Consider the following 60,948-nt stretch of genomic DNA (forward strand, 5'->3'; position numbering starts at 1 on the left):
TATCTCACAGGCATTTTTATGCTGACGTACCTACTTTCACATGTGTTTTCAGGAGCTATCGCTTAGGATGATGGTTGTGATACTAGGGCGGACCTGTGCCTTAGAGACATAAAAGCAAAGATAGACTTAGTTAATTATGTTATAAACTCTTTATTTCCTGTTTAAAGACAATGTAACCCGTTTGTTGATAAATAAAATGTAACTTTAATTTCCATGGTTATGAAACAATTAATTCTGTCCCAACACTCCCCGGCGTTTCCGCCGCGGTTGCATGTTATACGCGGCCGGGGTGTGACAGAAGAGTTGGTATCAGAGCCAATGGTTATAGGGAATTAGGTTATTAGTAATGCTTTGACCTAGATTATAACTTTCTAGGACCCTAACACAAGTTATCTTGTGTTTAGATTTTAAAACATGCACTTCACCTATCCTTAGGTGATAACCACAACGAGAACTTCGATTCCGAATCCGCTTTGAAAATTAATCATCTGTTCTAGGATGATTAATTACTAGGTTTTGAACCCTCTGTTATAAGGTTTTGAACCCCTTTGGATTTTCAAAAATCTCGTCAAGGTTTTTGGGTTTTTAATAGTGTGAACACGTGCGAACTGGAAGGGTGAATGCCTGTACCCTGAGTTTTCTGTCTAAGGCTAGAGTGTTCGTACAAATCCACATAATCGGACCAGTCACTCTTACCTGGGAACTCTTGGGATGAGTGTTCACTTATAGGCGAACATGTCTTCGCGATACATTATTTTTGACTCATTTACTTTGATTAGACATTACGTGTCGCTTGTTTGCTTTGCGATGCGTAACCACCATCTTTGCTTTTGTTGATTTTGTTTCATCTCATTCTCTTCATCCAATCATCTCACTCGTTTCCTTTCATGTTTTCCTCTTCTAGAATGCCTCCTCGACGCGACAACCAGGTAGCAAATGCCGAACTGGCAGAAATTATTGCACAGCAGATGGCTGCTGCACTCCCAAATCTCTTTGCTCAATGGAACCAAGCCAACAACAACAACAATGCTCCATGCAATTTCAAGAATTTTAACTCGGCTAAACCACTCAAGTTTAGTGGTTCCGAAGGAGCAACTGGGCTTCTTCAATGGTTCGAGAGCATTGAGAATACTTTTTGCCACGTTCAGTGTCCGGATAATCGCAAGGTCGAGTTTTCTTCGAGCGTGTTTCAGAAGAGGGCTCTTACATGGTGGAATGGGGTAATGAGAGACCGTGGTGCAGAAGTTGCTCTAGCACAGACATGGGCTGAACTAAGAGCTCTTATGATGAGGGAGTTTTGTCCTCGTCATGAACAACGAGCGTTGGAGAAGGAGTTTGATGATTTGAAACAAGATAGTATCGTATACTTAGACTTATGAGCTTCTTCTAGAATTCTGTGGCGTAGGTTTCCTTGTTTAGGTATCCACATCCTTTTCTTATGGAACTTCCAAATTCCATCTGTTCCTTGTTCTAATTTCTTAATCATTCCTTTTAAAATCTCAGCATCATCTTTGATTGCTGTTTCCTGTACCTCTCTAATTTGATCATTTAAATCTACTTGTAGATTTAATCTGAGAGAACGTATTCGTTTCGGCTTTTCATGATACTTTCTACTTAAAGCATCAGCTACTACATTAGCTTTTCCAGCATGGTACTGGATGTCACAATCATAATCACTAAGAATTTCCATCCAGCGTCTCTGTGTCATATTTAATTCTTTTTTGCCCAAAAATATACCTTAAATTCTTATGATCGGTGAAGACAACAAATTTATTTCCATATAAATAGTGTCTCAAATCTTAAGGGCAAAAATTATAGCTCCTAACTCTAGATCATGGGTTGTATAATTCTCTTCATGTTTCTTAAGTTGTCTAGAGGCATAAGCTATAATCTTGTGACGTTGCATCAACACACATCCATATCCTAACTTAGAAGCATCACAATAGACTATAAAGTCTTCAGTTCCTTCTGGTAATGCGAGTATGGGTGCGTTGATTAACCTTTGCTTAAGAATCCTAAAAGCTTCTTCCTGTTTCGGTCCCTATTCAAACTTAACTGATTTACAGGTCAGTTTGGTTAATGGAATGGCTATTCTAGAGAAATCTTGGATAAGCCGTCTATAATATCCTGCCAGTCCAAGAAAACTTCGTACTTCCGTAGGCGACTCAGGGACTTTCCACTTAGTAATCGCGTCGATCTTTGTGTTATTTTAATCTATATAAAAAATGAAAATGTTACATTCTCCCCACCTTGTTTTAAATCTCGTCCTCGAGATTTAGGCTATGATGTTATTTTAGAATTGTGTCATGCGGTGATCAATACTAATAGTTGTTAGGATCTGAGTTTGTTATGATTGTGTTGTTTAACAAAATGAATAATGAAAGAAGGTAAATCAGAGAACAATTGCAGCGGAAATTGAAAGTAAACTTTATAACACAATCAAAGAAGAATAGTTTTCAACACACATGATTTCATTAGTCGAAAGATTGAATCAATTACAAAAGTTCAACTATGCATGCATGTATACTAAACTCCCCCTCAGCCTGAGCTCACAGTTGTTTGTACAAGATGAGTGTGTGCGAAGAGCTAATAGAATAGTACAGGTACTATTCTATTTATAGTACAAATCTAACCACTGAGCATCTTGGATGACGTCACCTAGATAGTGACATCTAATAGACTAAACAACCTCTAAACACTGATTGCTAAACAGACACTATTACATTTAAATATTGATAACTAAACACTGATGCTCCTATCCGCTGTTGATGCTTAAACACTGATGTCACTGAGCAGTGCTTTCCTCTTAGGTTGACCATGCCTTAGATTCAGCAGTACTTCGGCTTCAACAGGGCTTTGATATCAACAGTTGATAAGTTTTCATCAGTCTTTGTAACCAGCAGTCTTTAGGGAACAGATGTTGAGTAAATCAGACTTTAGGATGATCAGCTGATAGAAACACTGCCATTGGAGGGAACTTAGAACATGCACTGCTTATTGTGGATCAAGTGTTAAGAACCAGTTTTGGCTTTCAGTATCATCTGTTCTTCAAGGTTTGATCACATGGGCCAACTATCTCCCCCTAGAACAGATGATGCCAAAACACTTCCTTATTATTGATCTGTATTCTCTCATCAGTTTTTCCCAAACTTGCCCATTGAATTGGAGCTCAAAGTTCAAGGAATCTTCATCATCTTCATCCCTATGAAGTTGAAGGTCTAAAAGATCTTGGAGGTCAGCTGCACCTAGACCTAGTGCATCCTCCCTTGATATATGTTCAACTCTATCATTGGACTTAAGCAGAGTCAATACGTGGGTCTTTTTGTCAAACTCCATTGCCAAAGGCAACAGCCTTCCGGTGAAATGGTTGACCACCGGTAGGGTTTAGGGTTTTGGATTACCCCCAAATATATCCTAATGTTGTATCCTGAACCGATATCCTTATGCCATTCTTGCAGCAAATTTCAAAGAACTAGCTCCTTGATACGTGGTCGAAAACCGGTGATCGTTTGTGCTTAAGTTGATGTTTTTATGTAGCTTTTAATCTTGAATAGCCTACTTTTAATGGGATTTGTGTTTTACAGGTCTAAAAGAGTTTAAGGAGCTAATCGGGAGCTAAACGGGGCACCGGGACGCGAATCGGATCAACCGGGGATGTGAAATGAACAAAACCGGGTTAATCACGAAGATTGGATGTGTTTTGTGGAATTTTAATGGATTTAAAATGAATATATTGTAAGATGGCATGATAGAGGGCTGAATTACGAGTACGTGGGCGAAAACGGTGAGTAAAACGGAGTTATAACGAAGAAGTTATGAAGAAAACAGTTTCGGACGAAACTGGTAAAACTAGCCAACGTCGGCAACGCCCAAAAGGGCCGTCGGCGACGCCCTCTGGATTGTTCCGTTGGCCAGAAACCTCCGTAAACAGCTAATTAAGCCGTCGGGCGAAACTGAGACTTCCAGGGGCCGTCGGGGACGGCCCTTACTTTCTTGCATCGCGAAAATTATGTTTCTTTTGAATGGGGACGAGTTATAACACCATGATTGACCAAGAAATGGGAGTTACACCATCTTTTGAGTTTGAATTGAGTTCTTGGAGCCTAATATCATTACCACTTCACATTGAATCCATTCCATCATCTTTTATCATTCGATTTCACCATCCAATTCATATCCTAAATAACACATTTTATACAAATTCATTTTTACTTGGTTATTTACATAACCATATATATTCTTTTATATCATCGGTTTCCTTATCGATTTTTCCCTCATTAGTCCATCAATCATTCGATTCATTCATCGTCACCATCTCACCCAAACCACATACTCTTCGTGGTTCGACCCCTTGCTACCACTAGCTATTTCTTAAGGGTAAATAGGGCTTATAAATATTATCTTTGACCGGAGCGCGACACTCCAATCAAATTTTGGCGTCGTTGCCGGGGAGTGCGTGCGCTTTGTGTTTGGATATTGTTTGACTTTACGTGATTAACTGTTTAAATTGCATAGTTTCTCTTCTTGTACTTTGTCTTTTTCCTTGTTACGCGGGGTGTGTTACTTGTGCAGGTTACAGGTAGTGTATGCATACGCGGAACTCCGGGAGGACTTCACCATTGGTTTATGAACCGGAAATCGAAAGGGTAGCAAGAAGAAACTTAGCAAGCCGGTTAGAAGCAAATCTTGCTTCTAATCAAGTCACCCAAACACCACAACTCACACCATCCATTGAAACCGATTCAATGGCAAACCAAAATTCTAACCAAAACCTCATCGAAAACCAAAATCCGAACCAATTCCAATACCAATACCGAGGCAACTTCAATCCCGCTCAAAATATCCAACCTATACCTCAAGAGCAACCGGGTGGTAATAACAATTCTAGACCACCCACACCACCTTTCCGAAACCAAAATCCCAACAACACCCAAAGAACACCCCAACAACAAAACATTCACCGACAAAATTCCTTACCCATTCACCTTGATGACCGGAATGTCAATTCCGACTGTAGAGGCAATCGAGATCGTGGCAATCCCACGAATGAAGACCCGTTCTTTAATATAGATGATTTGAGAAACGCCATCCCCGATGATGAGCCGTTTAGTGTTCCCTGTTACCAATCGCCGGAACATGTGAGTGTTCATATGGAATATTCGGATGATGGGGGTAATTACGATGATCGGGTTGATGATGAAGATTAGGGGTATGTGAATAGGGGTATGTAACACCTCGAAATTTTGTGTCCAATAATGTATTGACACGTGTCTTGAGTTTACACGTGGCGTATTATATTTAATAAAGGACTAATGTTGACAAACCTTGAAAGTATATAAATTCGAGGGTTATAAATGTCAAACAAGGGTAAGTATACTGTATAGTAACCCTAAATGGTGCTCGTACCTTCAAACGAATGAATCATGGATCGTACGGAAGCGAAACGCGGAAGAAAGTGAGAGATTACAAGCTGTGGGGGTTAACTGTGTCAACATGTTTAATTATACCTCTGAGTGACCCTTTGCCATACCCGAGGCTTTGTAACAGTAAAATACGCTCACTAGAATATAATATATAAATTCCGCGAAGTTCCGTTTTAAAACGAGAAAGTTATGATCAAATTCGTATGAGAAGGGTTAAAAGTGTCAACAATGAAAGTTAAGACATTCTGAATAATTAACAAAGTTAACCGGGGACTTAACAATGCGGGTAAATAACATGAGGTCCTTAGTTGTAAATAATCGAGGGCCAAACCGCAAAGTTACCCCTTCAAACCCGAAAGGTCAGGTTAATAATTACGAAAGATTTCGTTATTAATTACCAGATTCTGATCATGATTACAAAAGATTTAAAAATCTGAAAATCTTGACCTCTCGCGGGCCGCATAAGCTTTTAGAGTAAGTTGAGGCGGGCCGCGAGCCACCTCTTTAACCATGTCTGATTTTAAACTTCAGGCGGCCCGCGTTAATGTGTGCCTAAACTCCCATGCGGGCCGCGTGGGACGCCCAGATGCAGAAAGTTTGGACTTGCATGCCTTTTTAGCTTGTGAAGGATCAAACATGCAATAAGTGAGGCATGGGCACCCTCTACTCGACCCATAGCACCTAGTGACACCTGCCCATCATCCATGATCAGTTGTAGGGTGTGTTGTGATGATCTAAAGACAATTTGAGCACTATAAATAGGCATATTGTGTTCATAAGTTCACCACACTTCAAACACACTTCTCTGATCATCTCTGGAGCTTCCAAGCTTTCTCTTATCATCCTACTTCGTGTTCAAACTTCTGTAAGTTGTTTAGAACATTTATGGTCTTGTTTGCTTAGTAAAATAGCTAAAAATCAAACCGTCGTAACTACGGTTTGACTTCAAGATAAATCCTTGATAGCTCAGTCTTATGTCGAATCAAAAGTAGTTATGTGTTGGTATTTAGGTGGGTAATAAACCTCTAAAAGGGTTCCCCCTGATCACCACTCTAACTATGTCAAATGTCGAGTCAAACGTACACCTAAAAAGTCAACAGAAAGTCATTTTGCAATTTTGTGCATAATCTGTAATATATATGCTATGAAACCTGTTTTGATGATCATAAAACATGATATTAAGTATATAAACTTGTCTACGCTCGTTTGATTCGGCCATTTGCTATATTGACCCGGTTCGGAGCCGAATGTCGCAAAAGTTTGACTTTTGCTTTGACTTCAGTTCTGGCCCGTTTTAGTACAATGTAGATATGCCTTAGGACTCTCTTAGGACCAGGTCACGTGATGGTATCACCCTCTGTGACCGGTTCGTTGTTTATCCGAGTCTTTTACGCATTTCCGTTAATTACTTAAAAGTTGACCGTAACGCCCTTTTTAAAATAAAACGAGTATTTCGGACACGTGAAGGGACCATAACCTTGCTTACTAAATTCTAAGCATGTCCCGAAAGTTTCACGCCAATCCAAGGTCTAGAATGGGAGTTATGCTAATTAGCGCATTTATAAGAAACTTTTGTAATAAACGGCGCAATTAGCATAACGCCTACCTAAACCAAGATTTCCGTCACCAAAACTTTTACCCACTGTATTAAAATAATATTTTGGGATTTTTAAAGATTTTTAATTATTTTTATATTGCTCATAATCTGCGGTTATGGCTACGGTTCGGTAAATACCGAATATGCCCTTTTCGGCCAAAACTTGAGTTCTACAAGGTCTTTTGACCCGATTCCAATTGCTACTGATTTTAAATAATAAATAAGATATTTTAGACTTATCAAACTGATCGGGAAACTCAGGTTTCCTGTAGAACTCAGAAATCCCTTTAAAAGTCTTTAAAATGACCGGAAAACCCCTACGGGGCGTATAATGAACTAAAACTCGTTACGGGCATTATGGAAGGTATCCTACTGATACCACAACCTCTTTAAAGTATATTGACTTAGGAAAACAGTGTAGGACTCCTACGGTTACCCGTTGCACCTATTGCGCGCACGGTTCGGCTTATGTAACTAGTTTACATAAATTAGCCGATACGGGTCAAACCATATAATTTTGACCCCAAAATCCAGAGTGTGAATATTAAACCCATATAAAACAAGTCTCCGAACTTGTTGGGTCAGAATCACACTCCATTCTCGGTTTTCGCCTTTCACGCGATTAAACCGTATCTATCCCTCGAAACTAACCGGTCTAGGCCACGGCTAATATAAAGACCCGTTAGGATTCTAATAGGTTATTTTAAAACCTTCGTTCCAGAATAAGGAGCCCCAGTAAAAGATATCAGTGACTTAATTGATTAAGGAATATACATTGCAAAGGTAAATACTTTTAACTTATTTTCCCTTATACGGGCTTGGGTTACGGTATATAAAATACCGCTTGATTGAGCATCAAATAATTCCATCGTTGAGGTGGTTAATTGAATAGTTTGATCGGCTCATTTAAACAGTCTTGTTACTTAAAAGCCTTTGGGGGGTTAATGACCATGTCTCGGATATCCTTGGCATCATTCGAAGAAATGGCCACGACCTCGACACCCGGGTGTAGGCGTACACCCGGTTGATGTCTATACTATTAAAAGACGTAGCCGATGGTTTACCCGCCTCGGTTTTACGCAAATGTGGTGTGTCTATTGATCTTTAACCCGACACGATCCGGGCTACTGAACGCAAAGAAGGAACATGTAATTCGTTCACAAGATTATAATTTTAAATAATTCTCCCAAGTTATAAAAGAATTTGTGCCTCGTGCATTCAAATCAATTTTATTAAACATTTACAAAAGAGTCGGTTGAATGTATTTACCAGTGTAAACTGACGTATTTTCCCAAAAAGATTAAGTGCAGGTACTACACGTAATTGGCTGGCATTAGCTCCATAGCATCATTTAGAAGTCTCGCAAGCTTGATGTCTTATCTGTTGAACTACATTTTTATTTATTTTGATCCATCCTGTGGATACTATTCAACTACTTGTGATACACTGATATTATAGTAAATGGTTGAAATATATTTATCTTTATGCTTCCGCTGTGCATTTAAATATTGTGGTTTGACTATATTGTTGCCAACTACGTCACGGTAATCCCCCACCGGGCCCACCGGTGATACACGTGGAAATCGGGGTGTGACAGGTTGGTATCAGAGCCAGGTTGAGTGAATTAAACACTATCCTAATGTGTTTAATCTCAGTGACACAATTGCACATACTTGAGTCTAGACAAGAACATAGGACAAATTCGAATTTGTTATTCCAATTTTGTCTTTTCTTTTATTATTGGTATTTAAAGTTTTATAAAGCAGGAAATATGCCGCCAGTGATTTTCCGAGGAAGAGGAAGGGGAAGAAGAGGCAGAGGAGAGATCGTTACTCATCACGATCACGAAGCCGGGCCTTCAGGTACGCGAGCTCCTTCGACCACAAGGAGTGAAGAACCGCAAAGGAGAAGAGACCTCTATGAACCTGCGAGGCATTCCACCTCGCATAACTCGACGCCGTCATATCGGCACTCATTCGGGCCAAATTCAGAAAATGACCCCAACAACCCGCAACCCTCCTTCATACCTCTACAACGTTCGGTATCGCACCGAAATTTTGACGACCCTACTCCATACTTCAGAGGTCAGTTTAATCCAACTGACTACATCCAGGAACCTTCAGGTTTTGTTCCACTAGGGCCACAAGATCATTTCTCCGAAGATCATATGGACGAAGATACTGACCCGACAGAACCTGCTCGTGGTACGCCCACGCATCCAATAGAAGTCTCTGATGGGTCATCCTTCCATGGCACACCCTATCAGGGACCTGATAGCTTTCAAGCGTTGTTCGACCGACATGAGTGGTACTACACGCCACCTCAGCAAACATCACAACAACCGCGACATCCACAGGATCCCTCTGAGGATTCACGCTTCGTGGCAGTTACGCCACCACCTCCGCCACCGGTACAGCCAGTAATGCCTGATCCGCCAAGGCGTAGGAGGAAAAATGCTCGTATGTCCACACGAGGAGGAGGGGATTTCCACTTCAGCACCCCTCGACACTCTAGTAGTAGCCACTACCCGCCACTACAAGAAGAAGGACCTTCAAGTCCTATACAGGAGGCGAACTCCGCACCAGCTGCACCAAATTCGCCACCATTTGGGTATGACCAACCCATACCTGCTTACACGGGTCCAACGGCTTACAACCCGTTCGAACCGTCATCACAAGCGCATTACAACTACAATTATGAGCGCGACCCATATATGGTGTCGGCAAGATATAATGCACGCTATCCTGACGGAGCTCATGGGAACATGGGAGCACCGGACTACTCAGCTCATGGGTATCCAGCACCTCCCAGACCTCCAGTTCCGCAACAGGCGCCACAACCACGTTTCTCTCCTCCTGAACAAGAAGAAATACTCCACCATTTGAGCCGTGTGGAAAGAGACTTCGAGGAAGAACGCAAGAGCCACCGAGGATTCCTCAAGGGCTTAGCGAACCTACGAAAGGGCAAGAAGAAGAAACGTGACCATTAGCCCTTATGTATGTCCTAATGTAATGTTTATTTTAAAAGAAGTCCCTGCGTGGACATTTATCGTACTTCAGTCCCTACGTGGACTTATCTTTTATTCCTTACATGGACATTTATCTTGTATTAGTCCCTGCGAGGACTTGTCACTCGTTTTAAAACCTCTATGTAGGTATGTACTATTTAAGTCCCGTTTAGGGCGGTGTGTAATCATATTAAAATTATGGAATGTTATATTATGAATTTCATTTTGTTATCACTATATATGAAATAAATCAAAACCATTCCTTTTAATTGATCAGCCGAAATAAAGAATCTTAGAGTGAAACCTAGCCAGGTGTCTTTTAAGATCCGGCCAAGATGGTAAGACCTAATTAAAAGATTCTGGTTCCCTGTTAACCTCTGTAAGCATGTTAACAATCATGACTGATGTGATTCGTTAAAGTCACACACGTCATTCTCATACAAGAGTCCTTTAAAGGATTCCAAAACCCAAATTAATGATATAATAAATCATGGGTTAAATCATCAATAAAGATGATCACTTATTAAACATCCATAAGTGATGTAGTGCCTAAGGGCCAAATTATCAAACATCCGTTAGTGATGTAGTGCCTAAAGGCCAAATTATCAAACATCCGTTAGTGATGTAGTGCCTACGGGCCATAATTGTTGTCATAATGAGACAAAAGACAGTGGTGGTCTATGACTCCCTGTCAGAAGGAGTAAAAGGACTACGGTTCAAACCTTCATACCATGATTCTCTGAAATCTCGGCTAACATTATAATAACGTCCTTGTGACTAGGCTTTTATGCCACTAACAATATTAATTGTAATTAGGATAAGTATGTTCAAATCCTAAATATAAAGTGAGTAACAAATTAACCAGATATGGTCTTCAATACCATGGTTAATGAATTGCCATAAAAGACAATTCAATGATAAACTCCTAAATAGAATTTTCATTATCTTCTGCAGCAGATACAAGCTACTATGACAAATCCTAATGAAGGAAGTAATCATACCAATGAAGAAGATTATGATAATGCCCAGATAAATCTAACGGGCGCTCAACTCAAGGCACTTGTCGACAATGCTGTGCAAGCAGCTCTGGATCGACAATATACAGAGTCCCGAAGCAGAACAGTTTCCAAACCACCATCAAAGCCAAAGACACAATCCAAGTCCCACAGCAAACCACTATCCAAACCAAAGAAGGACGACGATAAACACTCGTCCAAGCCCAAGAAAGACGACGACAATCACTCGTCAAACGAGAATAGCGTTCGTCGCGAGAGGGAGTATACCGATGCTTCCAAGGCCAGGGGCTGCACATACAAGTACTTCGTATCTTGTAAACCCCGGGACTTTACGGGGGAGAAGGGTGCAGTTGAATGTATGACTTGGTTAGACGAGATGGACACAGTGGTGGACATCAGTTGCTGCGCTGAGAGGGATGTAGTGAAGTTTGTGTCACAGTCATTTAAGGGCGAGGCCCTAGCTTGGTGGAGGGCGCTGGTTCAGGCCTCAGGAAAAGTTGTGCTTTACAGCATAACGTGGGAGGAATTCGTTTCTCTCATCAGGGAAAATTACTGCCCTCAGCATGAGGTAGAGAAGATAGAGTCTGATTTCGTGTCATTGGTGATGACCAATCTGGACTGCCAGGCCTATTTGACGAGCTTCAATACGATGTCTCGCTTGGTTCCTTATCTAGTCACCCCGGAACCAAGGAGGATTGCTCGTTTTATCGGGGGGTTAGAACCCGCGATAAAGGCCAGTGTGAAGGCCTCTCGGCCAACGACCTTCAGGTCAGTGACTGACCTCTCTTTGTCCCTCACGATGGACGCGGTCCGACTGAGATCGCAGAGGAACAAGGAGGCTGAAAAGAGGAAGCGTGAGGATGATACCTCGCGAAGGTCAGGAAAGAAACACCGTGGAAACGGTGATGGCAAGAGAGGGGGCGAGTCGAGAAGGGATGAGCAACGATCGGGGGAGAAGCCCAAATTTAAGAACTGCCAGAAATTCCACTTTGGGAAGTGCAGGTTTGGGCCAAACTCACAATCCCAGTCAAAGACGCACACTTGTGGACTGTGCAAGTCTAAAGACCACAAGACTGTGGATTGTAAGAAGATCAAGGACGCGACCTGCTACAACTGTAGCGAGAAGGGGCACATCAGGAGCAACTGCCCCAAGCTTGCCAAGAAGACTGAGGAAACCAAAAAGAATAACGCTAGAGTCTTCAAAATGGATGTGAAGGAAGCCCTGCAAGACGACAACGTAATAACAGGTACTTTTCTCGTGAATAATATTTTTGCAAGAGTACTGTTCGATTCAGGAGCTGATAAATCCTTCGTAGACCAAAAATTTTGCAAGTTGCTGAACATACCTATTAAAACCCTAAATGTAAAGTACGAAGTAAAGCTAGCAGACGGCACTGTAGAAACCGTCTCCACTATATTAGAGGGATGTATGATATCCATTAAGAACCATTCTTTTCCTCTATCTCTACTTCCCTTTAATCTAGCTGGTTTTGATATTGTTCTGGGCATGGACTGGTTAGCGCACAACCAGGCCCAGATAGTCTGCAATAGAAAACAAATTGTGCTAAACACCCCGACTGGTGAATCGCTCACTATTCGAGGGGATATGCAGTATGGACTGCCTGAGAACGTATCTATGCTTAAAGCTTCAAGGTGCTTAAAAAGGGGTTGTGTCATCTACATGGCACAAGTAATTATTGAAGAACCCAAAGCAAGGATAGAAGACATTCCTGTCATTTCGGAGTATCCAGAAGTATTCCCTGAAGACCTACCTGGGTTGCCACCAGATAGGCAGGTGGAATTCAGGATAGATATCATTCCTGGAGCAGCTCCCATTGCTAGAGCACCATACAGGCTGGCACCGACTGAAATGAGGGAATTAAGAACCCAACTGGATGAACTGTTAGCAAAAGGATTCATCAAGCCTAGTTCGTCTCCCTGGGGAGCACCTGTCCTGTTTGTAAAGAAAAAGGATGGATCGATGCGTCTGTGCATCGATTATCGTGAACTTAATAAAGTCACGATCAAGAATAGATACCCATTTCCAAGAATCGACGATTTATTTGATCAATTGCAAGGGGCTAGCTATTTCTCGAAGATCGACTTGAGGTCGGGCTACCACCAGTTGAAAGTCCGAGACGAAGACGTACACAAACCAGCATTTAGGACTCGCTACGGTCACTACGAGTTCCTAGTGATGCCTTTTGGGCTCACAAATGCACCGGCTGCATTCATGGACCTCATGAATCGCGTCTGTAAGCCGTATTTGGACAAATTCGTCATCGTATTCATCGACGACATTCTCATCTATTCCAAGAATAAAGCCGACCATGAGAAACACCTACGATGTATTCTCGAATTGTTGCAACGCGAGAGACTCTATGCCAAATTCTCCAAGTGTGAATTCTGGCTAAGAGAAGTCCAATTTCTTGGACACGTCGTAAGTGAGCGTGGAATCCAAGTGGATCCCGCTAAGGTAGAGGCGGTCATGAACTGGCAAGAGCCAAAGACGCCCACAGAGATCCGTAGTTTCCTAGGATTGGCAGGATACTACCGAAGATTCATTGAGAATTTCTCAAGGATTGCTGCGCCCTTAACTTCTCTAACCAAGAAGAAGGAAAAGTTCATTTAGGGCCCTACGCAGCAAGAATCCTTTGATATTTTGAAACAAAGGCTGAGCAACGCTCCTGTGTTGACGCTACCGGAAGGTACTGAAGAGTTCGTAGTTTACTGCGACGCGTCACACACTGGCATGGGGTGTGTGCTTATGCAGAAAGGCAAGGTGATTGCCTATGCTTCAAGGCAGTTGAAGGTGCACGAAAAGAATTACACCACCCATGACTTGGAGCTGGGTGCCGTTGTATTCGCACTGAAACTGTGGAGGCATTATTTATATGGAATCAAGTTTGTGATCTATTCAGATCACAAAAGCCTTCAACATTTATTCAATCAGAAGGAGCTAAATATGAGGCAACGCCGTTGGATGGAGACCCTGAATGATTATGATTGTGAGATCAGGTACCATCCCGGCAAAGCGAATGTAGTCGCTGATGCCTTTAGCCGGAAAGAAAGGATGAAACCCATCCGAATCAATGCGAGGAGGATGGAAGTAAAGAACAACTTGATTGAAAGGATATTAGCTGCACAGCGAGAGGATGTGTTGGAAGCTAATTATCCTAAGGAAAAATTAGGAGTAACTTAGGAGCAGTTAACTCTTCACAAGGATGGACTTCTGAGATTGAATTGACGGATATGGGTTCCTATCTATGGAGGACTACGAGATGTTATCCTCCAGGAAGCCCATAGTTCCAAATACTCTGTCCATCCTGGAGCAGATAAAATGTATCAGGATTTAAAGGCAAACTATTGGTGGATAGGCTTGAAAAAGTCTGTAGCCGCTTATGTAGCCAAATGCTTGACTTGTGCGCAAGTCAAGGCTGAGCATCAAAAGCCATCTGGTTTGCTACAACAGCCTGAACTTCCTGAATGGAAATGAGAGTGTGTAACTATGGACTTTATCACCAAGTTACCGAAAACGAGCAAAGGAAACGACACAATATGGGTTATAGTCGATCGACTGACTAAGTCAGCTCATTTCTTACCCATCAAGGAGACTTATAGCTCCGATACATTGGCCCAGTTATATGTTGATAAGATTGTCGCCTTACATGGCATACCTGTGTCTATTATCTCTGATCGAGATACTAGATACACGTCTCATTTCTGGAAGAGTTTCCAACAATCTTTGGCCACACGTTTGAACTTCAGTACGGCTTACCATCCTCAGACAGACGGTCAGAGTGAGCGTACTATTCAAACGTTAGAAGACATGCTGCGAGCATGTGCTATCGATTTAGGTGGTAGTTGGGATAAGAACTTACCCCTAATCGAATTCTCCTACAACAATAGCTACCATACCAGCATAAAGGCTGCGCCTTTCGAGGCATTATACGGTAGGAAGTGTAGATCGCCTGTTTGTTGGGCGGAAGTGGGAGAGGTCCAATTATCTGGACCAGAGATAGTTTTCGAGACAACGGACAAGATTGTCCAGATTCGGGAACGTCTCAAAGCTGCCCGTGATAGGCAGAAAAGTTACGCTGACCCAAAGCGAAAGGACTTTCACTTCGAGGTGGGTGAAAAGGTATTATTAAAAGTGTCACCCTGGAAGGGGGTGATGCGTTTCGGTAAGAAGGGTAAACTGAGCCCGCGATACATAGGACCTTTTGAGGTTATTGAACGGGTCGGGTCAGTTGCCTATAAATTAAACTTACCGGAAGAGCTCAATGGAATTCATAATGTGTTCCACATCTGCAATCTAAAGAAGTGCTTCGCTGATGAATCATTAGTGATCCCACACACGGATGTGCATATAGATGAGAGCTTGAAGTTTTTGGAGAAGACTTTTTCGATTGAAGACCGACAGGTGAAAAAGCTCCGAAGAAAACATGTGCCGATAGTAAAGGTTAAATGGGATGCCCGTAGAGGTCCCGAATTCACGTGGGAAGTTGAATCCACGATGAAAGAGAAATATCCCTATTTATTTGAGTAAATCTCGGGTCGAGATTTATTTTAAGGGGGTGAGGATGTAACACCTCGAAATTTTGTGTCCAATAATGTATTGACACGTGTCTTGAGTTTACACGTGGCGTATTATATTTAATAAAGGACTAATGCTGACAAACCTTGAAAGTATATAAATTCTAGGGTTATAAATGTCAAACAAGGGTAAGTATACTGTATAGTAACCCTAAATGGTGCTCGTACCTTCAAACGAATGAATCATGGATCGTACGGAAGCGAAACGCGGAAGAAAGTGAGATATTACAAGCTGCGGGGGTTAACTGTGTCAACATGTTTAATTATACCTCTGAGTGACCCTTTGCCATACCCGAGGCTTTGTAACAGTAAAATACGCTCACTAGAATATAATATATAAATTCCGCGAAGTTCCGTTTTAAAACGAGAAAGTTATGATCAAATTCGTACGAGAAGGGTTAAAAGTGTCAACAATGAAAGTTAAGACATTCTGAATAATTAACAAAGTTAACCGGGGACTTAACAATGCGGGTAAATAACATGAGGTCCTTAGTTGTAAATAATCGAGGGCCAAACCGCAAAGTTACCCCTTCAAACCCGAAAGGTCAGGTTAATAATTACGAAAGATTTCGTTATTAATTACCAGATTCTGATCATGATTACAAAGATTTAAAAATCTGAAAATCTTGACCTCTCGCGGGCCGCATAAGCTTTTAGAGTAAGTTGAGGCGGGCCGTGAGCCACCTCTTTAATCACGTCTGATTTTAAACTTCAGGCGGCCCGCGTTAATGTGTGCCTAAACTCCCATGTGGGCCGCGTGGGACGCCCAGATGCAGAAAGTTTGGACTTGCATGCCTTTTGAGCTTGTGAAGGATCAAACATGCAATAAGTGAGGCATGGGCACCCTCTACTCGACCCATAGCACCTAGTGACACCTGCCCATCATCCATGATCAGTTGTAGGGTGTGTTGTGATGATCTAAAGACAATTTGAGCACTATAAATAGGCATATTGTGTTCATAAGTTCACCACACTTCAAACACACTTCTCTGATCATCTCTGGAGCTTCCAAGCTTTCTCTTATCATCCTACTTCGTGTTCAAGCTTCTGTAAGTTGTTTAGAACATTTATGGTCTTGTTTGCTTAGTAAAATAGCTAAAAATCAAACCGTCGTAACTACGGTTTGACTTCAAGATAAATCCTTGATAGCTCAGTCTTATGTCGAATCAAAAGTAGTTATGTGTTGGTATTTAGGTGGGTAATAAGCCTCTAAAAGGGTTCCCCCTGATCACCACTCTAACTATATCAAATGTCGAGTCAAACGTACACCTAAAAAGTCAACAGAAAGTCATTTTGCAATTTTGTGCATAATCTTTAATATATATGCTATGAAACCTGTTTTGATGATCATATAACATGATATTAAGTATATAAACTTGTCTACGCTCGTTTGATTCGACCATTTGCTATATTGACCCGGTTCGGAGCCGAATGTCGCAAAAGTTTGACTTTTGCTTTGACTTCAGTTCTGACACGTTTTAGTACAATGTAGATATGCCTTAGGACTCTCTTAGGACCAGGTCACGTGATGGTATCACCCTCTGTGACCGGTTCGTTGTTTATCCGAGTCTTTTACGCATTTCCGTTAATTACTTAAAAGTTGACCGTAACGCCCTTTTTAAAATAAGACGAGTATTTCGGACACGTGAAGGGACCATAACCTTGCTTACTAAATTCTAAGCATGTCCCGAAAGTTTCACGCCAATGCAAGGTCTAGAATGGGAGTTATGCTAATTAGCGCATTTATAAGAAACTTTTGTAATAAACGGCGCAATTAGCATAACGCCTACCTAAACCAAGATTTCCGTCACCAAAACTTTTACCCACTGTATTAAAATAATATTTTGGGATTTTTAAAGATTTTTAATTATTTTTATATTGCTCATAATCTGCGGTTATGGCTACGGTTCGGTAAATACCGAATATGCCCTTTTCGGCCAAAACTTGAGTTCTACAAGGTCTTTTGACCCGATTCCAATTGCTACTGATTTTAAATAATAAATAAGATATTTTAGACTTATCAAACTGATCGGGAAACTCAGGTTTCCTGTAGAACTCAGAAATCCCTTTAAAAGTCTTTAAAATGACCGGAAAACCCCTACGGGGCGTATAATGAACTAAAACTCGTTACGGGCATTATGGAAGGTATCCTACTGATACCACAACCTCTTTAAAGTATATTGACTTAGGAAAACAGTGTAGGACTCCTACGGTTACCCGTTGCACCTATTGCGCGCACGGTTCGGCTTATGTAACTAGTTTACATAAATTAGCCGATACGTGTCAAACCATATCATTTTGACCCCAAAATCCAGAGTGTGAATATTAAACCCATATAAAACAAGTCTCCGAACTTGTTGGGTCAGAATCACACTCCATTCTCGGTTTTCGCCTTTCACGCGATTAAACCGTATCTATCCCTCGAAACTAACCGGTCTAGGCCACGGCTAATATAAAGACCCGTTAGGATTCTAATAGGTTATTTTAAAACCTTCGTTCCAGAATAAGGAGCCCCAGTAAAAGATATCAGTGACTTAATTGATTAAGGAATATACATTGCAAAGGTAAATACTTTTAACTTATTTTCCCTTATACGGGCTTGGGTTACGGTATATAAAATACCGCTTGATTGAGCATCAAATAATTCCATCGTTGAGGTGGTTAATTGAATAGTTTGATCGGCTCATTTAAACAGTCTTGTTACTTAAAAGCCTTTGGGGGGTTAATGACCATGTCTCGGATATCCTTGGCATCATTCGAAGAAATGGCCACGACCTCGACACCCGGGTGTAGGCGTACACCCGGTTGATGTCTATACTATTAAAAGACGTAGCCGATGGTTTACCCGCCTCAGTTTTACGCAAATGTGGTGTGTCTATTGATCTTTAACCCGGCACGATCCAGGCTACTGAACGCAAAGAAGGAACATGTAATTCGTTCACAAGATTATAATTTTAAATAATTCTCCCAAGTTATAAAAGAATTTGTGCCTCGTGCATTCAATCAATTTTATTAAACATTTACAAAAGAGTCGGTTGAATGTATTTACCAGTGTAAACTGACATATTTTCCCAAAAAGATTAAGTGCAGGTACTACACGTAATTGGCTGGCATTAGCTCCATAGCATCATTTAGAAGTCTCGCAAGCTTGATGTCTTATCTGTTGAACTACATTTTTATTTATTTTGATCCATCCTGTGGATACTATTCAACTACTTGTGATACACTGATATTATAGTAAATGGTTGAAATATATTTATCTTTATGCTTCCGCTGTGCATTTAAATATTGTGGTTTGACTATATTGTTGCCAACTACGTCACGGTAATCCCCCACCGGGCCCACCGGTGATGGAAATCGGGGTGTGACAGGGTAACATCTACAATGATAGAGGTTTTGAAGATGATGAGTTTGGCTACCAAAATGCCAACTTTGTGGGGAACGATGACTACGGGTACGAGAATATGAGAAATGACGGTTACGAAAACAACCGCCAACCACGGAACAACAACCAAAGGAACCGAAATGATGGATTTTCCAACAACAATGCTAACCCTAACCGGATTCCTTGTTTCGTGGGAGGGGGTAATCAAAGGGGTAACCAAGGTGGAAATCGAAGAGGTGATAGGGGAGGTGATAGAAGGGATAATCGAAGGCCGGTGGATCAAGAAGTTAACGGTTCACATCGGCGTCAACAACCTCCATGGGGAGTAAATGATCGTTTAAGACCAGTGGTTACTGATAATGACTCTCCAATAGTTTGTGAAAGGAGAATGTTCGATTGCAAGCCTCACTACATCAATATACTTCCCCACTTCAATGGGAGGTCTAATGATGACCCGTACACTTATTTGGTGGAGTTTTTAGTCTATATGTAGCACTATCGGGGGGGCACAATTTTGCATTGGAGGAGGTCAAGCTTCGATTATTCCAGTTTTCGCTAAAAGACAAGGCGAAGCAATGGTTTCTTACACTTCCGGTGAATAGTATTCGGACATGGGGTGAGATGCAACAAGTTTTTCTTGATGAATACTATTTGATGGCGAAGACCGATGACGCTAGAGACGAAATTAGATCTTTCCGCCAATTATCAAGTGAACCGCTGCATGAAGCGTTCACTCGATACAAAGAATTAATTCGGAATGCCCACATCACCAAATAGAGAAGTGGGAATTGGTTAAGTGTTTTGTACGAGGATTGGATGATGAGACGTGGAATCGCCTTGAGTCATCGAGCAACGGAACTCTATTGAGGAATCACGAGGACAATGATTGGGAGTTCCTCGAGAGGATGAGCAAGAGGTCAAAGGCGAAAGAATCGGCCGAACGAGCCAAAAAGCACTCTACCTCAAGGTCTTGGCCCGATCGCGATGCGAGTTCTAAGGATCGGATTGAAACATTGGAGCGGGAGTTGGCCCGCGTGAAGAAAAAAGAAGTGGGTGCGGTGCAATACACCGTATGTGAAGAATGCAGCGACATCGGTCACCGGACCGAGAATTGTCAAGCCACTGTGGATGTGAATCAAGTGTGAGGAGACCGGAGGCAATACGATATGAACTCCAACACTTACCACCCCGGATTGAGGAATCATTCTAACTTTAGGTATGGTAATGCCTCCAATAAAATGAACCCGAATTTCCAATCGGGAAATCAAGGTGGATATTCGCACCAAACTCGCCAAGGAGGTAACCAAGGGGGTTACCAACGGAATAACAATCAAGGCGGTGATGACTTGATAAATTCTAAATTTGATGCCCTCATGAATGCTATGAGTACCCTTACTAATTCACATCAAGCCCTTACTAATTCACATCAAGAGATCAAAACCGAAATAAAGAAAGAGTTTGAAGTAAGAGATAAATCTCATAAGGCGTTGGAGAAGCAAGTGGGGCAACTTGCTCAAGAGATGGCTCAGATTCATGGAAGCGGAGGAGGACTTCCAAGTGACACTACAGTGAACCCGAAGCATCAAGGTTCTAGCACAAGCAACGTGAGGAATGCACGCGTTAGCGCGGTAAGTCTCCTTTCAAATAATGAGGTTTGTAGTAGTGTTGAAAGCATTCCACCACCACAATGCGTTGATGGTGTAGTGGAAAATACAAGTAATGAGTCGGAAAGTAAAAATGAACAAGAAACGATTTCACAAATTAAAATTAAAAACATGAATAAAAATTCGTTTTGTGAAAATTGTTTAAATCAACTTAACTCGAGTAATGCATCAAAGCTTGAAGAACGGTGCCCATCAAAGGACGAGAGGTGGGAAATTTTTAAACAAGCAAAAATTAATTTACCAATACTTGATGACATTAAAAAAATTCCAGCTCATGTGGAATGCTTGAAAGAATTGAGCATTGAAAAACGGCACAATAAATTACCTGAACCGACTGATTTGGTATCACATGTTAGTGTCGTTTTATCAAGTGCGCTTCCCCAAAAAGCTCAAGATCCAGGAGATCCTCTTATTCCAATTCAAATTGGAACATTTAAAATTGAGAGGGCGCTCCTAGATCTTGGAGCTTGTGTGAGCATCTTGCCCAGGAGTTTGTATGACCAATATGATTTTGGTCCATTGAAAAAGTTTGATACTCCCGTAGTATTAGCCGATCAGACTCCCACGCATCCACGGGGGATGGTGGAGGATGTGATTGTTCAGGTGGATGATTGTTACTACCCAATTGACTTTTTGGTAGTAGACTATGTTGGGTGTGTTGAGGACACCCAACCAATAGTTATACTGGGTAGACCGTTCCTGGCAACTGCTAATGCCATAATAAATTGTGCAACGGGAACGGTAAGCATGAAATTTGGGGACCGGGAATTAAATTTAAATGTTTTTCCAAATTTCACTAACCCGCTCGGTGAGGATAAGTGTCCTAAAAAGGACATGAATCCAAACAAAAAGGTATGTGCTATGGTTGGTAGGTTTGGAGAAACAAAGAAGAAGACGGTCAAGAAAAAGAAGGCGAAGAAGTCACCTCTAGAAAAGAAGAAGGAAGAGGAGGTGAGGAAGTTTGGACCGTTTGGCAACAAATGGTATGAATGACCGGTGGGTGATTTCGAGGAGTTCGTAGGCGGCAAGCACGCCATTCGACCACCATGAGGTGGTAAATCAATTGTTGTTGTATATTTTCTTTCACAGTTAGTTTTAGTTTTTCTTCGTAGTTTTGTTGTTGTTGTTGTTGTATGATGTTGTTATTTCGTTTTAGTAGTTAAATGAACGTTGTGGGTGTGTTCCCTATATAACCCTCACGAGACCTACTCGTCCTCCCAAACTATTAGGGGGTTTAAAAGGGCTTGTTGCATACGCTAAATGCAACCATGATTCCTACGAAAGTGAGTTAGGATTTGTTATTGTTGTACATTATTTTTTCACAAAAATCAAGGTAAATTAACGCATGATTTGGTAAAACTTTCATAAAAATGGTAGAACTAAGAACCTAACAAATTTCAATGGTTGTGAGAAGAATGCTTCTACACAAGGGTTAAAATTTGTAGGTACATCATGTTCGAGGGACGACCTTTTTGTGAAGATAAGAAGAAGAAGACAGGAGCATCTAGCGACAAAAATCAGGTGCATGTGTTTCCTTTTTACCTTGATTCTTAGATTAGTAATAAGTGGATTGTAATTGTATATTATTTTTCGGGGTGGAATTTTTGGGAAGTTAGCCGTGTCACATCCCTTGGGCGTTTTAAAACTCTAGTTCTTATACATTGAGGACAATGTTTACCTCAAGTGTGGGGATGGGGGAGTAGTAAAAGTTTTCGATTTTGACACGTTCATTTAAACACTACACATTGAGGACAATGTTTACCGCAAGTGTGGAGATGGGGGAAATTTCAAAATTTTTTCAAAAATATCTTGTTTCGAAAGCGATCTTAAAGCACAAGTAACTAAGTCAACGAGGGATGTCACAACCCATTTGGTCTTTTGTCATGGTCAAGTTCGAATTAATACCATGACAGGTATTTAGCGGGTGGTTATTTGGGAATAATCCGTCTAAGAAACTAGTATTTTATGCATATCACATACCATACCCTTTAGATATGTGAGGTTTTGAGCCACTTTTACGTCATAGATTATATACTTATGTTTCTTTATTTGAGTGGACCATTAGTCATGTATTGTAGAACTTGCAACTTTTGATACGTTTGAGACCATAGACCGAATACAAGCACGAGAATGATTAAGGCATTAGGTAAACCTTTTCCGTTTTACACTATTTATATATCCTTACCCAAAAATTTATCCCCTAGTAACCCATTTTGAGCCTAATCCTTTCGTTTGACCACCCTTTAGCCCATAACCGTTAAACCTTTTCTTTTAAAGCCATGTGATGAAAATTCGATTATAGGAGTCAAGTTTGTATAGTTGTGAATTGTTTGTTTGAATAAAAAAAAGAGAGATAAAAATCAGAAAATGTTGCAAAAAAGAATAGAAAATCATTGAGAAAAGAACAAAAATATGTGTTCCTAGTTGTTGAATAAAAGGCGAAAATCATTGCCTCGAAGTTGATGTTCATAGTTCAGTTTTGTTTAGAGTAGTCGTTTCTAATAAAAATCGAATTTTCATCACCTTAGCCACTTTAAAATATCCTATTTCCTACCCTTAACCTAGCCCAACCCTTACAAAGACCTTATGACTTGTGCTTGGTATTCGTGTTCGGTGGTGGAGAATGATTGATTTGCAAGCCTATGCGGGTATGTGTTCTAATCGGTTTTGAGCGATTATTCTTTGAAGTGCTATTACATTATAAAAATTAGCCAATTTATAAACCGAGTGGAGAGAACATTGTGAGGGATGTGCATGAATTGTTGGTTTCACGGGCGGGTTAATCTTGGATAACCATTTTATATGTGAATACAATTTACCGATAAATATGTTGAAAATTGTAAAAAGTTTGAACTTTAGTATGACAATTGATCTTAACCTTCGTCTCGGGAATAGGGAGTGTATTTCTCGTTCGACCCACGTGAAAGTGAAAAACAGATTTGCTTGAGGGCAAGCAAACGAAAAGTGTGGGAATGTGATACGTGGTTGAAAACCGGTGATCGTTTGTGCTTAAGTTGATGTTTTTACGTAGCTTTTAATCATGAATAGCCTACTTTTAATGGGATTTGTGTTTTACAGGTCTAAAAGAGTTTAAGGAGCTAATTGGGAGCTAAACGGAGCACCGGGACGCGAATCGGATCAACCGGGGATGTGAAATGAACAAAACCGGGTTAATCACGAAGATTGGATGTGTTTTGTGGAATTTTAATGGATTTAAAATGAATATACTGTAAGATGGCATGATAGAGGGCTGAATTACGAGTACGTGGGCGAAAACGGTGAGTAAAACGGAGTTATAACGAAGAAGTTATGAAGAAAACAATTTCGGACGAAACTGGCAAAACTAGCCAGCGTCAGCAACGCCCAAAAGGGCCGTCGGCGATGCCCTCTGGATTGTTCTGTCGGCCAGAAACCTCCGTAAACAGCTAATTAAGTCGTCAGGTGAAACTGAGACTTCCAGGGGCCGTCGGGGACGGCCCTTACTTTCTTGCATCGCGAAAATTATGTTTCTTTTGAATGGGGAAGAGTTATAACACCATGATTGACCAAGAAATGGGAGTTACACCATCTTTTGAGTTTGAATTGAGTGCTTGAAGCCTAATATCATTACCACTTCACATTGAATCCATTCCATCATCTTTTATCATTCGATTTCACCATCCAATTCATATCCTAACCCTCATTAATCCATCAATCATTCGATTCATTCATCATCACCATCTCACCCAAACCACATACTCTTCGTGGTTTGACCCATTGCTACCACTAGCTATTTGTTAAGGGAAAATAGGGCTTATAAATATTATCTTTGACCGAGCGCGACACTCCGATCACTCCTCCTACCGCAGAATCTGAAGAAAGAATCAAGATAATATACCAGTTACCTGACAGTGATAGAAGCTTCTCGTCTTATCAGCTAAGTTCAAGCCAGTACTCTTCTTCGAACACATCTGGTAAGGATCGCACATTTTCTATATATATTTAATTACTAACTTAAATCAAGAGTTAGAATTCTCCCTTTTGTGCAGAACCGACCAAGATGCCTCAAGTTTTTTATCTCGGAGAACTCGACAGCTATTCCGCCCTGTGCAGGTGAAGAAGGAACCCAGCAAGCCATCCACTGCTTCTAAACCGGTGACCAGCTCCAACGCGACAGCCGTGCCCAAGCCCTCTCCTGCCACAAAGCCACATGCTTCCAGCTCTCATAAGAGAAAAGAGACGGACTCCCCTGCTTCTTCTGAGACCTTTACTTATGAGAACCACAGGTTCCTTGAATCCAGTGGGTTCATGACCAATTTCCTCATTATAGATTTTTAAATTTGGCTTGATTGTTTAAAAAACTTAAGAAACCCAATTGTGTGGGTGAGAAGGCTCCATGTCGCAAGTTAATCAACGGAAATAAGGGTAGGTTCGGTATTTCATATTGGACAAGCAGAAGAGTTATAACAGGGGATATTCTATCCTGGTTCTCAGTTTTTCTTCCTTTTTCTAACATACTCTATTCATTAGGGGTGTGCATGGGTCGGTTTGGGTCGGTTTTGGCGTAAAACCATAACCATAACCGCTATGTCGGTTAATGGATAACCATAACCATAACCGATCGGTTATGGCGGTTATGGTTAATGGGTTTTGATGGTTATAACGGGTCGATTTTGATGGTTATAGCGGGTCGGTTGTGGGTGGTTAACCGTGTATTTAGCCTAGCTTAAAATATGTTGATTTTTTAACATAAAAAAATTGTTATTGCATATTTGTATATGTTAGTATATTACATAGTATTAAAAATACATATAATCTATAATATTAACCCTGGATATTCAAATAAAGTGATGTGATATATTTCATAAATTCAAATAAACATTCAACCAAAACCATAAAACGATATAAAATAACCCGTAAATACTAAATATCTTTAATCAAAAACATCAAATATTAAAAAACTAGTGAAAAGTCCTAAATCCTACAAAGATTTATTACATGTCGGTTCGGTTCGGTTATGGTGGGTATGGAAATATTGATAACCATAACCGACCCGCTACATTCGGTTTTCAAAAAAAACTATTAACCGACCCACCGGTTTTTTATTTGGTTCGGTTTTTTCGATTCGAAGTTATCGATTAATTCGATTATGGTTCAGTTAATTCGATTTTTTCACACCCCTACTATTCATCACCTTTGACACATATCCACCCCTAATTTAATGCATGTCATTTTCTCCCACACATTACCTTTTTCACCTCTAGTCTTTTTTATCTCGTAGGAAATAAGTAATGATATATTGGTATTTATTTTTTTATAGTCATTTCCACAAAGGTAAGACACTGATCGATTTTACAAATATTTTTTGCTACACTAAATCACACACACCGGCCTTTTTTTGCAAAATTTTGAATAACTAGCTTTTGTGCTTTTTTTGTATTAGTTATTTTTGTAGGCGTTAAAAATGAGTATTAAAAATGAGTGTTAAAAATGAGTGAGAAGTATAAATTTAGGTTACGTATTTAACCTTTTATTTATCGTAATTGTTACATTTTTAATAAATTTTTTTACTGTTTTGTAGGATGGTTCATGTTTTTAATGCTGCAAGTAGCAAATTATATAACGAGTAAATTACAAGTTTTGTCCTTTATCTTTACATCAAATTTCAGGCGTTGTCCTTTAGGCAAAAAGTTAACAAGCGGTGTCCTTTACGTTTCAAAATCTTACAAGTTTTGTCCTTTATGCTAAACCAGGTTAGATTTTACAGTTATGTTAAGTCATATGCAATGCATATGAGGGTAATTTAGTCATTTGTCCTATATATATAAATTTAAAAAACAATCCCTCCCTAAATACACACACCCATCTTATCTTCGTTCTCTCTCCAAGGTAAACATAATTTCCGGCCGCCACCAACACCGCCCACCTGCCGCCGATCTCCGCCACCACCAGCTCTCACCTGCCATCAACGTTAACTACCAACACCGGAAAATAACCTTCACCTCTCACCACCACCACCACCACGACGTCATTCCTACCTTGATACAATGGATGTGGTGGTGATGGTGGGTTTTAAGTGGGTAATCGACTCAGATCTGAGACGGTGTTTGGGGTTTCAACGGATTTCCAGAACCGGCGACGAAGTAGAAACAGATCTGTGTTCATTTGAAATGATTTTGTCTATTCCGTTTCACAATCGGTGTTCAAATCCGGCTCCGTCTCTATCGAATCTGTCGTGGGTGGTCCGATCCGCCGTCTGTCGTTGGTTCTGTTTGGAATCTGCAAGGATTAGGCTTCTCCATGATACCTATATCACACACACTTTGTTCCTAGTAAGAATCATAAAGTCTCTGAACATGGGTGTCAAAATTGGTCTGTATATCTGAATAATTTTGACTTTTTTTAGTAGAGAAATGTGGTGATCAATCTGATTAGATGAACACAACAAGTTAGAAAGGGCTGCTAGAGAAGTCAAAGAAAGGTTGGATAGTAGATTGAGAAGTAATTTAAAACAAGAAATTAAACAGTATATATTTTTATGGATATAGATGTTCATGATTCTAAGAAGTTACAGCACAACAGTTGAATTTGAGATTGAAGTTGAAATCCAAATAAAAAATTGAAAATGGTGTGGGTTGGTGGTCGTGACGACAGCAGGTGGTGAAGCAATATGAAATTAAGAGGGAATTGAAAGGGGCGAGGGGGAATGACCATTTTACCCTCATGTGCCTTGCACATGAGGTATTTTAACTGAGAATTCTAATCTGGTTTAGCCTAAAGGACAAAACTTGTAAGATTTTGAAACGTAAAGGACACCGCCTGTCAACTTTTTGCCTAAAGGACAGCGCCTGAAATTTGATGTAAAGATAAAGGACAAAACTTGTAATTTACTCTTATATAACTTTTACACTTTTAGTGACATTTTTTGTAGACTGTTGTTACATTTTCAGAAATATTTAGGTATTATGTACATGACATGTTATTAAAAAAAATAACACATTTTACGAATATACATGACATGTTATTAAAAAAATATCACATCCTTTTGCAACAAGTAAACAACAATAAGTAACATTCCATAGTTTGACACATTTTTTTCTAGTGTATAGTGCTTAGTGCATATACACTGTATAGACCTTAGTGTATATACAAATTTAGTTTTTTTTTTTAATCAGAACTAGTGTATGTTACATACCATAGTTAGGACGCATAGCCCCCACATACCCTATACACATGTACACCACATACCAAGGGCGGACCTATATACATACAAAGGGGCAACGCCCGCTACCGCTTGGCGCTCCGGCGGTAGTGTAAAATTAGTGTAAATATTTGAAAATTTTGACGTTTTTTCGATTTCGTTTCCGCTTATTTATAAAACGTTACCGCTATGAACGAATCCTAGATCCGCCACTGCCACATACGAAAAAATAAAATATAAGGGTGTTTTGGTGGGGTTATCATGATGATACGAGTTCACACTTTGTCGGATTCTTTTTGGGTCGTATTATTGGCACACCTTGCCTTATTAAATCGACACACTCAATACGTATCGTATAGGTCTATACGATGCGTATTGAGTTGGTAATTAATTCTGTGTCAGTCAAAGGCTGACAATGTCTCACGGGGGTTAAAGTAATACGCATCGTATAGGCCTATACGATGCGTATTACTTTTTTTAGAAAGTACGATCAGCTTTCTGTCACTGTTGAGTGACGTAAAGTGATTGACGTATGCCTTATACGCATCGTATAGGGCTATACGACTCGTATTCGATTCCGAATTTGAATTCTGCTTCCCCTATTTAAACGACGAAGAAGACGATATATATATCGTCTTCGTTATATATTCACTGTAAGAATAAGATTCAACTTGATAATTTCATTAATTGACAAAGGATATATATAATACAAGAGAATCCAACTCAATCTCCTACAATTATGGAGATAATGATTTACATATAATTTACATATATATCGTATATGCTATTACACCCCCGTAGTTGAGACGTCGGGAGGGCCGATGTTGAGACTGGTACGAAAATCATCAAACAAAACTCGTGGAAGACCCTTCGTGAAGATATCGACAATCTGATGGCGCGACGGAACATGTAAGACTCGAATGCTGCCACGTTGCACTTGCTCGCGAACGAAGTGGATGTCAAGCTCAATATGTTTAGTCCGTTGATGCTGAACAGGATTGCCAGAGAGATAAACAGCACTGACATTGTCACAGTAGACTAAAGTGGCAGTAGAAAGAGGATGATGAAGCTCGAGAAAAAGATTACGCAACCAACAAATATCAGCAACCACATTTGCAACAGCTCGATATTCGGCCTCAGCACAGCACTGGAACAAGAAATTGTCGGTTGACGCTTAGAAGACCATGAAATGAGATTTTCGCCCAAGTAAACACAATAACCTGAAGTCGAACGACGCGTGTCCGGGCATCCAGCCCAATCAGCGTCAGTATTAGCCACCAGACGTAAATCAGGAACGGGTCCTAGATGAAGACCATAAGCCGATGTGCCTTGAAGATAGCGTATGATGCGCTTCAGTGCATTCCAGTGATCAATCGTAGGAGCATGCATATGCATGCAGATCTGCTGAACCGCATAAGATATGTCTGGTCTAGTAAAAGTGAGATACTGAAGGGCACCGGCAAGACTACGGTAGGTAGTCGGGTCTTCGTATAACGGGCCAGAGGCAGCAAATAACTTTGACTGTGTGTCAACTGGAGTAGCCACCGATTTGCACGAGTCCATAGACGCCCGATGAATTATATCATTAACGTACGCCTGTTGAGATAAAAACATATGATCACCCGTCCTTGTCACCTGAATACCCAAGAAATACGAAAGTGATCCCAAATCCTTCATCGCAAATTCACCTGATAAGATGTGTAACAGTCGTGTACGAAGTGCCTCAGACGACGTGGTAAGAATGATATCGTCCACATATATAAGAAGATAAGCAATGTCAGCACCATGGCTTATAAATAAATAGCGAATTGTCTGACTTGCTTTGACGAAATCCCTGTAAAGTAACAAAATCGGTGAACCATTGGTACCATGCACGAGGAGCCTGTTTGAGACCATACAATGACTTCCTGAGTAGACAAACATGATCAGGGAAGTCTCTGTGCCGAAAACCCATGGGCTGATGCATATAAACCGTTTCTTCTAAGTTCCCATGTAAGAACGCATTAGTGACATCCAACTGGTGAATGGGCCAGGACTTGAACAATGCAAGAGAAAGAACCAACCGAATGGTGGACGGTTTTACGACCGGACTAAACGTCTCACCACAATCTATACCTGTCTGCTGCTTACGACCATCACAAACCAATCTAGCCTTGTAACGCTCCAAACTACCATCAGACCTGTATTTATGCTTAAACAACCACAAGCTGCGTATAATATTCATGTCAGGTGTCCTAGGTACAAGCTCCCAGGTCTTATTTTTAATAAGAGCACTAAACTCATTGGACATGGCATTGAACCATTCTGGAGAGGCCAAGGCAGCCTGTGGGGTTTTTGGAAGGGGAACAACCGCGGATACGGTGAGGTTGAAGATTTGTTTGGGCTTGACTATGCCACTCATGGATCGAGTGTGTATAGTATGGTCGGATGGAACGTGAATGGTCGGTGGAGGTGAGGGTGGTGGGGCAAGGGAATCGGGTTGGTTTGGAAGAACGGGACCAGGATAGTGGGCTGAATCGGGCTGGGCTGAAGGGCTAGGGGCAGCAGGTTGAGCTGAGAGATGGGAGGCTGTAGGTTGGGCCGGGAGAGAGGAAGAAGGGGCAGTGTGGGCTGGTGAAGTGTTTGGGCCAGTAGAGGGTACGGGCTGGGAAGAGAGAGTGGAAGAGGGGACGGTATGGGCTGGGAAGGGAGTGTGAGATTGATCGGCGGGTAGTGGGCTGGGGTGTTGGGGGTTTTGTGGGCCGAGAGGAGTGGCGACAGGGGAGTTAGGAGGGATAGGAAGTTGGGTATGGGGCTGCGATCGTTGGGCCTTTTGTAAGTAGTCCCAGACGAGTGGATTTATGGTTGGGTTTAGAAAGTTATAAGAAGGGGGTTTAGTGGCTGATTGTATGGTGTAAGGGAAAATTGACTCTTCAAAATGGACATGTCTTGAGACGATTAGTTGGTCGGAGGTAAGGTCAAGACACTTATAGCCAAGATGGTTTGACGGGTAGCCAAGGAAAACGCACGGGTGGGAACGGTAGTCAAGCTTATGAATGGTGGCGGATGGTGTAACAGGGTAACAAAGGCACCCAAAAACACGAAGGTGGTCGTATTCGGGAATGCAATTATAAAGTAAGGTGGTAGGTGATTTGAAGTGGTGAAGTTTGCTCGGTAAAATGTTAAGGAGATAAGTGGCAGTTTCAAGAGCATGATGCCACATATTAGCGGGTAAAGAGGCTTGAGCAAGGAGAGTTCGGATCATGTTGTTGATAGTGCTGATTTTGCGTTCCGCCTTGCCATTTTGAGAGGACGTGTATGGGCAAGAAAAACGAAATTGCATTCCGTTTTGGTTACAAAAGTTGTAAAAATTTTGGTTAGCATATTCTTTGCCATTATCGCATTGAAATTGCTTGATTTTACGTTCAAATTGGGTGTGAATCAGATTATGGAAGGTACTAAAGGTATGGAAAACTTGCGATTTGGTTGATATGGGGTAAGTCAATAAAAAATTGGTGAAATCATCCAAAAAGAGGATGTAATATTTATGACCACCCATACTAAGTACGGGTGATGTCCAGAGGTCACTGTGAATAATGTCAAAAGCAGAATGAGTATTATTAATAGAATCGTAAAATGGCAATTTAACACTTTTACCAAAAACACAAGATTGACAAAGAGTGTTATTAAATTTCCCAAAATCAACAAAAGATGAAAGTTTCAAAGACTGTAACAAATGTTTGCCAGGATGACCCAAACGTTGATGCCAGCGATCTTGAGGAACAGCAACAAAAGCAGATGGTTGGGTAGAAGGAAGGGGGAGTGGCTCAGTCAGTGGATAAAGATCGCCCGTGCTATTACATCGTAGGATAGGAGCCCGTGTTTTGAGATCCTTCACAAGAAAACCAAATGGGTCAAATTCAACAGAAACAAGGTTATCAGTGGTAAGGCGACGGACAGAGATAAGATTTTTTATTAGGCTGGGGGCAAATAAGACATTATTAAGTTTAAGTGGAGGGTAGGGGGTGGTAGGACTTGGTTGCCTTGAGCCAAAACAGGGATAGTCATGCCATTACCAACAATTATGTTTTTATTAGTGCACGTATTAAAAGTAGACGGGGAGTATATACCTTGCTCATTGGCAGAGTGAGACGTAGCTCCTGTATCCATTACCCCCGGGTCGGATTGATTGAGTGCCAGTGAGTAAAGCGCCTGCTCGATGTCAGTGGGCGAGTAAGTTGTCTGATGAGCTTGATCAGGTCGCGGGCCTAGTATGCCTTGAGATGAGGATGGAGCCGGCTTTGAAGGGTATGGGCAGGGTGGTTGGGCCGAGGTGTTATGATTGAGGAGACCAGCCCATTGCGCAGCCGTCCAGTTGCTGGGAAAGACAATGTACGGATGAGACGTATTTGGCTGATTTTGGTATCGATTGTTCGAGTAGTTGCCTCGGCCTGAGTAGTTGCGGCCACGGCCGCGTCCGCGACCACCACGTGAGCGACCACCACGGTCGCGATCCGAAGACGGGAAGAACGTAGATGGGGGCTGTTGCGGGTTGGCGGAGGACGACACGGGGCTGGTGGCGGCGAGTGCAGTGGCAGCGGCTTGAGCACCGCGGCTAGTCTGGCGCTTTTTCTTCTGTTCTTCCATGTTGAGACGAGACCGAACGTCATTAAAATCGGGAAGAGGATCACGGTTTTGCAGGACAGTAGAGATGTTGTCGTATTGTTCAGTTAGTCCGGTCAGGATTTTAATGACTAGCGTCCTGTCGTCCACCGGAGAGCTGACACTTTGCAATTGATCGGCAAGATGTTTGGCGTGTTGATAGTAATCAGCCATGGATAAAAAATTCTCGAGGCATAAGTTAGCGAACTCTTGACCAAGAAAAATAGCCCGCGTGTTTTTATTATCATTAAACTCACGTTCAACGGCAAGCCATGCATCGTGAGCAGTCTGACCCGGTTGGAGAATAGTATGCAGAAGTGGCGTGGAGATGGTGGCATAGATCCACTGGAGCACGACGACGTCCAGTTGTTTCCATAAGGAGTCGGCAGCAGTAGCAGCCTTATCTTTATCAGAGTCCGAGGAGGTTGAAGCGGAAACGGCGGCCGGCTTGGCTACGAGGTGATCGAGCACCTCGTAAATTTGACAATGAACCTTGAAGAGGGTCTTCCAAGTGGTGTAGTGGGTCAAATCTTTTTCCAAGATGACCGGAACGTGTGTTTTGATGTTAGAGACAGTGAGGGCAGGGTGGAGTTTAGGTTCCATGATGGATGAGGAAAAAGAAGAGAGAATCGGAAGGTAAGAAATCGGCGGCCGGAAGAAAGAGCGGCGGCGGCGGAAGGGTTTTTAGAGAGGATCGGGTAGGTATGATACCATGTAAGAATAATATTCAACTTGATAATTTCATTAATTGACAAAGGAGATAATGATTTACATATAATTTACATAGTATATGCTATTATTCACATTTACTAACAAACATGTCTTGGTACAACTATGTTTTCGGTGAGCCGTCTGAGGCGGACACAAGCACGTTTATTCCGGATAGCAGTGTGGTATATCATTTTTTTAACTTATTCTGTTTTTTTTATGAAATACTTAGCACACCGTTTGTATTAGGCGGGGTCTAATGTCCCTAATTCTTACGATTTGGGTGGAAATGATGATCATGCGCACGAGGTCGTGTCCGGCTATCGTCCCCGTCATAATGAATCGTCGTTGCCAGACCTCAACGAGGTAAGTATATATATTTACTTTTTTTCTATTCGGCGTTAAAATTATCATTACCTTTTACCCGTTGGTTTTTTTTAGTCTGTTATGCCCCACCAACCGTTGCTACCAGATTTGAACGCGTGTAGCCATGATCAAGGTAATAGGTCTCCGTTTTATGAACCCGGTGACGTTCCCTCGTACGGACATGAAGAATATGGCAATAACGTTTTCGTTAGTGGTCCCTCGGCAGTACAAGGAGACCTTAGTCACCCTTCTTACGTGCAAGAGTCATTGGGTGATGATCCACCCGTGCAAGAGTCATTGGGTGACAAGCCAGCCGTGCAAGAGTCATTGGGTGACGAGACACCCGCTTACCCTGAAGTTTCGTACAAAACTGATCAGGTACGAACGATATATATTTTTGTTAAATGTTATATTTTTTCTGTTAAATTATTATACAATTGTTAATACAAAATACATTAAAATTGTTATATTTTTCAAATAGGATAAAAATTAATTAATAAATGTTATACGAAATATTTTTATAAAATTAATTAAACCTATTATATTTTTTAAATATTATAAAAAATACATTAAAATATTTCTTTAAATATTAATTAAAATATTCGTTGAAGAGTTGAAGACACTCGTATTATACAAACGAGATGATTTCACCAAAATAGGCGTGAAACCCATAATTTGGTGAATGACTCTCAGTCCGCTTATTCAATTTTGCACGAAATTACGCCATCAAGTTAAGAGTGAGATCCACATCTTGACGGTAAGTTTCCAATTCGAACTCTAGTGGACCCTCCTCAAAGTGTCGGAATTAACTTTCTTGACCCGACAAATACCAACCACACTTATGGTACGAAATCTTCAAGTTAGGGGTGAAACCCGCATCTTGTCGACTAGTCCCGTTCCTCGATTTTCAATCCCGCCAAAGTTTCGATTTTTCAATCGATTAGGGACGTGTAGTAACTGGAAGGGTAAAGTACCGTTAAGCGCTTCTCGACGAGAGTATTTTACCTATAGGCCAAAGCACGTTTCCCTAATTTGAAAGGACTTTCGATTCACTTTGGAATAGTCAAAGTTTCTAAACCCGACTTGCTACCGGAGTTGCTTCCGGAGCCGGCACAGGGTGAGGGTCAGCCGGCAGATGGTGATGCCGCCAGAGGGCGACAGCGGCGATGACTCCGATGACGACGATGGTGACCACGTTGAGCCACCACCATCTCCCCTGCCGGCTCCATTTCCGTTAGGTGCTCCGGCACAGCAGGCGCAGCCACATGGGGTGCCTCAGTACCCCCAGCACGTATTCAACGACGGGCTCGATCCACCTGTGGCACGTGCGTTGGTTGAGTTGGAGGAGCGGCTGCAGGCGCGGATGGAGGCCGCTCACGGCCGTATGGAGCATCTTCTCATGGAGGCGATCCAGGCATTCCGGCGTGGTGAGCAGTCCGGTTCGGATCAGGGGGCGGGGACCTCAGGCACTGCGGGGGCGGGGCCCTCAGGCACCACTCAGGATCCACCGCTTTAGGATCGTTGTATTTTTGTTGTATTTTGACGGTTTATGTATTTTGAACAATTGCCTGTGTATGTACAAACTTATTATGTAATTAAATTTGCAGTTTCAGTTTATTTGTATTTGTGATTGTTTATTTTAACTGTTTAGATTGATATGCTTGGTTACGTACAATCGATAATACGATATTAAGTTAAAAATGTGATACGGTACGATATAAAAATAATACGATACTTAACGATATAAAAATAATAAAGATTTTAAAACTTATTAAAATAAAAATAACTAATAATAAACACCAATAACAAACCCAAAACACCAAAATCCCAACACAATACACAAAAAATAAACTTCAAAAATTCAGGTGTCAATACGCATCGTATAGGCCTATACGACGTGTATGATGCCAGCCGCCAGACAACACCTGCACCTGTTAGTCTGCAATGTTTTTTAACTTTTTCAATACGCATCGTATAGTTCTATACGATGTGTATTGAAAATCCAGGGTGTGTAAATAGATAATGAGGTGTGAGAATAGAATTCCCTTTTTTTTCACTAAGGGTGTAAGGGGCGTAATTCGGGGAGGGGTTCGGGGAGGGGAAATCCCGATTAGGGGGGCGGCGCCATTGCTTCGGTGAACAAGAGAGAGGTAGACAAGGGGGTGGCGGCTCACCGAAGGAGAGAGGGGAAAGGTGGTGGGGCCAGCCAAATTCCATCCAATCAAAGCTTTTATTTGTTTTTTTTTTTTTTTTGAATAAAAAAATAAGGGGAGTTAAGAAGGGAGTGGCGCCATCAAATGGGGGTGTTAGGGGAGTTTAAGAGGGGAGTTGACGTGGCACACGGGGATTGATTTGACGTAAGAGAGGGGACTCACCTATTAGGTGAGCACCCCCTTCACCCTAAGTAGTATTGATATTGTCACATTAAATGACAGTTTTTTACAAAGTGTGTACCCTTTTTGTAAAGTCTTTTCCTTTTTGGTAATGACCCATTGTCAAAGATAATTTTTAATAACCCGCATCCATTTCATGGAAACGGTTAATACAAAAAGACATCAGTGTTTAATAGTTTTTAATATAACATAGCTGAATGTTGTAACATTTTTTTTCACTTGTCGTATGTCAAACTTTTTTTCAAAAATCATTTTGTTCATATGTTACATAACCCTCGTCATATCTACATCAGTTAGTTAGATGCGCTAATTATTTATTCTATATAGGTAAAACACACGTTAATATTATCCATTACCCAAAACTTGATTTTACACGCACATAAAAATCTAACTTGACATATTGAATACTCAAATGCACTTCTTTTAGTTATGATAATTTTAACTATTTCAAATTTATGCCTTAACATACTAGGGGAAGGTTCATTGGGGAACACTAAAAAAGTGGGGAACAGCGGGGAACCGGCTCAAACAAACTCCGATTGGACTCATTTCAGCGGCGTTGAAACCGGCTCGTCGAACCCTAACTAAGATCTCTTAACCCTAAACCCTAAATCCTAACTCCCAAACTCTAAACCCTAAAGCTATAAAATAAGGCTAAACCTAAGTTAAACCGTAAAATCGAAACTATAAACCCTAAAAGCTAAACCCTAAAGGCTAAACCCTATAGCTAAACCCTAAATCTAAACTCTAAACCCTAAGGCTAAACCCTAAAGCTAAACCCTAAAAGCCAAACCCTAATATATTTAGGGTTTAGGGGTTATGATTTAGGGTTTAGGGTTAAGAGATCCTAGTTAGGGTTCGACGAGACGGTTCCAATGCCGCTGGAATGAGTCCAATCGGAGTTCGTTTGAGTCGGTTCCCCACTGTTCCCCACTATTTTAGTGTTCCCCAATGAACCTCACACTAACATACTATTTATTATGTAATTATAAATTATAAAATTATATTACTATATTAGGGTAAATGGGTCCAGGTGATCGAACGGGTATCTTCTAATCTCATAACCTTCACAAGACCGCAAAAAAATTAAAACTAATCTCATACCCGATACCATACATCATGTTTCCGGTTTTAAGGTTTCATGTTTTCTTGGTTTGGCTATTTTTTTTTCCTCCATCCCAGTTGGAAGTTGACCATTACCTTAAAATATCCCAAGTTTTTTAGAAATAGATACCAACAAGTACAGAGCCAAAACCTAACATACAATACCAACCCACCTATCTTCATTTGTATATATTCCCCTAATTTCTTTAAGAACTACAAGACAGCTTTTAAGAACTTTTAGCTTCTAATAAAATTCACAACTGCAATAAGAAAATGAAAAAGATCGAGTAGACGATGATGAAAACCGGGCAGCTTGAAGCAGAAGATGTTACATCCTACGTCTCGTCCCTTGTTGGGTCAAACAAGGGACTTCGGTCTCATTCTACTAGTCGTAAGTGTCATGACTCGTGTGTCCCTTAGGTAGCTCGCTTGTCGTGAAAACATTGAATTTGAGTGTTTGTGTTCAATTGCAATTAAATGAAATAAGTTTGTTACAAACACGTATAGCTAAACAACTCATGCAAACAGGATTATGCAAACAAACTTTTTAGAACACGTTACCTTGTTTGATACATTTATGAACAAATACCTAAGTATATATCGATAAATTTATAATTATATGTATCGCGGATTTACAAAACAATATAATTAAAATGTTCACAAATGAAATCCGGTCCATCTACGAAAACTCTTGACATCATTTCCTTCAGAAACCGCCATTCCAATTCCTGCATGCCCATTTTGCCCTACCCCTTGATAATACAATCTCCATTCGTCTTTCTCGCCTTCCATATGAACAAGATATGGTGACCCGACCCATCCATCATCCCAACAACCCGTTTCTTGGGCGGGCTTCAAAATGGGCCCGCCCTCTACCCTATGCCAATCTTTTAGCCCGTCTGAAGATTGAGCCAACCCGATTGACCTCCTACCATCAACATCCACACCTTCATAAACCATGAAATAGCCTCCATCTTTCTTGTTCCTTACAACACAAGGATTCTTTACCCCATACTCGTCAAAATCACCAACCCGCCCACCCCCCATGATCTTCCCGAGCTTCATCCACCTCATACCATCGCGTGATCGCGCCATTCCTATGGCGAATTGGCCCTTTTCCGAATCAAATGAGTGGTAGTACATCCTAAGATCACCATTACTATGAAAAACAACTTGTGGCGATGAAATAAACATTGAATCCCACTCGCCTTCGGACCCTAAATCAAGCAAAGCTCCACTATGATGCTCGCCTTCTATCCTCGCCCAATGCCTACCGTCTTGACTCATTGCTAAACCAGGTAAAGACCTACGAATCTTCCCAAATTCGCCGTTTTTCCCACAACTATCGGGATTTTCTAACCTAAATTCAAGAGAATTGTCTAAAGATTCGATCTTTTCGTTGCTAAAACCCGTGTAATACAACCAATAAACCGCGTTACTCGCTCTAATCTTGGAACTAGACATAATCAAGATTTCACTTGGCATTACACCATTTGTATCAAAAGCCCACCAATCATTACTAGATTTCAAAACCAAACCCACATCACTATTAGATTGAACAACCCCTTTACCTCTTTCCCAATGTATCCCGTTACTCGAAACCGCCAACCCGATTGAACCCGAAACCGAAACCGAATTCCCAGCGGGTCGCCCACCATACCACATATACCACCTCTCTTCTTCATCACTCAAGAACCTCTTCACCAATGGAGACCCAACTTCAAAACTATCCCAAGAACCCTCTTGACCCAAATCAAGAACCAAACCTCTTGAAACAAAAACAGAAGAATTTGGTGAAGGGTTTGGTTGATCTGAGGTGGGTTTTTGTGGGTTTTGAAAATCTTGATCTGGGTCAGATGAAATTGTTGAATCTTGATCTTTGATCACGTTGTCTTTATCATCTGAAATTGTGGGTTTAGTGGAACAATTGGGTATAAAGATTGGATTTTTATGGTGATTTCTGGGGTTTGAAGAGATTATGATTTGGGTATTGAGGAAAGATGAGTATGGAGGATGAACATCTAAAAGATTTGATCTTTTGAAAGGTGGTGTTGTGTTTCTTGATGATCTTGGAGTGGTGGGAAGCAGGAGGGGGTTGACTGTGGTTGTTGTGGCCATGGAGAGATGATTGTTTGAGAGAATATGAGAAGATCAGACTGGAAGAGGAGTTGGCAGTTTGTGCACCAATAGGATGATGACACGTGTGTGGTTTGATAATTTTTTGTTTTTTTTTTCTAATTATCTGTTGGGATTTGGAGGAGTATGATCTGATATTTATAGATGAGAAAAATGATTCAACAAGTCAAAAACTATGGGAATTGTTGGACAAGGTATAAGCTAAAGTAAACTAGTAAAGTATGTAAAGTTGTCATATTTGTTCATTTGTATAAATAGTTTTCTGTTTTTAGATAAAAGATTTTTATTAATAATAAAATAAAATATACATGCAAACATGTATTTATAATAATAAATACACATGCATCCATTAAACTCAAATTAAAAAAGAAGAAGAAAAAAGTGAAAAAGTAAATTTTTTTTAGGTAACTTAAGCTTGCTTCAACTCCTTTCACACCATTGTTTGCAACTCATAGCCTTTCTCCTTCCACCATTGTTGTTCAAAAAACACCTCAAAAACCTGCAACCCTCGCCTTTCTTTCGGAGAGAGAGAGAGAGAGAGAGAGACTCTGGGAGCTCGGGCTCGTGTCCATTAAAATACAGTATGTAAATGCTAGCTTTAGCGAATTAGCGGTGTACAAATTTAGCTTATGATTGGTTCGACTTTAGTCAGGTACAGGTTGGCACCATAAACATAGCCAAGTCTGGTCTAGAAAGAAAAGGAAATAGATCTACATACACCAAAGCCATAGACAAAAAAAAAAGATGGAACTCATATTTACTCTTCAAGAAAGGTATCAAAACTCTTTTGACCAAACAGATCATATCTAGCCAAGATGTATGTAGGCCACCATCATCTTAAAGAAAAAGGAATTACAACCCTTTAAACTTCTTTACCAAAATAAATGTTCTACATAACATGCCAAGATGCCAAAAAAAACCATAGATTCTAGGACTAGATCCTCAGAACAAATCTTGTTTATTAGAGCTAACAATAACGCGTAAAACGTTAATGTGGTAACAACCTTAATGCATAGAACAACTAAAGTCATGTTTTGAAGCATGTAAGTACGAAGTAACGGATATTACATGCCAATGGATCTGCCTCTATCGTGCATCTCAGCATCCTGCTGCTCCTTGAGCTTCTCGACGATTTCCAAGATTCTTGGATTGAAGAAACGATCATGAACGTATTTCTTCTCTTCAGCTTGTATTTCCTTTATAGCACTTGGATACGGGTTTGGAGGGGGTTTTGTTCCTCTTATTCGTGCAATTTCTTTCAGTCGTTTGTACGCCTTCTTTTTAGTTTTTTTCTGTAGCCGATACTCCATCTGTAAAAAATGCATAAAACCTCCTAAATTGGTTTATTTGAATATAAAGATTATTATTGAAAATTCTTAAAATCATATTAGACATACTAGTTGTTTAATATTATGCATAAAACCTCCTAAATTAGTTTATTTGAATATATAGATTAGAGTTAAATGCTATTTTAGTCCTTGTGATTTGAGTCATTTTGCCAGTTTAGTCCAAAGGTTTCATTTTTCGCCTGTGGGTCCAATAAGATTTACCGTTGCCATTTTAGTTCACTGGGTTAACTTCATCCATGTTTTATGTTAACGAGAAGGGCAATTCGACCATTTTATATGTAATTCTGTTAACTAGAAGGGCAATTTGGCCATGTAAAATGACCTAATTGCCCTTCTTGTTAACAGAAATAACGGATGAAGTTAACCAACGGTGAAACCTTTTTGAACCCACATGCGAAAAATGAAACATTTGGACTAAACTGGCAAAATGGCCCAAACCACAGGGACTAAAATGGCATTTAACTCTATAGATTATTATTGAAAATTCTTAAAAATCATATTAAGACATACTAGTTTAATATTGTGTGGATCGAAACAGGTTGGATCTAATTAAATTGACACAAAAGGTTAAAACGGGCTTGGTCCAAAAGTTCTATTTAAATGAGGAGAATTTCCGTCTTTTTAGACAATTTTTTATTAAAATAAAAAACACTATAAGAAATAAAGATCCACCTTTGTTGACTTTCTCCCCACCCAAACCCTTTAATCATCACAAAAAATGTTTAAAAAGACAAAAATACCCCTGACTTAACCTTAAAAATGGATGGAGTTAACGAATTGGATGAAAATGGCAAGATTTCAAACCTTTTGGATCCAGATGCGAAAAAACAAACCTTTGGATGAAAGTCGCAAAAGTAGCCAAACCTCAGGGACGAAAATGGCATTTTTTTATATACCCGTTACCCAGCCTATCGTTATGCCATGTCTAATTGTCTACTATACTAAATTTGCTTGAAAACTAAACTTAAGAACGCTTATAGATACTTACATCTGCTACATCTATAGCTTCCTCTTCACTGACACCTTGCTCCTTTAATTCAAGCACCCGGGAACCAAATATACGTGATGGGGTCGGGTCAAAATCACAAATTCTATCACAAAAAGATATGAAGGATTAGTCTATTGCATAAGATCTTTAAGATCAAATAGGCCTATAGGAAAAAAAAAAAAAAAAAAAAAAAAAAAAAAAAAAAAACACATTTGAAATCAAGATAATGTTCATGACAGAGGGTTGCCTTTGGTACGATAAAACCAAGGTTGGAACAAATATGACTGAAAATTATATAATCCAGACAATATGGTCAAAAAGTACTTGATAGGATCTTCATGCAACGATTCAGGATGCTTCTTATAGAACTTATTGATATAAACATCCTCCGGGAGGCAAATCCGCTCAACTTTCTTTTCAGCTCGAGGAAAGACTGCAGGTGGGGCCCTACAAAATTAAATACCTTTTAAGCTCAAACTAGAGTTATATATATCTAATAATTATTAAGTGACAGGCTTAAGAGTTTAAAACCAAAATAATATTAAGGCTTTAAAAAAAGGGTACATACTTCTCCATAGCTTTAAGCCAAACAGGTTTCGCCTTGGCCAAACCGTTTACTAGCTTTCTTGTTTTTGTAAGCAAGTCGCCTTTCGTGAACGACATGGCTTTGTTACTGCAGCAACAGCTTTAAGATGCTTCACCTAAACTTGACATTTTAAAAGAGACCCGAATTAAATGATTTCAAACATAAAGTTTAACAAACAAGATAGCGTTAGTAGCGTGGGATAACAAAGCTAGCACAACAACATAGCAATAGCAATTAGCAACTACCAAGGGCCCGGGGGGGAGCCCGACCCCCAGAACTTTTCGCTCAGTAGTGTTATGTATCAACGTTTCGTATAGAATTTTTTAGGTATATACGTTTTCGACCCCCCGGTTTTATAAAACAAAAGAATTTAGGTATATACTTTTAGGTCCAGTGACTTCCGACCCCCCGGTGGAAATTTTCAAGCTTCGCCACTGGCAACTACTACTATGACTAAAGGGTTGTTTGATAAAACTGGATGATTCATCTGAAGGCCTGAATGATTTAGATGCTATGGAGTTTGTTTTGACTAGAAAAGAAACATACTGTTTAATATAGAAAAATTTAAATTAACAAAAAATTGTACCATTTTATTCTTCTATGTGGTTTACTGTTGAATGGGATAAACTGTTTAATAAGTTTTCTAAATTGATAGAAAGCGTTGTAACCGGTAGAGCAATCCACTATGGTTTAATTTCTCTAAAAAAATTTTATGAACGGCCAACAAATAAAAGCCCGGCTACTCAGGGTAACCCAATGGCAAAAGGCGATCGCAGACAGCGCTGAGTAGCCCAAGCCCACCATCTCCGGTTCCAAGGAAAACCCGATCAAATTCAAACTTGAGACCTGTGGCCTTCAACTCCAAATCTTCACACCCCCCCCCCCCCCCTCTCTGCCAGTTGAGCTATAGCTCATTGGTGGTTTAATTTCTCTAAATATTATATATATTATGCACTATGATTTGAAAAAACAATCAAAAAACTCAAACCACTTATAAGTTATAAGGCAAAAGTAAGCAGACTTTTTTATCTTTAGACCTCATAAAAAGACAAAGAAAATCAAATAGCATCAAACTAAATGCTAAATGTATAAGTAAAGGGTCTTCAAGTTAGAAATATTCATGAAAAAAAGGACATAAATCCCATGGTGTTATGGTAACTTAAACCCCATGCCCATGTTACCCTTCCACCTAAACTATCTACACGACTGCACAATAACAATTTTAATCTAGAAATAATGGACGAGAATGCTATACGTTCATACATGTACAGACACAAGTATACCCTCATGACTGGGAATTGAGGATATCTTTAAAAGATGGGAGCTCCAAGTCAATCCCAAACCAAGATTTGTGCTAACAGAGATTCAAAATCCTAATTTTCGAGGTGGGAAATGGATTTGGGTCAGCTTCGGCCACTAGCACTAACTTAAATAGATCTTAATATATCCACCGGATTAATCTCGACAATAGGAAATAATGTTTTCTAACAAAACTAATATCAAGAAATCCATCCCATAGACATCAGTCAAAGCCTTTGACCATGTTTCTGCATTGTTCCGACTAAAACGTAAGCATCAAGCATGAAACCATCCGAGTCCTCATCAGACAAATCAAAACCTACCTTAACTTTATCCCAAATCTATTCCTCAACTTGTGGGATGAGGGGTCATTCCTTTACTTGTTCAGTGGCTTATGAGAGACTGAATGGAAAGCAAAACTTTATACGAAAAGAAAAATGTAGCTATAAGAAGATCATGATAATATGTTGATATAATGTGCAACAAGGTGAACTAACTTGATGTGTCAAAGAAAATGCAACAAGGGGTTTTATGCGTTTGTACATCATAACTTCGTATACTATGATTCGTATATATAAACATAAAATGATTTAACTACAAAGATACATCGAGCTAGGTCTACTGGTTTGAGATAATACAACCAACCCCACTTGTTTCACATAATACAACTTATCTATGTTGTCAGAAGCGCGTGTGGCGCGCTTTTAGGCTCTGAGGCGCAATTTCCAGCCAAATTCAAGCTAAAAGTCGCCTAAAACATCCTAAAGTAAGATTGAATGTAAACCTAAAAGATCGAATACAGAAGCAGCAGCATATTTGGATAAAAGCCAATTGAAAGGAAGAGAGAAAAATGTAATGTAATGTAATTTGATTAAAGTATGATATGGCTACCTGCCTGCGGTGGAACTCCGGCGACAAACTTCCCGATTGCTTCGACGGCTGTGGGAAATGAATTTCATGATGATTTGATTTGATGTCGTCAGAGTAACTTACAAGTATTGTCCCTCGACTTTTATGATTCTACAACTTTAGCCACTGGATTTTTATTTATTTTAGAGTTAAATGTCATTTTAGTCCTTGTGGTTTGGGTCATTTTGCCAGTTTAGTCGCAAGGTTTCATTTTTAATATCTGAATCCAAAAAGGTTTCATTGTTGCCATTTTGGTCCAACTGACTTAACTCCATCCATGCTCCTCAGTTAGTCAAGAGCCATTTTTGTCATTTCCCAAACTATTTTAATTAATCTTTTATTTCATTAATATCTCTATATACGTATACTAGATTATTAGACCCGTGTACTACACGGGTTTAAGGATATAAAATTAGAATTTATTTAATTTTATGTTGTCTTCATAAATTTATGTAAGTGATTTTTTTTTACCATAGATGACGCACGAGTTGGTCATGCGTAAAACCGATTCTTTTAGAAATAAACCAACTTTACATATAAATTGTCTTGTACTTTTATTTATCGTCATGGCAAAACATAGGGCGAGAGGAAACTGTCTTCTTTTCAATACGTATCCTTCTGTTTGGCAATATTAAACGAAATAGGGATAAACATTCAAGTGCTAGTATTACTTCCGGATAATCTGAGTGCGTCAATAACCTGATCACCCAGTGATAGGACCTGTAGTAGAGTTCCATTACATAAACTATTCTTTTGATCAATATAACTCTATCTAGGACATCCGGTGAGTATAAACTTGCATCAAAATTATTATGAAGATATTTTATCCTTAAACCCGTGTATTACACGAGTCTAATAACATTAAAAGTGTTTTTAAAGCATGGAAGTAAACCGGTTTTCAAGTATCAGACTAACCTATTCTTTACCATTTTTATTATTATAATATAAAATAATAATTTATTTAATAGATGTTTTAAACATATAGTAAAAAGACCCTTTTAAAAAATAAGAATTTGTTGTCACATTAACATTATTTGAAATTATTTATATTATAAGTAGAATTATTACTAATAACTAATTATATATTTTAGATAATTTAAAAGTAAATGATCAATATTTAAGTAGACGATAAAAACATTTATTAGTATTAAGTTGTTAAGGAATTTTTCATTGTTTTGTATTAATTAATTAATATTAATAATAATAATAATAATAATATTAGTGAATTGAAGGATAGAATAATGCCATGTGGCATTATGTAAATTCTTTTATTAGTATGAGAATGCCATGTGGCATTAAGTAGACCCTTTTATTAGTATTAGATAGATTAGATAGATATACAATCTAATTTTCCCTCAAATATATTATACACACACCTGCACACATTCACCCTCCATCTTCACCATAGCCACTGCCACCAACATTAACACCATCAACACCACTGCCACCACAGCCTTACAACTACTGCCTCCGCACCGCTTCACCGCCATCCAGCGCCACTGTGGGAACTCCCCGAGAATCAGATCCACCGTCGGCCAGATCCTCGCCGACAGAACCCGACCAGATCCTCGCCGACAAAACCAGACCAAATCCTCTCTCTCTGCACTACCGATACCCGATCAGATCCTCGCCGACAGAACCAGATCCACCGCCGGCCACTGTGGGAACTCCCCAAGAATCGTGGGCATTACAGGTTTCCTGTCATCGGAGAGTGAAGAACCAGATCGTTCATCGTCGTCGTTGCATATTTAACCCGTCTCTGTCTCTAAACCCCAATCACCACCGTAACAGATCTAAACCATTGCTTGATGCTGAGTTGTTTTTTTGTAGGTTTTATTATTTCAATTATCGCTTTGTTCTGAACCTGATATGTAAGCTATGAGATTATTCTTGTTTGTCATATACTTACATGCATTTGTTATTGTTTAAACTATAAACCAAACCGTTTAATACAGTTTGAAATTATTTAAACCAACCGACTAATAACTAATATATATATAAAAGTGTTGCAAAAAATACTTGTTGAGTCTCTCTTAGACTGAAGGGAGTGATAGTGTTGGTTGGGCGGGGAAAGTTAGCCATCGCTGGCTAAGCCACTCTGTGCCAGCGTTGGTGTTGGCGTTGTCCAGCCAGCGTCGCTATGGAGCCTGGGTGGGGCAGAGGGCGGGGTGAGCTGGCTAGCCAGGATTGGACCTTCATTTTTGACCATTAGCCAACATGGCTTCCCAACACCACTTCCACCTCACTTTTTTTGGGGTGGTCCAGTAAACCCCACTCACAAAGCCCTCAACCCAAACACCCCCACTCCTCACAGTCTTATGAGCGGCTTAACAATTTTCAGTATATTGAATGTTGCAGGTCCAAATCATGTTATATTTTGTGAAACAATCAAAGATGATTCATTTAACCATTTTTTTCCTTTCGATACCATAGAGTGCTACAAACGTGAATTGAACAGAGATGATTCATTTGACCTTTTTTTCCTTTTGATGAATCATAATATGATAATACACCGTTGTGAATCAACATGGATATAGAAACTAACAAGTGCATTTCATCAAACACTTGGTAGGCGTATGTGTGAAAATAGACTTTAATGTCTCAATTTGGAGGGAGAAACTCACACAAGCATTTCATCAAACACCCAACAGACTCTTGTGAATCAAACTGGAAAAAAAAGGCTCAAGCTCACACACAGGGGCGTACCCACCCTATGCCAAGGGTGGGTGGGCGGACGCACCCCATGAAAAAATATTTTTTAGTGTTATTTTTCGTCGGAAATCTCGACCGCACCCATTGGAATTTTTCACCCGCACCCCTTGAAAATTTTCAACCGCCCCACCTAGAAAAAAAAATTATTAATCACTTATTCACTTAATTATTTAATCCAATCAAAGCCCAATCTGCAATCAATTTTTATTAACACAAGCCCAAACCCAAACTAAACAAATTTGAACTAAATAAAATAACCCAAACCAATCCACCCATTCCATTTTCAAATCTGGCCCCCAAAAAAAACTCCCAGCGACTTGACGCCACTGCTTACGACCTGGTGGCTTTTTTTACCGGAAACCCCAAAATTCCGGTTGGACCGACCCATATTACGTTAGAATTCCAATATAGAACTAGTATGGTTTATTCCAATATAGAACTAGTATGGTTTATTTATTTATTTATTTATTTATTTTATTTTATGTGATGATTAGGAGAAAATATAGATGTGTAAGGGTTCAATCTTTTTATATTTTTTTGATTTTTTGTTGTTCTAGACTTTTAGTTAAATGATTTTGTTGTTTTATTTATAGTTTTGTTTGTTTAAATGATTAGTTACAAGTAATCAACATTTAATATTAGGGCTTGAATGTTTAAAGATATAATTGAAAGTTATAGGCTATAGTTGAACATGATTGTTTATTTTGTTTAAGTGTTTAGTGTTGTTTTATGAACTTATAAAGCAAATTATATGTGTTAGGAACAATGAGTAAGAATGTAGTGAACTTATGGCGTGTTTAGTAATTTTAGATGATATTTTGGATAGGGAGGGTTATCTTGAGAACGCTAAATATTGCGAGAACTGTGAGAACGAATGAAAAACCCAATCGAAACCAATTTTTTTAATACAAACCTCATTGTAATTAAGATATAATATCAAAAAAAAAAATTTACAACATCAAATAATTCATTTATCCTTTCAAAATCACTCTTTTTAGATTTTTTACACATGTGTAAATATAACAGCTTTACACAAGTGTAAATGGCAAACTTACACATGTGTAGATTTTCTTTATTTACGAATTCACGTCTATTTAAACGTGTAAATTTAATTTTTAACATTGTATTCGAATAATAATGATAAGCATAAAAAGAAATTTTGAATTTGAATTGTTTTTAACCAAGTACTCGTGGTTTTTTCATTTGTTCTCACGGTTCTCGCGATATTTAGCGTTCTCATTTAAACTCTCCCCATTTTGGATATATGTCAAAAAAAAACATGTAGGGCACAATTTTAAATACATTTGTAATTTGTAATGACGTTTGACGTGTTTTTGATGATTTGTACATTTTAGTTTGATATTCTTTTGTCTTACATGATCCGACCCAACCCGCTATGAACTGATATTTTTATACAGCTAGGGGCCTAAAATATTTGAAAATATTCCGCATCCCCAGAAAAAAATTCCTGGATACGCCACTGCTCACACAACCATTTCAAACACTTGGTATGCATATACATGAACCAAATTAGGCCATGTGTAGTCATAAAGCCCTTTTGGGGGCGTTATGCGACACGTGTCGTGCCACGTCAGCAAGGGGCTTTATGGGGCGTTATGCAATTTGAGGCCGTAGTCATAAAGCCCCTACCCATCATTACCTATTTAATAATTTTAAGTTTTATTAATTAATATAAAAAAACTCTTCTATTTTTGATTGGCCAACTCAATTAACCAAACAACAATAACGCCGCGAAAAATTTCAAGCCCTCCACCCATTTTTGAAACATAGCGCCCTTGGGGGCGGTGTTCTAGGCGCCATAGCGGCGCTATGGCTCTTTCTCGCGCCCCAGTACATATAACCTTATAGATAGAAACCCACACACGCATTCCATCAAACAATTGGTATGCATATACTGGATACTAACTTATAGTTCAGTTCAGCTCAGCTCCAAATCAAGCAGCCATGATAAAATGCAAAGCTAGCAATTCAAAATCCAAATTAAAAACAAACAAAACCTAAACCATAATCGCATTGCATTAAAAGCTTCAATTACACAGATGTATAAACAAATTCAAACTAACAGATCTGTGAAAAACCAACAAACCCTAACCACCAAAACCGTAGAGAGTACGGCCCTGTCGCTTCAACGCATAAACGACATCCATAGCAGTAACCGTTTTCCGGCGAGCATGCTCTGTGTAGGTTACCGCATCACGAATAACATTTTCCAAAAATATCTTCAAGACGCCACGTGTCTCCTCGTAGATAAGCCCGCTGATTCGCTTAACGCCGCCACGGCGAGCCAGACGCCGAATCGCCGGCTTCGTAATACCCTGGATGTTATCACGGAGAACTTTCCGGTGACGCTTTGCTCCGCCCTTGCCCAGCCCCTTTCCTCCTTTTCCTCTTCCAGACATTGTGTTTGAATTTTTGTGGTGTTTTGATTTGCGGAAGTGTGTGTGGTTATATAGTGGGGATTTGGTTTACATTGTGGGCGTGATGGGATGTGAGCCGTTGGATTGGTAGGTTGGTGGAGTGTGATCCGTGTGACTAGTAGTCAAGTGTTGTGATTGGTTAGTTATCATCCTTAACTAGTTTAATACCCGTCTGTTGGACGGGTTACGCTAACAACGTAACAAACAAAGATAATGTATATTGATGGTGTTTCGGTTTGCTTCTCCTTTTCTTCTTTTCCATCTCCTATTTGAAAAAGTTACAACCATCTAACTTTTACTTTTTTTTTTTAAACCACTAAAACTCATTCTCAAAACACATTCCGGACTACCAAGTCGCACATCCTGTCTCCAACATTCACATTCCGAACTGCCAAGGTCGCAACAGTTGGAATGCTCCCGCTGTAGGGCCTCCAAACGAAGTAAACCTTCGGGATTGCGATTTTACTCCATAAAAACATTGAATTACTTGCAGCCCCGTCAAAGCTTACAGGCTAGAGCACACTTAACCGAAAACTCCACCTTGCTGTTACCTATTTTCCACAGCCACATATCGTTGTCGACATTTATGTTTTGCTTAAAAACTTAGAAAAGACTTTAGGCCCCAAATTTCCCAAGTCCAATTTTAAGAGAAAATAGACTTATAATGTATATTATACTTGCTTTGATCATATAATGAAATAATAATGTGATTGTAGTCTCCTGGTAAAAATTGTGCCCAAATTAAATTAACCCCAAGAACATGAAATTATCAATAGCCAATGCTAAAAGGTCAATTCATTACAATTAATCGATTAAGAAATAATGGGCAAATTCACAGATATTGTGTATATGGTAGGAGACACTAATTCATAGCATAATCTTAGTCCAATGTATGCATTTTATATATTTTTATACTCATTAAAATGAAGAGACCAGTACAATAACTAAGGTGTTTATGCTCACATTCAAAGAAGCAAAGTCCAAGATATATCTTTTGGCCATTGTTGCTTTTCCTATATACTGATTTATAAAATTTGTGAAGAGAACATCCATGCGCATGTTGACTACTGTTAATCTTGGTGACTTCCGTTGACTGTTGTTGACTTTCATTGCATAACATCTCTTATGCAAATGTACTTTTTGAATACCAGCTGCACCAAAATCCTCATTATTTGATAAATTTAATAAACTCAGGTACTCGGTTTACCTGCAGCTTAACCCACATCCAAGAGTGGACTTGTTTTGACTTTTATGCTCATCCAGTTAAGACTTAAGAGTTAAATCTATGTAAGTGCTTGCTAAATAATGTAACACGAACTTAAAATACAAGTGCACTTACTAAGAAATATGTTATCCAAGCGAATGCCTGCCAATGGGTCAAGGACATAAATTAATAATCGCAAAGACAAAAAAATGAAAAAAAAATGATCTTTAGACCGCGGGGTGTGGGCTTGGGTTTGGGGCGTGGGAAACCCACCCAAGTCTTGCACACCATCCCCTATGGGCTTGGCTTTGGGTGTTGCCCCTCTGGCGTGGCTATGAAGCCTGGCGTGAGGCGAGGGGTGGGCGGATGATATGGCTGGCTGGGATTGGCTGGGTATATTTGACCCAAAAAAAAAACCACGCCACCTCACACCCAAAAAAGCCACGCCCAGCCATGTGGAGCCCACCTCCGCCACATGTCAACCCAAGCCCTCAACCCAAGCCCCCCACACTCCACAGTCTTAAAGCATCATTGTCTCTGGAACTGTATGTAGCCTTTGAATGCTTATAGCCATTCTAATCTTCACCAATGGCGCCTAATAACACAAAACCCATGAACTTTCTTAGAATCTCATGTTCTACTTTTTTTTTTCTAATTTTAACCCAACGAATTATTAAATACGTCTGCTTGTATACTTAGTTGATTCGGGCCATTATTCCAACAAAAAAGAAAATCTTAACGTGGAAACAGTTCAGATGGGTCAAAACTGATCCAAATTGGTATTTTGTTCAAAAAATCGGATTATCATACTCAAATTCCACACTAAATATTTATAAGAAAAATTAGTAACTTTGGACAAAAAATATTACAGGTCAACCTGACAAGCACCAAGCTTACCCATCTGACCAGTTACCCAACGCGACCCATTTAGTCACATACAAACACGTTTTTGAAATAACAACCAAAAGGTGCTATGACTAACCCTTATTATGACAGGGACATATAGTCCATTATCAGTCTGCAGACAAATTGATGTGCACTTCATAAAACCTATAATTCAAGTCAAATTACTCTATATGTGTATTTTAACAAAATCTAAGTAACATAATCCAAATTTCATATACTTACTCATAGATGTATTCTTTAGTCCACAAATTTTTGCATTGAGGAACTTTAAAAAGAGCCAATGTTGCAGCCTGCAAAGAAAATGATAATCCAAAAACAAGAGGACTAAAAAATAACTATGTTGCAAAGATACCAAGATTTAAGAGAATTTTATGACCTACAGGTAATATAAGGGCGAATACATACAAACCAAAAGATTGGCTCAAATATATGAACTCTAACATAAGTCATGACACGCGTATTCATGGGTTGTTACAAACACGACCCTTTAAATCCGGGATTTATTACACGTTTTTTTGCATATTATACACTAAAATTGCAACTAACCAACCAAAACTACAGATATGTACAAAAACAATTACGTTTAAATTATAACCCGTGATACTCGTTTCTCTTTTTAACCTTTTAAACTTTGGAACAAAATACCCAACCAGTTTAAGTTACATACAGGTAAGTAGAATAATCAATAATTAGAAGGTAATATCATCATTGACTGAATATCTAAAAAAATTATGCAACTATGACCCTGACCCATGTTGTAACTATTAACAAAATTTTACATGTTTGTTTAAGTAAGCCAGTTTACCAAATTTGTGATCTTTCACATACTCTAAGCCCCTTATTTCAAAGTATAACCTTAAGTAAACAAAATGCATCCTCAACCCTTATACAAGTTAGTGGCAAAACGCAGAATGAAGATATGTTCGTGTCGCCTACAAATACTCACCCAAAAAACTAACTTTTACAGTTTTCTAATGTGATAAACAGGTTTAATATAAATAAAAGACAGGAAATACAGTATACAAAAGAGTTGTGAGATTGAAAAAACCTGTTCATAGCCACCGAGCCTCATCACCGATCTCCGTAACCTAATAAATGATGATAACATCATCTTAGAAACTTAGAATCTGATATACGATAAAATAAAAATAAAAAGGGAAACAAACAATCTTACTTGAGGCAATTGAGTGGCTCTCCATGAAACTTTGGAGGCTTAAACTCCAAACACCTCTCTTTATGAAAAATTTCAACCTCCTTCATAAACGCACTTGATTAGTCTGGAACAGAGGATTAAATCTCAACCCTTCAATCATCAATTTTGTAGTGTTAGATTGCAGATGTGGAAGTTATTAGATAAAATATATACATTATCAAGAAGATTATTGACGAAGCCGATATGGATTTCCGCAAGCGACTGACGATCAACTTAGGGAAAGAGCACGAAAGTGGGGGTGTAAAACATCTGCAACTTGAAAGGGATTAGGAATTTAGGGACAAATCAAATCGGGTGGGTTAGTAACACAAATACAAAGTTTATAATCATAAGAAACCCTAACTAAAATCTAGATGCTTACCAGGTTGTGATTGAATGAAGGTTTAGATAGCCATTGATGAAAGCTATGTTATGTGTCTGTGTATATACCAGATGTGTACAAGGGGAAGGGTGTATGAAGGCTACCTGCGACGTGAGGAGGAAGGGTGTATATCAGATGTCCCCTAATCGTGATTTATGCTACCAATGACTGTTTTGAATCAAGAATTGCGTACCTTGTGATCAATTTCAGAAATTTTGTGGCGTCAGTGTGTGTTAAGCAACAAAAGGGTGTAGAACGGAGGCGGCGCTGGTGTCAGACTCAAACAACAGCGGCGACGAGTAGAGGAGAAAGGCTTACCGACGGCAATTGTGTGAAGCAAACCATTAATACTGTCATTTAACTTCAATAACCACCCACCACTGTCAATGAAAACGCCCTGTATATAAAAGATTAAAAGGAGGAGTTATGAGGTGTAAAGCAAACATTTGTTTAAGCAGATATAAATAGAGGAAGGGTATATGACAGTTACCTGCAACAACGTGGGGAGGAAAAAAAGGAGACATGGAGGTTTACCGGAACCTGTGCAAAAAAAGTGGAGCTGCTGAAAACTTAAATGAACCGCCCTAAACTGCTAGAGTAGCAGTTATTTTGGTGAGTTTAAGTGGCTGAGATTTAATCTCAGCATGATCCGACGGTGGAAATTGATTTTAAAGGTAACTTCCACTTAATGGGTTCCATATATATATATAATTTTTTTTTTAAATAGTAATGAAAACATTTCATTGTTTTCATTAATTACATTTCACCGTTAATATAGCCTAGTGGTCAAGAAAAATTATATTTTGTATGGAGAACAAGGTTCAATTCTTAGAAGATACAAGTATTTAAGAGGAAAAATTAGTCGTTCAAAAAAAACCCACTAACCAAACAGAACGTACTCTCTTAATAACCGAACTTTTAAACAAATTGTATTCCTACAAAAACTTTTCTCCATGAGTCCCACTCTATGTTTTTCCATCTTGTTCGTTGTTGAATCTGCCAGAATGCCATTTCGACTATCTCATTCACCATTCTAAGGCCAGACGGGGTGGCCGCATTAATCTTCCGTGATAGAGGCTATCACGCGTGGAAAAATGATGATTCCCACCGCCGCTCCAAAAGTCCACGCGTTATAGCACCACAAAATCAGATTTCGTTAATTTCTTCACGGTCGTGCTGGTTTTTTTGTGAGGGTAATTGTTGGTTGGGGGGAAATTGTTGGGTCTGGTGGTGAGTGATGGCCATTGCCACCAAAAAAAGGATGTGAGTGATGGAAAAATGGTTGATGACATGGCGGAACTTGATTGGGTGCTTGTGAGTGATAGAATTCTATCACTAGTGACTACCCCCTCTCCCCTAAGCATTCAATTAGGTTCTTTATTTCATCCATGTCATTAAATTATAGAGAAAAAATAGAGTTTTTCATCTTTTGTCATCTTCATCAACATCTTTCAAATAAAGATATGTTTTAAAGAAACTACACTAGGTCTCTACATTAAATTATAATTTTAACCGAACCATAAACACTCCTACAACCAAATTTTTATAAGAAAGTTCATTCAGATAGGTTTGGGCTCGCTTCTTTCTTTACTCTCTGGTTGCGTATTAATATATTTGTATAATATAATATTGTCCTCCCACAAAATCATTGTTTTTTGTTTTCGTTTTATAGTAACTAGTTTTTTTTAAGTCATGCGTTTGCGACGAAACGAGCAAATGACAATATAAAATAAACGTGATTTGAAAACAAAGCATGTTGTTTAGAAAGCCAGACCATTAAAATGGCTTAGTTTATCATCGCACTATTTTATAATATCAAATAAATATTTTATTTTGAGTACAAATTCGTTTTTAACAAAGCTTATAAGGGAATGTTAGGGAAAAAATCAAGCTCGACTACGTACTTAAGTTTTAGAAAAGGGTTATAAACGTAAATCATTAAAATAGTATCAAATTAATCGATAAATTAATATATGTTCTAAAAAAACAAAAAGAATTATTAAAAATGGTAAAAGAAATATCTGGTTTTAAAAAAGGAAAAAATTAAAAATATATTATTAAAAGTAAATATAAAAATTAAGTATTATAATATATTAAATAAAAATAATAATAAAAACTATATATTATTATAAAAATAAAGTTACTATTCATCGTCATTCGTTAACTATATATATAACTAGTGAGGTTCTCTCGTGCTTTGCGGCGGATGGTGCTATCGTACCAAACCGATTTGAAACCGACTGAACAACATATCGGTACAATACTGGCACTCGTTATAGCAATCGAAAGGTAAAACCCAAAAATAAAGCCATTATATGTACAAAAGGATATCGACGCATATTTTACATAAATCGAATGTCACACCCCAACCGATGGCGGAATCATCGGGGCGCGGCACTGAGCGAAACAGATTGTCCAGAAGTTTCCATAACAACTATAATTACCAATTATTTAAAGCAACATGTCCCATACCATGTCATAAAAGATAACATAATCATTACAGACAAGATCTAGTCAAATTGTTCTGTTTCGACGACTCAGATTTCAAATACAGACAATTGTTTATTTGTTTCTAGACCTTTCCTAGCCTCGATTTCATAGCAAGCTATGCACATATGCATCCTAAGCACCTGTCACATACGTTAAAGTAAAAGTCAATACACATAGTGTAAAGGTGAGCATACAAGTTTAATAGATATAATAGAGTTCGAAAATCGTTACGCATAACCAGCACGTACATAGTGTAAAATGAGGCATGTTAGTTATCGATATGAACCTATCGATACCAATGACTGCGGGTTGACTGCCCAAGGCAGTTCGTAATACACACTCACCACTATGAGCCATGTAACAAATTGTCCTTAACAACCCCTGAGTGAACAGGTGCTGAGTCCAAACAAATAGTACTATCGTTGCTAAGGCAGGTAGACAACATTCCATGTGTAAACATAACAAACAAGCATTCATTAAGCCACGTATAATATGCGGTATCAGTTAGCGATAAAGTATTGCGTAGTGTGTTCGATTTGATTTGGAATAAGTAACGTATGTAACACCCAAAAGTGCGTAAAGCAAAAAGGGATCGAACAGCAAACCGATCGGGTGGCCGGTCGTTCGGATGACAATCCGTTCGGATGGTCATCCGATCGGGTGACCTTTCAAGTGGATTGTTACTTCGTTTGGGAAGGATGTGTTTGTGTATGATGGCTTGTCTTTTGAAGTTTTCGTTGTAGTATTTTGAAAACATAGAAGTATCTCTACCTTTAAGGTCGATTGATCGAACGACCGTTCGATCGGGCGACAATCCGATTTGTAGGACACCTCAGTGAGAACAAGTTCATAGCAGGACGATCACTCGATCGGATTGCAATCCGATTGGTTGGCAATCCATGTACATTGAACATGTTGAAAATTGTTTAAGTGTTGAAGTCTAGCGTCTCATAGTCGAGTGGTAATCCGATCGGGTGGTAATCCGATCGGACAACAATTCGCTCAACGTTCAAACTTCAAATGTTTGAAAAGTAAGTGAAGTGTGGGACCCAAGGTGCAAGCTGATCGGGTGGCAACCCTATCGGGTGACAATCCGTTCAGACAGCAGTCCGATCGGGCGGCGCTCCGACCTGGTCAACCTGATCGTCTTCTGCCTGGTTGTTTTGATAGCTTGAAGTTTTATCGAGACGGTGTGACAACGTGCTAATTAACAGAACCCCATATTGACCCCAGTGACCTGGTCGAATAGGAATCACCCAAGTTCAACCAACTAACCGGTTCAAGACGGTTGCTCTTGGTTAACCCAAAATCGGTGGTCTCGTGGATGAAATCCAGATCTTGAACCAACACAACACTAAGAACGAGTAGAGGTTAGAACGAAATCCGATTTCATCGGTTTTGAGTGCATTGAGTGTAAAAGAGTTGAAAGAAAGTTAGAAAACTATCTTTCAATCCTTTTCACCATGAATATGTTCAGATCTATGCAAGATCTTTGTTTATTTACGTGGAAATCAGTTAGATCTAAGTTGTTCTTGGTGGATTTAAGCCAAAACGTGAATTCATAAGAACACCATGATGACATCATCCTAGAACACCTCAAATCTAGTGATTTCACGGTTAAAAGTTAAGTTTCAAAAGATAGAAAGGTGTATGAGTGCGTGTAGATTAAGAAAGTACATGATTTAGGCGGAAAACTTACAAGAATCGCGAGAAATCTGTAGAAAAGCGAGCTGGAGCGAGTAGGGTGGAGAGAGAGCTGTCAACATCAAATGATGTTGACATGAGGGGTATTTATAGGCTTACCATAAATGGAAAGGGCTGGTCGATCGAGTAGTTACCCTGGTCGGGTGGCAGCCCGATCGAGTGGCACCCCGATCGAGTGGCACCTCGATCGGTTGGCCACTCGATTGGAGGGCACGGCGCGATGAGTTTTGCGATTTTGATTCGCGTGTTTAGCGTTGCGATGCGATAGGGTTTCCTATTCAAATTACTTTTAATCCCAACTACTATATCAACATGCAATCATCCTTAATTGGCTTGCGTTTAGCGTCTGCGATTCGATTGCGATTGAGTTTCGATTGCGTTTCGATTAATCACCACAATATAAACATAAATAACATGCACAAGTAACACATAAGGCACACACACACATAAAACAATATCCAGAACGCGTAATTCGAGTTGCGAGTGCGATTGCGATAAGCGATAAAGCGATCAAACATGCGATAAATATCGAATAAACCTCGATTATTAATAAGTACTCCACATAATACAACTAACGTTAAAGCATAAAAAGACTAGCTACGAGTCAAAGGAGTCAAAACAGGAATTGAGCAAGGAGTGACAGATCGCAATTAGCAATCTTGTCTTCCTTTGACTTCAATCTTGACTTTGACTTTGACTTTTGAAACACTGGGTGTTACATCGAAAACCATAAAAACGAATATCAGTAATGTCTTCTGAAATTAATAAAAGTATTTATTCCAATGGTACCGATACAGGTACTGATGTTGTTCGATTGGAATTGACGTGGTACAAATACTCGCTATAGTTTACGATATTAAAAAACTCTATACTACCATCGAAGTTGTTCGCACAGTATTAGTTCAATTCGTCATGGTAAAGAACATACGGTATAAGTTCGGTTCGTCATGGTACCGGTACGGTATTCATACTCACTATAGTTTATATTATAAAAAGATTCTATATATCGCTATCCAAGTTTCGTATGGTATCTGTTTAGTTGATCAAAGTAAAGAACAAATAAAAATCAATTGTTCAGTTGATCACAGTTTAGAACAAATAAAAATCATTTGTTCGGTTGATCACAGTAAAGAACAAATAAAAATCATTAAATTGATCCGTTTGATTTTGAACAAAACTTTTAGCGGAACAAAGACAAAAATAAACATGTTGCACATATATAAAACTTTATAAAGTATTACACTATACTATTAGAATAATGAAAAAAGTAATGTCAATATACATGTAAAAAAACTAAATGTGAGTTAGTTTTGATAACATGTATATTTGTGTTTCGATTACTTAAGTTTTACCACTCACAACTCAGTTTTAGACAAACTGTATTCCAACAAAAACTCCATGAGTCCCACTCTATGTTCTTCCATCTTGTTCGTTGTTGAATATTTCAGAATGCCATTTCGACTATCTCATTCACCATTCTAAGCATTCAATTAGGTTCTAAAGTGGTATTGTCCCAAAAACATGCGCCGACAAATCAGGTCGTGCGCGGGACCATACTCCTAGTTATAAAATCTTGTAGCTTTTCCGACCATGCGCGGCCATCTAAGGTTTAACTTTGGTCGCGCGCGAGGTCATGACCAACATAAGACCAAATTTTACACTTAGCTTCTCGGATGAAAACTCTGGCTTCATAAACCTTGCGCCGGCTACTAAGCACATCTCTGATGGCCGCGCGGAGGGTAGAAGCACAGGACTAACTAGGACAAGTACGACAGGTACAACTGGCATAGCAATGGACCAATGAGCGTCCGACAGGCTGTATCTGATCGTGCTCCACGATTAACAATCGTACAGGATACAAGAAGGTACACAAGGACGCATACGTGGCACCAATCAGTGTTCGCCGACATCTTCTCCACGATCTCCACTTAGACGCTGATGACATATGAGACAACAAGGATAACGGTCAGGACACGTGGATCCATTCAACGTGCGCCAACTCCCTCCTCGCCGAGAAGCACTAACGGTTGTTGTGACAACCCGTATTTCCAAGGTTACCACAAACCTTCAGCGTGTGTTTTTGCGTTAAATTACTTATCTTGTGCAGTTTAGAGTGGTTATGCGTGTATATTTACATAAAACCGATAAACACTTCTATGCGTCGTTTAACTAATCTGGAAAACTAACTTAACGGGTCGCAAACTCGCTTAACATACACACGTGTGGGCCTGCGGTTACATACCGCTTACCGTACCTTAGGCCCACGTAGTTAGGGCCCAACCTGATTTCCGCACACCCACTATATCATATTAGAGATAAGGAAATTGGGCCGGTCGTCTTGGGTTCATCAAATAGTTGTATGTGGCCATTTATGTTGCCACAAGTCCAATCGAGCCCACCTGCCCCATCTATTATTTACGTATGATAAGCACATGATTCCACAACTCCTTTACAAACCCTATTCTTCCTAAGACCAACCATCGACGGCAGCAGATATCATTCAAGCATCATCCCTTCTGGCCGAACCCCCTCGTGGTTAGTGGATTCATGTCACGTTGGTTTTAATTGCTAATTATTGATCTTGCTAATTCTTATTGGTTGATTTTGTTTGTGTGCAATTATAATTAACATCGAATGGATATATATATATATATATATATATATATATATATATATATATATATATATATATATATATATGTATACGTTCTATCGAAACATAACCGAATATCATGTGCATGGTCTGTATTGTTTATATGTTGATAACTTTGACTAACAAAATGGCGGCCATGTGTTTGATCTTTTAATAATGATGAGATGATGAATGATTTAAGTGATGATGATGGTCGATGATCACAAACAAAAATTGACATATTTTGTATTTGTTCGATCCCACTATTGGTGTTTGGTCCAATTAGAATTGTCCACTGACTTCACAAAAATCAATTAACCAATTTGAATGACTAGGGTATATAATATTGTTGATTTGGGTGCCACTGTTTGATTTTGTGAAGGATAATAATTGGCATGATACATTGATATGTTGGTAAAATTAAGGGTAGGCAACAATAAAAGTAACAGTTGTTAATTATTGAGATTTGTATATTAATTGTTTGGGCAACATGTGCATATAGGACCTATGAATGAACCGGATGGGCTTAAAACATGTGGGTTAGATCAACAAACTTAGTGAGCTGAATAGATATGAACATGGATCGTTGTTACTGGGCTACACCTAATGACCGAACACCCACCATTATTATTATGAGTAATTGGGCCAGGAACTTTGGGGTGCACACAATCTAGCTGGGCCGAGATTAAAGGAACTTTTGATTTGAAATTGGATCGAACACTTGTTGGGCCGTATGAGATATTGGTTATGAATTGTAGTCGAACCCGTTATGAATGTATATATTAACTGTATGTATGATGGTGTTAAATGGATGATTGTTGAGTAATACAAGAACTTAGAATATATAATGTATATACTTTATGGTAACTGTTGTACGTGACAATGTGATTAACTTGGGCTGCATGTATTAGGATGTTTAATTGGGTTGAGCCACGGGTTTG

The 60,948-nt window shown here is 39.5% G+C and overlaps 4 protein-coding genes and 1 non-coding gene across 11 annotated transcripts; all 5 read right to left on the bottom strand.

Moving 5' to 3' along the window:
• Positions 1 to 26,515: 26,515 nt before the first annotated feature.
• Positions 26,516 to 29,545, bottom strand: LOC110913609 (uncharacterized mitochondrial protein AtMg00810-like). The gene is made up of 2 exons (XM_022158432.1): positions 28,955 to 29,545; positions 26,516 to 26,626 (listed from the first exon to the last, which is right to left on the bottom strand). The coding sequence occupies exons 1-2, from the start codon at positions 29,543 to 29,545 to the stop codon at positions 26,516 to 26,518; spliced, it is 702 nt and encodes a 233-aa protein (XP_022014124.1).
• Positions 29,546 to 37,610: 8,065 nt separating this feature from the next.
• On the bottom strand, positions 37,611 to 39,311 carry LOC110911419. Its single transcript, XM_022156024.2, has one exon. It carries the CDS (start codon positions 39,196 to 39,198, stop codon positions 37,738 to 37,740), a length of 1,461 nt encoding a protein of 486 aa, XP_022011716.1. The 5' UTR covers positions 39,199 to 39,311; the 3' UTR covers positions 37,611 to 37,737.
• Positions 39,312 to 40,053: 742 nt separating this feature from the next.
• LOC110911420 lies at positions 40,054 to 44,417 on the bottom strand. 3 transcript variants are annotated; one of them, XM_022156025.2, is made up of 5 exons: positions 44,330 to 44,417; positions 42,122 to 42,254; positions 41,878 to 42,000; positions 41,554 to 41,656; positions 40,054 to 40,526 (listed from the first exon to the last, which is right to left on the bottom strand). In XM_022156025.2, the coding sequence occupies exons 2-5, from the start codon at positions 42,214 to 42,216 to the stop codon at positions 40,281 to 40,283; spliced, it is 567 nt and encodes a 188-aa protein (XP_022011717.1). In that variant the 5' UTR covers positions 42,217 to 42,254; positions 44,330 to 44,417; the 3' UTR covers positions 40,054 to 40,280. The 3 variants fall into 3 exon arrangements, with proteins under 3 accessions (XP_022011717.1, XP_022011718.1, XP_022011719.1); XM_022156026.2 differs by having other exon boundaries at positions 42,122 to 42,259; positions 44,330 to 44,413; XM_022156027.2 differs by having other exon boundaries at positions 44,334 to 44,400.
• A 4,643-nt stretch (positions 44,418 to 49,060) lies between these two features.
• LOC110911422 (histone H4) lies at positions 49,061 to 49,515 on the bottom strand. The gene has a single exon (XM_022156028.2). It carries the CDS (start codon positions 49,477 to 49,479, stop codon positions 49,168 to 49,170), a length of 312 nt encoding a protein of 103 aa, XP_022011720.1. The 5' UTR covers positions 49,480 to 49,515; the 3' UTR covers positions 49,061 to 49,167.
• An 840-nt stretch (positions 49,516 to 50,355) lies between these two features.
• LOC110911423 lies at positions 50,356 to 53,784 on the bottom strand. 5 transcript variants are annotated; one of them, XR_004880720.1, is made up of 9 exons: positions 53,672 to 53,784; positions 53,375 to 53,578; positions 53,182 to 53,285; positions 52,974 to 53,075; positions 52,782 to 52,861; positions 52,656 to 52,695; positions 51,830 to 51,897; positions 51,684 to 51,751; positions 50,356 to 50,863 (listed from the first exon to the last, which is right to left on the bottom strand). It is a non-coding gene; the product is annotated as an uncharacterized LOC110911423 (transcript). The 5 variants fall into 5 exon arrangements; XR_004880719.1 differs by having other exon boundaries at positions 52,974 to 53,069; positions 53,672 to 53,781; XR_004880717.1 differs by having other exon boundaries at positions 52,782 to 52,910; positions 52,974 to 53,069; positions 53,672 to 53,781.
• Between the last annotated feature and the right edge of the window lie 7,164 nt (positions 53,785 to 60,948).

Source organism: Helianthus annuus, chromosome 15, assembly GCF_002127325.2.
Source record: "Helianthus annuus cultivar XRQ/B chromosome 15, HanXRQr2.0-SUNRISE, whole genome shotgun sequence".
In the NCBI taxonomy this organism is placed as follows: Eukaryota; Viridiplantae; Streptophyta; class Magnoliopsida; order Asterales; family Asteraceae; genus Helianthus; species Helianthus annuus.

Coding starts and splice junctions, on each gene's coding strand:
- LOC110913609 (XM_022158432.1), bottom strand. CDS start 29,545: ATGAAGGATTTGGGATCACTTTCGTATTTCTTGGGTATTCAGGTGACA. Junction 26,627..28,954: donor TGCTGATATTTGTTGGTTGC/GTAATCTTTTTC, acceptor CGTTGATGGCAG/GTGAGAGCTGGTGGTGGCGG.
- LOC110911419 (XM_022156024.2), bottom strand. CDS start 39,198: ATGGCCACAACAACCACAGTCAACCCCCTCCTGCTTCCCACCACTCCA.
- LOC110911420 (XM_022156025.2), bottom strand. CDS start 42,216: ATGTCGTTCACGAAAGGCGACTTGCTTACAAAAACAAGAAAGCTAGTA. Junction 42,001..42,121: donor TGGCTTAAAGCTATGGAGAA/GTATGTACCCTT, acceptor TTAATTTTGTAG/GGCCCCACCTGCAGTCTTTC. Junction 40,527..41,553: donor AAGCTATAGATGTAGCAGAT/GTAAGTATCTAT, acceptor CATTTTTTACAG/ATGGAGTATCGGCTACAGAA.
- LOC110911422 (XM_022156028.2), bottom strand. CDS start 49,479: ATGTCTGGAAGAGGAAAAGGAGGAAAGGGGCTGGGCAAGGGCGGAGCA.